The following is a 60,948-nucleotide window of genomic DNA, read 5'->3' on the forward strand; positions in this document are numbered from 1 at the left end:
GTCGGTCATTGCATTCCTGGAAAGAGGCCCCCAGACCCCCATGGCCCCAGCATTGTAGCCACAGCCCAGCCAGCCACCCCCGCCAGCCCTCCCGCAGCAGGCCTTCCTGGCCATCCCTGAACCGCGTGGGCCCGTGCTGCCAGGCTGACCGGACTGGCCAGCTGAGCTAGGGATCATTTCCTGGACCCATTAATCATGGGATCAGGTTCCATGTCGGCAACAACAGCTCAACCCCAGGCGAGCTGGGCTCCGAGTCTGTTGACCTCCGCTCTGATGCCCCAGCTCTCCAGGTCTTGATCAAGGTGGTGGGGTTAAAAATGGCCATCATGACTGTGTGCTGCCCACCTACTGTGTGCAGGGCCTGGGAGAACCCAGAGGAAAATGAGGCCAGTGCCCAGTGAGGACCCCGGGGGCTCATGTGGGAGAAGGAGCTAGCAGGGATGTCTAACACACGGCAGCACCCACAACTTGCAGGAGGGGCTGGTGCTCACGAACCCCACTCTGCCATTACCTCCCTCCCCAAAACCCGCATGTCTGATGCCCACGGCCCTCCCCCAATAAAATACCGGAAAGGTAAATGAAGGAAGAGGCTGCAAGTTCATTTGATGCCCAGACCCACACACGGGGTTTGGCAAGTTTCCCAGCAAGTGAGCTCACCGTTGGGAGTGGAAGCCCCCATCCTTGGGACCAAGGTCTTGAGAGCTGCAGCTTCAGGTGCCAGCCATGGCCATCACCCCTGCAGTCCACAGCCGCTGCCACACAGTCTGATCTCCTGAGCTCCATCTTGAGTCTCCAGGCAGGAGCAGGGCTGTTCTGGATGGGCACTCTCTTCTAAGCAGGGTCTACAGAATTGCCCGTGGTAGGCAGTTGCCACTGTGGCAGGGCCTCCAGAGTGCAAGCGCTCAGATTCGTTCAGAAGCCCTGCCAGCCTCGAGAATCCTCAGATGTGGAGGACATGGCATCTGTGGGCCTCAAAGGAGAGCAGGATGGAAGGGCAGGGGGTCCACTTCAGGTGTAAAGCGCAGCTCAGGCAAAGCCAGGAGCAGGAGCTGTGCCCAGTTGAGAAGCGGTGTGGTGGGCATGCAGAGAGGGCTGCAGCTAGTGACAATGTGAGCAGTGGAGTCTAGGGCAGGGTTCCAGCACTGTGGGCCCAGGAAGATCCCAGGAACGCTTGCACTATCCCGGAAATGCTCCTTTGGGGCAGAGTGGGGTGGCAAGGCCTTCCTCCTAACAGGGCTGCCACCAGATATGTGCATGCCAGGCCTCAGTGCCCTTGTACAGGGGCACACGGAAGCCCAGAGAGACGAAGCATTTCCCCAAGGCCACCCAGGGCCCTGGCCACAGAGCTGGTCCCCACGTGTTCTCCCAGAGAGATGCTGCAGCCGTCTGACCTGGCTGCCTTGCTCAGCTTGTCTGGGGGGCAGGATCTCACAGGCAACAGCCACACAGTTAGCGACTAAGGCAGTCACCAGCCCCTATGATGTCTCTGTGGGATTTAGAGAAAGGCACCTCCCCCAGGAGGAGGTAGCCCCCACCCCCCGGGGCCCACAGGAATGTGGGGATGGGCTGCATCCTAGTGCCCTCATCCCTCACTCAGCACACCCCCGCAGTGAGAATCCCGCCACCAGGGCGGCTGTATTTTAATGCTTACCATGCAGCAGGGCCTTGACAGTGGTTCCACAGGGCCCACCCGTGTACTGGATTCTGCTCGTTCAGGAGTCATTATTTGAGCAAAGTTTATCTCCCTGTAAGCAATGTACAGGAGGATCCAGTTCTGTTTTTCTCAACTGTGTATCCTAGCAACAAGTGTGCCCAGTAACAAACACTCCACAAACACCTATAAACCGAAGGGTCTCTTTTAGCCCTAAAACAACCTAATCAACCCCATTGTACAAATGAGGTTGGAGAGTTGACATGACTTGCCCCATTCATGCAGTTGCAAGTGGTGGGGCTGGAACTCCCAAAACATCCTCTTCCAGACCCACCTGAGATCCCTCTGCTGACGGGGGCAGCCTCCCAGCCAGCAAGAAAGAGAGCCCTGTTCTACCATTGACTTGTGATGTCCCTACTCACAGTTTTCCTGTGAGTTTCTCTGAGGCTCAGTTTCCCCTTCCATAATACAAGAAGTTTCAGCCCAGTCATGTCCAACATCTTTTCCTGAGAGTCCGCACTCTACAGTCTGAAACAGGAATACTAAACCTACAGCATGCATGCCCTAGCTTGTACCCTCCGTACTCATGGCAGACATCATCAATCAATCACCAATCAATCTTTCCCACTAAGCTCATATTAAACAACAGAATCCTTCTCCACACAGTGTACAGGGCAACCATTGGATCAAAAGTAACATGTAAGATAAAACCTGTCAGGTGGCCAACATGGTGAAACCCCATCTCTACTAAAAATACAAAAATTAGCCAGACGTGTTGGTGCATGCCTGTAATCCCAGCTACTAAGGAGGCTGAGACAGGAGAATCACTTGAACCTTGGAGGTGGAGGTTGCAGTAAGCTGAGATCGTGTCACTGCACGCCAGTCTGGGCAACAGAGCAAGACTGTCTCAAAAAAAAAAAAAAAAAAAAAAAAAAGATAAAACCTCTCTTCCATCTCTGGCCTCCCCAAGGGAAGCCTCCATGAATGGTGACTTCTGACTCCTGCTGGCAAGGAGCCCCAGGCTGCACTGCATCCACGCCTGTCTTCCCATCAGACCAGAACCCCATGACCCAGCCACAAGACCCAGGCCCTGCAAGCACCCTCAGAAAAGTTTGCCAAATTGCTGTCTCTGATGATTCCTTATTTCTGAGTGTGTTTAATGCCAACACCTCCTTAAGTATCAACTCAGATTTCATCTCGTCTGGAAGTCCCCCTAAGATTTCCTCCCCAGTGTGAGTTAGGGATCCCTGTTGTGTCTGTTCTAACAGTCCTGCTCTCCTTCCATTGATCAACAAACACACAGTGTTGTACTTAGGTCGGTGCAAAATTCATTGCGGTTTTTGCCATTATTTTCAATGGCAAAAACCGCAATGAATTTTGCACCGGCCTAAATATTTGTCTCTGAGTCTGTGAAGACACTGCGACCCTTCTCTGAGCCCAAAACCCCAGGCTAGAGGAAGGTGAGTGAAACTGCAGGGAGTGACAGGCCGACTCACCTGCAAGCAGGCACGGCTCATGCATTTCCTCATTGATCAGATGCATGTTTCTGGGATGCACAGGGATTCCTCCCAGGCACCATCCTTGCCCTCTGGAACTTACACGCTGGTGAGGAAGAGACTGTTTAAGAGACAGTTATACATGTAATTAAGTGGCCATAAGTAGGAGACTGTTTAAGAAGGGGGCCGCGAAGTGGGGGCTCCCTGAGGCTCTGATGTGTGGCCAGAGCCCACCTTCTCTCATTGGTCTTCTCAACCACCATTTTGCATAGGCCCCAAGAGGGGAGCAGGCCCAAGGGCCCTCAGCCGGGAAAGAGAAGCAGATGCGGGTACCCAGCCCCCAACTTCTCTCTGTGGTCAGACCCCACACTCGCCCTCGAGGGGAAGCACCCGGCGCCAAGCTGGGTCCCCCTGAGTCTGCCTCCAGCTGTGCTGGGGACCAGGAGACCATTCCCTGGGAAGCAAGGTGCCCTGTGGGTGGCAGTCGGCCCCAGGCTGCCGGGGCTGGTGGCAGGGCTGATTTCTTATGCAAGGGTGACTTCAGCTCCATGAAGAGGGTGGGCAGGAGCTGGCGGGGACAGGGGACAGTCCCTACTCCAGCCACACCTCGCCAGCACAAAAAGGTTGGCAGAGGAGTCTCCCCCAGGCCCCTTCCACCAGTGCCACTGGGTTCGTGCTGCCGTTGTGGTGCGGGCAGGCGCAGCGAGCAGGTCTGACAGCTCCCCCACCCACCCTCTTGCCAAATTGTACTTAATTATAATGATAAATGATGGCAGGCATCCACGACCACATCGCAGAACATGACAAACACTCCACGTCGCCGAGCCAACAAGCCCCGCTCCCCCCACCGCCGTGTTTCTGAACAGGAGGCTGAGAGGGGGTTATCTGAGGCCACGGCTGGCTCCAGCGGGGCCTAGCCCAGCCTGGACCCTGCCTGCTGGCTCAGGGTAGGCACTACTGGGTAGCTGAGGGCCTGAAGCCTCGCCCAGCCCGGTGTCCCCGGGCATCACCTGCTCCTCCTAGCAAAGCCTGCCTCTGCGCATGAGACAACAGCCCACCGCCCGCGGGGAGAAGCGGAGCGAACACACTCAGCAGCCACTTTCTGGAGCCACGCCGCCCACGCAGGCGTCACCAAGGGGACTCTGAAAGGGTCTGGGGAGGCCACAAAGAGCACCCAGGGTGGGCGAGGCCTGGGGGCTCCTGTCCCTGACCGCAGCAAGTCCTCCTCACTCCACAAGGGTCGTGGGCATTCCTGGTACTGCTGGATGGAGAAAGGCATTTATCTCCCCGGGAGAAGTCCCTGATGCGGATTCCAGCTCTATGGGGTGGAGGAGGGAAGGTGCCTATGCCTTTCTTCCTAATCATTGCCACAGGCGGGGCTCCGGAACAGTGTGCTGGGGTCCTGGTCCCACCACGTGGCCTTAGCACGACTGACCGCCAAGTGCTCTGTGCGGGCGTGCGGCCTCATCCCCACCATCCGTCTGCGTGGTGAGCCTTGCAGCTTCTGAGAGACAATAATAATATGGCAGCTGCCGCGGAGGTGGCCCTTCAGCGGAGATGGGATGTGTTAGGCGGCGAACCAGGAGAGGAAGGGTGACCATGCACATGGAGCTTGTGTTTAAGGGCTCAGGGTCAAAGACGGCCTCAAACATGCATGGGTGGAAATCACCCGAGACGGGAGGCTGAGTGGCAAGGGGCTGAAGAGGGGGCTTGCCAGGGAGGGGAGTTAGCCCAGGCAGGCCCCATGGGTGGCAGGCGGATGGCAGGGAGGAGCTGCCTCCATGCTGGGGAGGGGCAAGAACCTGGCCTGTGGAGATGGGAGCAGAGATGGCAGGTGGGGTCAGTGGAGGGCAGGCACGGGACTTGGGGACACAGGGAGGTATAGCGGGAGGAGAAAGATCTGATTTGCACAACCAAGAGGATAGTGGTTCCACCTGAGAGATGGGGGTGGCCCAGAGAAGCTGGTCAGCAGGGCATTTGGGCTTTCCAACCCCCCCACCAGATGTCTCAGCACAGGCATCCAAGGGGCAGCTGGGGGCATGGGGCAGCCTGACCTCAGCAGGGAGGCCTTGGAGCCAACAGTGTTCAGCGCCTATCCATGTTCAAGAGTGGGCAAGGTGGCCCAGGCAAGGTGAGAGGCAGTGAAGACCCAGAGGCCCCTGGGCCCAGCCCCTGCAGGTCAGAAATGAATGCCCCGAGCAGAACCCCGCGCATCCCGGGTTTCTGGGCTCAGGATGAGCCTACCAGGGAGAAAGGAAACCAGAGCATGAGGTCCCAGGCACCTGGAGAAGAGAAGGTTTCAGGAGAAGAGGTGTAGATAACCATACCGAAGGCCACTGAGAGGCCTGAGAAGGGACCCCTGAGTGGCAGGACAGAGGAGCCATGCCAGTCAGGGCCCGTAAGAGACCCCAGCCCACACAAATCAAGTGACATCAGGAAAGCCTAGTAAAGAGGAGGGTTAGGAAGGTGTGGGAAGGGTGGGGGCACTGCAGGGCCTGCTTGTCTTCCAGGGTAAAGACAGCAGGGACAGCTCCTCCCCACCCAGGCAAAGAAGGATGAGGGGAGGGACGGTTACTGGAGCCTGGAACCCAAGGATGGAATCGGGTGGAGAGGACCCAGGGAGGGTGGGTCCTTTGTTCAGGGGAGCAGCCAGCTCACGACACTTGGGCAGGGGGTGAGGGTGTTGGAGAATCAGTACCCCAACTCACTCTCTACCCTCAGTGTCTGGGCAAACCCAAGCGGAAGCCAGTGGGCCCAAGTGCCCTCCACCACCACGGGGCAACTGGGACCCCCTCAGGACACGGAGCAGGTAGCAAGCTGTGTTCTTGCAGTGGTTTCCAGGGGTGCACAGCAGCCGTGGGCAGAAGCCTGCTGCAAGGAGGAACCTTGAGTGGAAGACCTCGAATGTAGATTCTTTCACAAAAAGGAAGAAGGAGCTAGTAGGAGCTGGGGACGCTGAGACTTGAGGGCAGATTTTGCTTTTGTTTTCTAAGTGCCTGGAGAGCATGGCTTCAGGAGCAGAGAGCAGGGACACAGTTGATTTGGAGAAGACGTGGGAGGTGGTGGAACTGACAGCGTGATGAGAGGGGGCCGGAGCGGGTAGGTCTGAAGCCAGCGGCCAGGCCAAGGGGAGGGCCCGGGTGAGTGTGATGGTTTGGCAGCAGGAGGTGTGGAAGGGATGGTCTGCATCAGAGGGGAGTCTGCGCCCGCCAGCCCTGCCGCCTAGCTCGGTGTGCAGCAGGCTCAGGGCTTTCCCGGGGTGGGGTCCTGCCAGTTGGGGGTGGCAGTGAGGGAGCTGAGGACTGGCTCGGTGGAGCCCGCCCAGAGGGACTTGACATGGCAGGGCTGGGTGGGAGGGAAACTCAGAGAAGGTAAGTGGGGGACGGGGGCCTGGGGCAGCAAGAACCAGGTACAGGGCATCCTGAGTTGGGGGTTGGGGTACGGCCAGGGAGATGTTGGGGGACCCAGGCTTCCAGAGGCAGGGCATGCCGGTGTTGATGCAGTGTGGTGTGTCACGAGAGGGATGGGGAAGCACACTGGGGAGGGCTGTGGGAGCCTCGGAGCCCAGGACTGAGAGGCCAGGGTGGTGACTGAGGCACCCACAGGGACGTGGAGACTTGGGAGACAGCCAGTGCAGGGTGAGAAGGAAGACTGAGGTAGGGCGAGGGCAGGGTGTGGCTGGTAGAAGGGTGGTCACGAAGTCCTAGGGGAGAGGAAGGCAGAGGTGTGGGGGCTGGAGCCACAAGCAGGTGGCCTGGGGTGGGAGGAGGAGGGGTGGGCCTCCCCAGAGGGGCCGGGAGGAGGGTGTTGACTAGCAAGTTGGGGGGCACTGGATGGGGCACATCCAGGCTCCCTGGGCATCCTCAGCCCACTGCACAGATGGGGAGACTGAGGCTCAGAGAGGCAGAAGATGAGTGTCCACCCCCAAGGCCTAGACCTGCGGGACCCAAAAATTCCTCTCTGAGACCCCACTTCACACACAAGTCCCCCGCTAGATTGTTTCTGCTCTTGTTGCAGGGAGGGAGAGGAACACTGGGGCAGGGGGTCCACCAAGGCCCCTGGAAAGCCCTGCCTGCAGGACCTGGGGGTCGAGGGGTGATGGGGGGGCAAGCCTAGGCCTCGCGGGGTTGGGGAGGGGGCTGTGTCTGTGTGGAGGACAGGGCATGCTGGCTGGGTGGGTGTTTGTGACCGCAGGGGTGCCTGATGTCTTTCAGGAGGAGGCTGCAATTGTGTCTCCAGGCAGTGTGGGCAGTGGGAGGGGAGATGTGGGGGCACGTGGGGTCGGCTGCTGTGGGGGCTCTCTGCAGGGGGCATGGAGGGTCCGGGGTGGCCGGGGCGGGGTGATCTGGGGTGCATCGGCAGCACGCACACACGTGAGCCTGCGTGTGGGAGGAGGGAGGATGCGGGTGGGTGGGAAGTAATTAGCTGGAGCCTGGTCTCCCTGCAGAGCCTGGACGCCAGCCCGTGTCTGGCAGCCTCATCTCTGCCTGCACCGCCCCCCACCCCTCAGTCTTACTGTGGCTCCCCCATCTGCCCCAGAGTCCCCAGCAGCCCACCGGGTACAGTCAGGCAGTCCTCACTAGGGTCCTTCCATCACTGTCAGCTGGGCTGGGGCAGGGGTCAGCACAGAGATGACGGGGGAGGGCAAAGAAGGCTTCTGGTTTATCTCTGAGGTTCACATCCCCACGCTGGCTCCTAGAAGGCACAGGGGCACCACCCAATCCAACCCATGATGGCCCATATGAGAAGCCCAAGGTGGAGGGAAGTGAAAGCACTAGTCCGGATCATACAGCAGGTGGGAACAGAAGCAGTTCTGCGGACCACCCCTGCCCCACCCACACCTCTATGCTCAGGATCCTCTGGGGAATTCAAGCTCCTGGGCCAGCCTGGGGCAACAGCTGGGCTATCTGCCTCAGGCTGGTCCTGTCTCTGCTCCTAAGGTCACGTGAAGCTTACATCTGCCCCTCTGAGGCAGCTCCTCCCCTCTCACCAACCCCAAAGGCAGCTTCCTCACAAAAACAAGGCAAACAAAGAGTTAAGAAAGGCAGGAAGGACTAACCCAGCCAGCCAAGTGCAAAGCCGAATGCCCCAGGGAAACAGGAAAGGGGCCCCAGCTCTAGGCTACAGGCTACAGGGTGGCTCCCAATTGTCCTGGAGCAAGCACAGGCCTCTGGATAGAGCCAGAGGTCATCTAGGATCTGCGAAGGTCATCTAGGACCTTATCTGCCCACACCCCTCCACTCCTTCCCACTCCATTCTATGTGATTAATATCAATTCAGTAACTCTTCAATGCAAGAAGCTAAAGTGCATCCCAAACATTTCTCCATCTTCCATCATCATACGGCCATCTGCCCATCTGTCCCTACACACCTCAGTCCATGAATTCATTGGCCCCACCAGCCAGCTGATAAACATCCTGTGATTTATCCAGATGGGTCCATCCATCCATCTGTCCATCCAGCCTCCCATTCCTGTATATAATTCTGTTCATTCATTGATACAGTCAACCACTGGTCCACTGTCATCTGTCAATTCATCCAGTCATCCATGGATTCCTCTACCCACCGATCCACTATCCGCCATCCACCCACAGTTCACTCATCCATCCATCCATCCATCTATCCATCAGTAGATCCAGCTAGCCAGCCAGTCAGCCACCCATGTGCCCATCCTAGGACCTTTTGCCCATTCAATCATCCATGGGTCCAGACATCCATCCATCCACCCACTCACCCATCACGAACATCAAGCACTCAGGCCCCTTCAGAAGTCTGAGGAAGGCCAAAGCCCATTTTCTTCCTGGCCTCCTCAATTGCGGCTGACCCCAAACTGTGTGTCCTTTCCCATCGCCTCTAAGCCTGCTGTCTGTGTACAGAGGTTGTTCCGTGGGTTCAGCCTCGGCCTCCCTCCTGGCCTACCAGACAGAAACCAGAAACAGCAAGTGATCCCACAACCACTTCCAGTGAAGCTGTTGAGGCCACCCTGCCCCTGGTCCCTCTGACCACATCCATGCATGATGAGCAGGGAATCTCCAATCCTCCAAACCTCCTCCCTACTTTCTGCCCATGCCCTGGATCTCATTGTAATGGCATCACATCAGCAATCATCACCCTCATGTATGTGGCACTTACTTGGGCCAGATCCTGTTCTGAGCACTCTACACATATCTGCTTACTTGATCCTGGCCATCACCCAGTCGCCCAGTCATCCTGTGAGGCTGGCAGTGCTACTACCCCCATTTTACAGACAAGGTGCGGAGAGGTTAAGAGATGACCAATGATGCTGATGTTGACTGGGCCCTGCCTATGTGCCCGGCTATGCTATGCTTCACATGCGTTATCCACTTAATCCTCGTGGAAATGGGGTTTCCATTTCCACGAGGGTTAATGCTATCCCCATTTTACAGCCGGGTTCACTGAGTCCCAGTGAGTCATCCAAGGTCACAGACCTGGAAAGCAGGTGTGCCAGAATTTGAACACAGCGGTCTGACGCCAAAGCCCATGCGCTTCACCAGCCAGGTTTCTGCAGCTGCTGCTATGGCTGAGATGTGCCCTGGAAATGGGGTTGTGGGGAGGGTTGATGAGAGCCCAGGAAGCATTGCCCATCCCATCTGCAGGGAGCACAGGGGTCCATCGGACCCAGGGTTGGGGGGTTAGGGGGATTTGGGGTCAAAGCAGGAGTAAAGCCAAGAGGGAGGGCAGGAGGTAAGACAGAGCCAGGGCAGAGCGAAGAAGGCCACTGCCAGGGGCGGAGTGGTGACTAAGCCAAGGATCTAGCCAGGTGATAGGCAGAGGCCTCAGAGAGGGTGAGGGCCCCAGAGAGCCCCCTGGCTGAGTCAGGGTCTCAGAACTGAGTCAACTAATGGGCCTATAACAGGAGTAAGAAGTGCAGGCAGGCACTGGCATTTTCAAAACCTGTTCCAGACCTGAGCGCCGTTTGGGAGGTCTCATCAGAGCCCTACCTTAGGAGCAAATCCAGTCAGGGATACCTCAGGCAGCATTCAGGAGGCAGCAGCAGACACTGGGCACCGCTGATGCCTGGCCTCCCCAGGGCCGTGGGCATCTGGAAGTTGTAACAATTAACTTTTCCTCCTGATTATTAAAATAAGATGTAATACTGCAGAAAGTTGTGGGAAATGAAGGAAAATGTGAAGAAGGAGAAAGACTCATCTGTGACTTGTGCCCAGGAAAGCTGCAGGCTGCTGAGACGTGGCCGCTGAGATCTTAGGAAACCGCTCGGTCAGAACCAGCCTGGAGACTCCGCCAGCCCAGAAATGTGCTCACTTCCCTGAGAGGGCTGTGTAGACGCCTTCTCGGGAGAGGCAGGCTCCACACAGGCCTCCGCTTTTCACATGCTCACTCATTCCTTCACAAATGTTTATTAAGCACCTACTGTGTGCTGGACTGTGGCCTGCTGGGGGATCTCCTGGCCAAGACAGGGGTGGGGATGGTGACAGGCAATGTGGTGAATGGTGGCTTCCAGGCAAGCAGTTTCGAATCCCTGAGACCTCATACGGTACAGTTTTTGAAGATGTGATTAAATGAGGATCTTGAGGTGAAGAGATGATCCTAACTTGTCGGAAAGGGGCCCTAAACACCATCACAAGCATCCCTATGAGAGCCAGGCAGAGGGAGAAAGAACTGTGAAGACAGGCAGAGACTGGAGGGATGCGGCCACAAGCCAAGGAAGGCCAGCAGCCACCAAAAGCTGGAGGAGGCGTCCTTACAGGTTCCCCTCCAAACCTACCTGGGTGAGTACAGTCTGCAGACACCTTGACTTGAGCCCAGTGAAACTGACTTTGGACTTCCGGCCTCCAGAACTGGAAAACAACACATTTCTAATGTTTTAAGCCTCTAAGTTTGTGATGATTTGTTAGTGGTTACAATAGTCAGGGTTCTCTAGAGAAACAGAACCATCAGGCTGTATAGGGAGACAGGTTGAGAGAAACAGAAAGAGATTTATTGTAAGGAATTGGCTCTCCAGATTATGGAGACAGGCAAATCCTGAGATTGACAGGCAAGCCAGGGTCCCAGGATTGCCAACAGTGTGGTTTCCATCCAGAAGGCCAGCAGCCTCGAGACCCAGAGAGGCTGATGTTTCTGTTCAAGTCCCCACTCCCACACTGGCTCCTAGAAGGCCCAGGGGTGCTGCCCCATCCAGCCCATGACAGCCAAGTCCAAAGGCAAGAAAAAGTCAATATCCCAGCTCAGAGACAGACAGGAAGCATTCTCTCTCACTCAAAGGAAGGTTGGCCTTTTTGTTCTATTTAGATCGTCGGCAGATTGGAGGAGGCCCACTCACATTGAGGAGGGCAATCTACTGAGCCCACAGATTCAGATGGGAAGCTCATCCAAAGACACCCTCACAAGCACCCCCGGAATAATGTTTGTGTGAATATCTGGGCACCCTGTGCCCTAGTCAAGGCGACACATAAAAACCAGCCATCAAAGCAGCTGAAGGAAACGAACACAGCCTGGTGTGCCAGGATAAGGAGCTCTGCCTTTGTCCCGAGGACAGTGGGCAGCCATAGAAGCGTATTCAGCAGGGATACATCAGGGTGAGGCTGGGCAGGAGGGAGATGCTGTGTGTCATGGCTGAAAGAGAGATGGGGAGGAGGCCCGGGCCTGACAGAGGGACAGAGAGACTCTACACAAATCTATCTAGGAGGTGGGATGAGCAGGTCTGTGTGGCGAGGGAGGGAGAGTAGGGGTGACATGCAGGTTCCTGGGACAGGTGCAGGCAGACAGCAGGGGAATTGTGAGTTTCGCTTTGCAGGAGTGACCAGGAAACCCACAGCGTTCACCTCTCCACCCGACATCTGCACAGACACCCGTCACGGGGATGTGCTAACCTGGCGAGTGTGGCCACCGGACACTGGCCCATGCGTTGGGAGAGCTGCCAGCCCCAGCCTAGGAGTGCTAGCCCTTGAGGGCGTGACCTTAGCTAAGGCCCAGAGCACCTTAAAACTCAGGACTGGGCGGGGTGGGTGGGGGACAGGGGCACTGGGCCTGGGGGAGAAAAGGCTGAAAAGTGCCTTTTTTCCTGAAGAAGACAGAAATCCTCGCCTCACCTCAGCTGTAATAAGCTAATTTTCTCTTCTAAATGGGGCGTAATCAAATTCAGCCCCATAGCCTCATTTCCAGGCAACTTTATTCATTGTTATTTTTATTCCAAGAATTCCTTGGCATTTTCTGGGAGCCACTGAAGTGTTTAATAGCTGCCTAAGTAACGGCATGCCCTCTTTGGAGCAAAACTGAGGAGCAAAGATTCCTAACTGGGGAAGTCCTGGAAGGACATGTGAGGTCAGCTGGCCCAGGTGTGGGAATGAAGACAGGCTGGCAGGACCGAGGGGCACCTGGCTGGCTCAGTGGGCAGGACCCGGCCTGCAGGTGGTTCTGAAAAGCCTGAGAGCTTGGGCAGAGGAAGCAGTCAGGGGCCTCTGGGTTGGTGGGGAGATGAGGCAGATGTGCCATACCTGAGATGCAGAGGGTAGGGGGGTCCTCAGAGCTCCCACTCCCCGTGAAGACAGGGTTCCAGGGAACTGGGGGCTAGCGTCTGCAGCTCAGAATCCCCATTAAGCCCAGCTTTGTGGCCCACAGGCTTCCTGGGGTGGTCCCAGCCCCCAGCAAGGAGTTGCCAGGCCTTTCCCACGCCTTCTCAGAGGCCAGACCACAGGACAGGGTAGAGGAGACCCTGTCTTACTAAGAGTGGGACAGGGTAGAGGAGACCCTGTCTTACTAAGAGTGGGACAGGGTCTGCACCTCCTCTGTATCCAGCACAGGGATGCCAGGCAACAGCAGAGGGCCGAGGATGAGCAGACAGAACAGAGGGCAGCTCCAGAGGCCAGCAGGGAGGCAGCCACCATGGCCGGCGGGGTCTGGGCTGGGGAGGGGGTCAGGGGAAACTTCAAGACAGACCACACCAAGGTGGCGAGTCCACCAGGCCGAGGGGACACTTGGATGTCAATAGCTTAGACACAGAGGAGAGGGCAGTGGGCGGCCGAGATGGACTGGAACTAGTATCGGGAGAGGTTGGTGGAACTTTGAGGAACCTGAGGAGGTTGGAAATGCCGGAGCCGAGAGCCGATGGGGCAAGAGGTTAGGGCTCACCTGGCTAGGGCTGCCCAGCCACTGCTAAGCTCCATGTTCCCCGACCATCCCCTCTGACACCTGTGTCCAGAGAAAGGACGTCCACTGCCCCCAGCACTATTTTTAGCTTCTCCAGGTCCCCTCCATCCCCACCGCATGTGGCCACTGAGCCCTCCTGGGCTCTGTAAGGAGCTGTGAGACCATGGTGGGTGCGGCCAGTATGGTTCTCATTCATGTTGCTTAAATCATTAACTGGGTCTTTTGTAAGAGTCATCTGACGTTCAGGAAGCCTTTTGATGCCTTTCAAAAGGCTTTTTTATAAGTATTTCTAATCCTTTTCTCTTAAAAACAGGAAGTTACACTTTGCAACCCTAAACACCAGAAGGTCAGAATTTGGTTGGCAAGGCAGATGCCACAGGCTCCGGATGGCTGTTAAACCCGCCCAGCCCTGGCCCAGCTCTCGGACTGAGGACACAGACAGGGGCCCAGGAGGAAAGGGCTGGGCCCAGACCACCTCGTGGGTGATGCCTCCCCAAGAGAAGATGTGGCACACAGGTCTTCTCCAGGGCCCCTCCCCAGACATCGGACCCCCACTGCCAAGCTAGAAAGCCGGGTGTCATCCTCAGAGCCCATCTTCCTCAGCCCCACCCCCTGCTGCTGCCCTTTCTACTCCCTAGATCTGGCCCCTCCTTCCCTGCCCACTGTCTGGAATGGTGTTCTGGGGCCTTCACTTGCCTGCACAGGGCCCCGCAGGACGGGGTGGAGGGCTGCTTCTCTCCCCTTCCTTCCCACCTTTCATTCAGCTCCAACTCCAAACCACGCTGTGGTTCCCTGGCTACGCCGTTCCCTCACACGCGCTGTTCCTCACCTGGACACCCTCCCTCCGCTTTTCCATGCAGTGAACTCCCTACTCACCCCTCAGGGGCCCCTCCTCTAGCAAGTCTTTCCTTTTTTAGACTCGCTTTCCCCTGGATCCCAGGACCTATGTGCCCTGCCCTGGGCCTCCCTAGGAAAGGAGGGCTGTATCTACAGCCTCTGTGCCTTTCACATCTTCTGTTCAACATGTCTGTGGGAACTGAAGCAACCAGCTCAACTGATGAATCTTAGCAGGAAACTATTTCACCAAAAGAACTTGGCCTCCACTCCATCTGTGCCCACGCCACCCCCACCTCCAGAGACCAGCCACTCTTGGCCACATTCCCCAGGGCCAGGCCTGCTGCAGCACCTGCTGTGTAGCAGCTTTGGTCCAGCCAGCCTTCCCAGGGTGGTGGCAACCCAGCCCTGCCCTGGAAGAAGCAGCCCTTTCCCCTGTTGCAGGATCCAGGCAAGTGCTGGGGCCTGCAGGTCAGCCAGGCCAGCAGGGAAATGGGCTGGAGGATGCACAGCCCTGCTGAGGACAGTGTTCAGCATGGACAGAGCTGCCCAAGGCAGTGAAAGGGGGCACTCCATGCCCAGAGGTGTGCCAGTCCTGCCTCATACACCAGAAACGCAGTGAGCATGCATGCCCTCGATAGGAGTTGGATTTGAAGACCTGCCAGCTCGCTTCCAACTCATGAGTTGATTACCTGTTCATTCATTCAACAAGGAGGTGCTCAGCCCTATTGTGATAGATCTTCAGAAGTTGGATCTAGTGGCTGGGGGCACGGGGTGGACTGGGGACAGCGCTTCCCTCCAGGAGCTCCCAGCCCGTGGACTGACAGACCCAGAAATAAACGATCTCTGTCTAGAACACTAAGCTCCATTTCGTCCACCACTGTACCCCACAATACTAGGCACAAGGGCTGGCATACAGCAGGTGCTCAACAAAGATCTGCTGAATGACTAAGTGCTGTAATCGAGGCCCCACTGGGGGCTGAGGAGCTCCAAGAGCATGTGGAGGAAGGAAAGTGAGGAGAGACCTCCTGGAGGTGAGGTCCCCAGGCCAAGCCCTTGACATTTCCAGCTAATGGATCTGCCAGTCCAGGGCCAGCCAGGAGGCAAGGAAAGCAGGGTGCATCCCCGAAGGCACAGGTGGGCTAAGCAATGTGATTGCAATTCTGTGGAGGGTGCGGGAAGACCCTGGGGCGCTGGGCCAAGGAGCAATGGGACCAGGTTTGTCTTGTGGAACAAGAACGGGTTGCAACACGTGGGAGGCCCTGGGGCCGGGGACAAGGATGGACCTGAGGGGATGCAGTGGGTTTGGCTGCAAGCGGCAGGCCCAGAATAACAGTGGTTTAAAAAATAAGTTTACCTCTCAAGGAAAAGTCTGAGCTGAAAGGTGCCCTCTACTCCCCCAGGTCACGAGGGCCTGGCCTCGTTCCTGTCTTGGGGACTCCCCAGAGCGAGGCTCCTCCTGGGTGGGTAATCTGCTCCTATCCCATTGGCCAGACAGAGTCACATGGCCACATCTAGCTGTAAGGGATGCTGGGAAAGGAATCTTCCAGGGCAGCCAGGTTCCGGGAGGAATTTTGTTATTAGGGAAGATGGGAGAGAGGCTGTGGAGGGACAACTGTCAGGCTGTATCATGGACACTGATTAGGGAACAGCTCGTGCTTTCCCTCTGGAGGGGAGGCATGGGGCCTGGGCCAAGGGTGGCTGGGGATAGAAGGCTTCTAGAAGGTCCCTGAGTGAGGCTGGGGTGTGATAGGGCTGCCTGTGAGATGGGGAGCACCAGAGCAGCACGGCCAGTGTGGGATTTGGCAGAGGGAGGACTGTGGGTTGAGGAGGTGAGTTGGGCCTTCTTGAGAGTGAGCTGCCTAAGGAACATCCCTTGGAGGTGTCCAGGTGAGGCTGAGGTGTGGGACCCACCTACAGGGAGAGGGCCGTGTTGAGTGGTGGCTGGGCCAGGAAAGGCTGGAGAGAGAGGGGACCCTTCAGGGTTCACGAGAAGGAGGGGAAAGTGCAAAGGGCGCCTCCTATAACTCCAAGGAAGAGGCTGGGACCGCTGCGAGACCGGGGAGGGAAACTGTCTTCAGGGACTGTTTCTGGGAGGACAGAGGAAGAGGCAGAGGCTGTCTGGGAGGGGCAGCAGCGTCCCCTTCTCAGTAAGTCCTCCTACAACCTGCCTGAGGGCTCCCTCTGGAAGAGGTGGGGAGGAAGACAGGAAGGGAGGTCCCCAGATGCAGGCCCAGAAGCAGAGCCGCCCACCCACCTGAGAACAGCCAGCCCTTTGCCTGAGGGGCTGGGACAAGGTTCACAGTCTGGTTCACTCCTTGGGACATCAAGGCCCAACTCCCAAGCCTTGACATCCCAGGCCCCTCCCAGGTGACAGCTGGGCTGGGGAAGGGGACCCAGGTCAGCCACCTCACTCTCAGCTCATGGGGGAGGGGTGCTAACCCCAAGTGGGGTCCTATACAAAGGCTTCATATTCACAAAAATTTGACCCCACAAAAATCCATCCTACAGAAGAGGAAACCGACGCCCAGAGTGGTAAAAAGGCTGCCCAAGGTGGCCCACTTAGGTGAGGTGGAACCCTTGGCCGGGTTGTGGCACAGGACAAACACTCCCATTGCCCTTTTGAAGTCAGGGAAGCAGAGGCTCGGAGAGGTGTACAGCCTCCCCCCAGGTCACACAGCAGGCCAGGTCTGTGCCAGTCCTGGTGCAGTCACCCCAGTCACTGTCTTTCTAGCAGGACCCCAGCTAGCAGATTCTAGCAGATCCCCCAGGGAGGTCCAGTTGGTCTGAAAACGCCATAGGGGTTCATCTGGGGACCAGAGAGCTGGAGGGGGGCTGTGTGCCTTCTTCCTTACCCCACTGCTCCATTCCCCTCCTGCCAACAATGCCACAGCCTGGGCTGCCTCCACCACTCCCCATGCAACTCCGGGGGCCTGGCCTGGCCACAGACCACCAGTTCCTGGAAAGACTAACTGTTCCTGGAAAGCTGGAACTGCTGTCTTCCCAGCCCAGGTCGCCTCAACAGTGTGCAGAGGTCAGCCCAAGCGGCAGCCCCGGGCCCCTCTGGGATCCCTCACATTTCCAAGAAAATTGCAAAACATTTAAAAAACAAATGGTCCTCGTATCGCTCCCTCATTGGCCTAAAAAGGAGTATTGGGGAGCGGGAGACAGCTGGGAAGATGCCACAGGAGGCTTTCTAATCCCCCAACCAAGCGCATCCCCAGGCATTCTGCAGCCAGGACACCCTGGGAGCATTCAGGGTAGGCAAGGGAGGGCAGGGAGGAGGCAGCCAGCTCCTGGGGTGGGCACCTCCTGGCGGGAGGGTGGCTGAGACTCTGACGATCTGGAACCTTCTTGCAATGGAATAGACAGAGACTGTTCCCACTCTCTGCTTCCACCTCTCCCAGGCACAGGCCAGCCTCAGGGCAGGAGCCAGGATCCATTTACCCTGCGGAGTCGGGGGAGAGCAGCTCTCAAGGACGGCCAGTCTTTTGGGGCCTCCCCCTGTGTAAGCCCTTCCCGCTGAGGGCAGGCTGCACCCTCAGCTCCACATCCCAAACGGGACTGGGCAACTGGAGCGGAAACTCCCAGATGCTTGGGTACAGCACACGTTCTCGTGGAACCTCCGTTTCCCCACCCGGGCAGTCCAGAATTTCCCAAAAGGAAGTAACGACAATTTTGAAGGGTATCCAGAAAAAGTTGTTTTCTATTTCAGTAGTTGTTTATCTGTAAGTGTTGAGAACATATATACATAACTAACATATCAAACCCAGGGTTTCAGAATCTATCACGTAAGCCATCAGTATTTATGTTTACAAAGCAAGTTGATTTTTTTAAAAACTAAGCAAATAATCAAGTTGACGATACAAGAATACAACATAAATCAAGTTGTGAGACTCCGCTGGCCTGTATTTTTTGAGCAAGGACTAAAATCTCCCCGTGCCTACATCACTGTAATTTTGCATCTTGTCATGGTAGCCAACCTGGTTGCCTTACTCGCACCAGAGGCCACGCAGAAGCCTGAGGAAAGACGTTCAAAGCAGAGAGAACAAAGAGCTGAGCCCTCTTTGGAGCCTTGGGGCTCTGCCCTTGCTGAAGATGCAGCCCTGGAGTGCTGCCGGTGGAGCAACTCGGAGCAGGACAAGAGGGCTGAACAGGACGGGGCCAGGCGGTCCAGAGCCCACCAGCCTGGCCTGCCTGCCCCCTCCCTGTGGTGGCCCAGGAAGAATCTATTCATTCTGTGAGACTGTCTGTGTCTGCAGAGGCTGGAATCCCCCCGAGGGTGAAGTTCGTGTTATCAGCCTCCCAGCACTCAGCACCCACCTGGCAGAAAAGGTCTCAGTGGATATAGTTGAATAAATGAAAAAGGGAGTCTGGGGACCTGTGAGCTCTGCCTCCAAACATCCAGTGGGCAGAGGGTCAGCCATGTTTGAAGGGCACCAAAGAGAGCCAGGAAAGCCTGGGCAGCCAGGGACCGTGGGCTCTCTTCCCTCGGAAGTGTGGGAGCAGAGGCTGCCGGGGGCAGGACTGGGAGCTGAGTTGCAGCTCACAGCACTGAGTGGGACCAGGGAGGAAGTAAGTGAGGGGAAGCGGCCCCAGGGTGGGGTTGGGGCAAAGGTGCTGCCATTATTACCCCCCATGCTGGGGCTCCCATGAGATCTCCTTGTCTCTCCCTCCTCAGCCGCCAGGGCCTCTGGGGCCACAGGCTGGTTCAACTCAGGGCAAACTACACCTGAGAACGAGCAGAGAGGCCATCCTCTCAGCTGGCGAGCCTGGGCCCCAGTGGCCCTCAGAGGACCTGCTGCCCTGCCCCGGGCCCAGCTTGGCCATACTGTCTTCTCTTGCTCATGAAAGAATTGTCATCCCGGACTGGGGGATGCTATCGGGACCCTATAATCCATAGATTCAAGTCCAGAGCCCTGAGCAGGGCCTCTGGGGCCCTCCCGGTGAGCTGGCTGACCCCACCCTGCTCCTGGCCCACACTCCAGGCTCCAGACCCCAGACCCTCAATAGGTTCTCAGGGCTGCCCCATGCCAGGCCCTGCTCCCAGGAACTCACAGAATTGACGACAGAGCCTCGTGCTTCAAACCACGCCACACAGTAGGTGCCAGGAGAAGTGGGGGAGGGAGGTGAAAGGAGCCTGCAGAGAGTGGCTCCGCGGCAGGGAATTCCTGGGAGTGCAGCTGGTCTGCACAGATGGCTGATGAGGCAGCGGGTGCAGCCTCCCCAGACACTGAGGGTGGGCACAAGGCTGGCAGAGCCGCACCTGCACTCCTTGAACGCACTGCTGTCTGCTGGGCCCTGCACGCCCCTCTGTGAGCTCCCTTCCAGCTCCTGACATGCTTATCCCTGCTCCAACCACATAGAGCCATCTGATTGGCTTAGCTTAGCTGGTATATCTATTGGGCAGAGTCCAGCCCTCAAGTCAGGTGCCCATCCTCATCCAATCAGAGACCTCCCCTAGCCCCCCAAAGAGCCCAGATCTCCTGGGCGGTCAGGGTAGGTACCAGGCAGGTGAGGGTGTGGGGGGTGCAGTGAGTGGAACTTCTCAGCACCTGAGCTGGGCCAGAGCTGATGGACTTTGATTTCTAAAATGACACCCAAGGTGACACATCCGCAGTGGCAGGGACAGACCTTGGTGAGCCTGGCAGGCATCTTTCAGCTCCTCTGTTCCGTGACGGAGCGGTTCTGGGTCTCAGCCAGCAGCACCTGTAGGTGGCCCTTGACTCCTGGCTTCCAAGTCCCTTCCCTCCCCTGTGCATCCTGGCCCCCAGCCCCTCCCCAGGCCAGCCCCCGCCTCCCAGCTGCAGCCAGTGCTTTCATTCACCCTCTGAGCATTCACCTAGCCCTTTTCAGGTGAGAGGCTGGGTTCCAGCCCTGAAGGAGAGGAGCCTCTCCCTGCCCCGCGGAAGACCATCAGTAACAGCCACGTCCTAGCCCCTCCACCCGCTCGGCCTCCAGGCTGAGGCAGCCCGGCCAGGGAGTGTTACCCACATCCACATCTGGCCATGGCCTCCTCTTCCTGATGCCTCCCATGGCTCCCCGTCACCCTCGGATAAGGCTAGACCCCGTGGCTAGACTTGTGCTTGCATTACCTTCCATGGCCAAAGGGATTTTGTAGAGGTGAATGAAGCAGGGATCTTGAGATAAGAGACGATCCGAGATTATCTGGGCGGGCCCAGTGTCATCACAAGGCTCTGTTCAGTATGGAAAGGGAGGCAAGAAAGTGGGAGTGGCGTCAGACTCCAGGGTGTCGCTGGCCTTGACACTGAAAGGGAGCCATGGGTCAAAGAACGCAGGTGGCTTCTAGAAGCTGCAAAAGGCAAGGGAATTGATCTCCCCTGGAGCTTCCAGAAGGAACACTGCCCTGCCAATCCGCTGTGGACTTCGGACCTGCAGAACTGTAAGGTCATAAATTGGTGTTGTCTTAAGCCCATTTGTTTGAGGCAATTTGCTATTACAGCAACCATAGGCAACTCCTTACCAGGTCCCCAAGGCCTTTCTGATCCAGCCCTGTTGATGTCCCAGCCTTGGAAGAGCCTCTCCCCTCCCGCTTGCAGTGAGCTCCTTCTTCCCTGCTCCCGCTCCCCTACTTCCCTGGGCTCACTGCGCCTCTGGCCTTTGCTCAGGCGACCCCCTTGACCTGATACAACCCTTCCCAGGCCTGGCCAGCAGCTCCTCCCCCACATGCCCATCCCAGTGTCTCTTCCTCAGGAGGGCCCCCATCAGCTCAGGGCTTAGCAGTGACCATCCCCAGGCCCTGGATCACCACTCAAGACTCAAGTTCTGCTTCATCGTGGGCCATGTGCCCACCCGGGTGAAGATGGGGTGAAGCCCCTTAGCTGATGGCTCCACCCTGATCTAAGGGCCAAGGGAAGGGCTGGAACTTCAGGAATGCAGAGTTAGCAGGTGCCCCTGCCCTCTCTGGTCCACCTCCCAAGGCTCAGTCACCCCGTCAGAGTAAGTCTTACATGGGCACCCCTGTGTGCCCTCACCCAACTATGGGTTCCTGAAGACTGGCTCCTGGGTCAGAGTGGGGCCTGTTGCAGTTTGGACTCCCCCAGAGCAAAACCTGAGATGAGGATGTGGGTGCAGGTAGTGAACCCAGGAAGCTCACATGAGAAAGTGAAGATGAGGAGGAGTTGGGGTGGGGGCGGAAAACCAAGAGAGGTACACTAGGCCAGTGGGGCTCAGCCGCTGGGGACCCTCAGATGGGCCCACTCGTGCCCCTGGTGGCTGAGGGTGTAGCCTGCTGAGACAGCCTGCCTGGCATGTTCCTGAGCAGGCTGGGCAGGGATGCTTCCAGATGCAGGTGCTGGAGTGAACCGAGGACACCTTGCCAGGAACCGTCACCTGCTGCTACAGGTCAGCTCAGAGGCTGAGGTCTCGGGAGGGGCATGAAACTCCCTGCAGCAGGACAAGGCCCTATGTCAGGAACAAAAGAGACTGGGAGTATGGATTCCAAGCACACGCACCACAGATCCACAGGAGCCTCCAGAAAAGTCCCTACCCTCTCTGGGCCTCAGTTTACCAGCTGTGAAAGGACTGGCTTTTACCACCTCATATCCTCCCAGAAAAAGGAAGCGAAGGAAAGAATCATGGTGAAGATGAGAAACTGGAACCCTTGTGCACTAAGTCAGTGGGGATGTGAAATGATGTGGCCATTATGGGAAACAGTGTGGCAGCTCCTCAAAAAATTAAAAATAGAATGAGCCTATGACCCCGCGATTCCATTTCTGGGTATATGCCCAAAGGAATCGAAAGCAGGCTCTCGAAGAAATACTTGTGCACTCATGTTCGCAGCAGCATCGTTCACAATAGCCAAAAGGCGGAAGCTACCCGTGTGTCCCCCGACAGGTGAACAGATCAACAAAATGTGGAAAATCCGCAGAATGGAATAGTACTCAGGCCTAAAAAGGAAGGACCTTCTGAGACGTGCTACAACATGGATGAACCTTGAGGACATCAAGCAAAGTGAAACAGGCGAGTTACTAAGGGACAAATCCCAATAAGAAGCACCTGATGTAGTCAGACTCATAGAGACGGGAAATGGAACGGTGCTGGCCGGGGGCTGGGGGAAGGGCAGAATGGAGAGCTGGTGCTTAATGTTTCGGTCCTTCAGTTTTGTACAATGGAAAGAGTTCTGGAAATTGGTTATCCAACAATGTGAATACCCTTAGCACTACTGAGCTGCTACTTAAAAATGGCTAAGACGGTAGCCAGGCTCAGTGCACAATCCAGGCACCCCAGCTACTCAGGAGGCTGAGGCAGGAGGATCTTTGAGCCCAGGAGTTCAAGTCCAGCCTGGGCAACATAGTGCTCATTGTTTTTCTCTTCAAAAAATGGATAAGATGGTAAATTTTATGTTACATGTATTTTACCACAATTAAAAATTTTAAAAAGGCAGTGGCTTTGAACTGCACCATCCACTCAGACTAATTTTGTACAGTCAAGGAAGTATCCGTTGATTGCTGTATTACACCAAAGCTGAAGGGAACCCCATTCCCAAAGCAGGGGAAAGCAGGGCTGCCCAGTTTGGAGTGGGGTGTGTTAGTCCAGTGGGGTGTGTTAGTCCGTTTTGTTTTGCCATAAAGGAATACTGAGGCTGGGTAATTTATCAAGAAAAGAGGTTTCTTTGGCTCATGGTTCTGCAGGCTGCACAAGCCTGGCCCCAGCATCTGCTCCACTTCTGGGGAGGCCTCAGGAGGTTTTTACTCATGCTGGAAGGCAGAGTGGGGAGCAAGGGAGGAGGAGGGAGTGCCAGGCTCTTCTAAACAACTAGCTCTCCCGTGAACTGACAGAGCGGGAATTCGTTCATTACCATGGCGAGGGCTCCAAGCCTTTCGTGAGGGATCCACCCCCATGACCCAAACGCCTCCCACCAGGCCCCACCTCCAACACTGGGGAATCACATTTCAGCATGAGATTCGAAGGGAACACACATCCAAACCATATCAGGATGGGAGCTCAGAGCCCAGTTTCTCAGCCCCTCACTCTTACCACCACACCGGGTGACCCTTGGCACTTGGAACTCCCATCTCCACACCTCTCCAGCCCCTTCCAGGCTGGTGGGTCTTTGAATCGAGGGCTCCAAAGGTAGACAAATGCATCCTTTCCTGACTTTCCTGGCCAGAGTTGGAAGAGCCCTTTGTTCTCATCTGGAGGTTTCTGAGGGATGAGGTATGACCCACAGAGCCAGGAAGTACGGGTATGGGGGAGATGAGGCAGATGGGACAGTAAGTGGGACTCACCTGAAGGGGCAGCCAGGGCTAAGGGGGCACATGGGCAGCCTCTGGGGGCCCATCCTTCTGAAAAATTCAAAACTCCTGGAAAGAAAAGCCCCCTTCCTCCTCTATAGCCATTTCCAGGGATTCCAAGATCCTTCATTTAAGGGTAAGGAAAGCCTTGGTGGAAAATATTTGTTGTTACAACTGGAATGTTTCCACTCGGTTTCATTAACTCCACCGCCCTCCGCCCCGCCCCAGTCCAGGGAAAGCTGGGGATTGCAGGAAAGAGGAGGGTGGAGGAAGAAGGGTGCTCCCACTAAAGCCCTTTCACCTGCAGAATTCAATCTGGAGAGGAACCAACATGCAGGAGTGCCTCTGTCGCCGGGCCCTTATGTGTGTGATGTCATCCGAGCCTCATTCTGCAAGGAGGACTGTCACCCCCATGTCACAGAAGAGGCATCAGGGTCACTGAGCCATTCCTGACTTCCCCAGCATCCCACAATTACGTGGCATGGCCAGCACTCAAACACACAGACATCCCTCCGCAACTCCAGAGCACCACAGGCCCTAAAAAGCAATCTCCACGCCGCAGCTTGCCAACCTCTGGTTAGCAACCACTTGATCGTTCCGCAAACAGTTGATCAACTTCTCTATCTGGATCTATTTTAATTAGGATACATTTCGGCTACTGTAAAGAAATGCCAAAATACCGGGATTACACGGGACAGGCCCCCCCGCACATAGCAGACTGAGCTTCAGCAGTCTAAGCTGGCGTAGTGGTGACACGGACTCTTTGCAGCTTGTTGCTCTGTGATCCTCAACACCCAGCTTTCCTTCCATAGTCCCACGGCTGCCCCACTCCTGCCATCACCTCATTAATCCAACAGTGGGAACAGGGAGAAGAAGCAGGGGAAAGGCAGCTCTCTTCTCCCTAAGAGCAAGAACCCAAAGTTTCACAGGTCACTTCTTCTGCATCATTGGCAAGGATTTGGTCAGATAACTATGTGTAGCTGCAAGGGAGGCTGAAAACTTGAATCTTTAGATGAGCAGCCATGTGTCCAGCTCAAAGCTGGGATTTCCTTTACTTTTGAAAGAAGAGGAGAAGGGATACTGTGGGGAGCCAGCAATCTCTGCCACTGAGACACAGTCTTCACCCCTTAGCCAGGACCACGGTGAGCCAAGGTCATGGGGAAAGGGTGACTGCCATCTGGGAAGGAGAGAAGTGATTGGATGAGGAATCAGAGGAGGCTTCCTGGGAGGTCCGACATTTGGGCTGAGCCTCAAAGGACAGGTAGGACTTGGGAAGATGAGATGAAAGGGAACTCCAAGAGAAGGTGCAAGTAACCAACTTGTATGGGTGGGAAATTCTAGCTCAGTGAGAGAGCCTGAACTTTGAGCCAGGTGACCCAAGTTTGAGTGCTGACACACAGCCAGCACAGCCATGCCTGGGTTTCCTGAGCCTCAGATGGCTTCCTTACTAAATGGCTGGGGGTCCTTAGTACATTCCCTTGCAGGCCTACTGGGGAGGGCGGGGATGTGGTGGGGCAGCTATGGCAACATTTCCCTTGCGGGGGATGTCAGTTCAGTGTCAAGCAGGGACAGGGGCTGGAGCTGAAAAGGGAAGCAGAGACCCTATCTGGAAGCCCTGAAGGCCAGGCCAAGCAGTCTGGATGTTTTTGAAGAGCTGCAGTCCGTTCCATGGCAGGGCAGCCTCCCAGGCAGAGAGCAGCTCTAAAACATGAAGACATCTAGAAGACAGAGAGGAAGAGATAAGATCAGAGATGTAGAAACCCAAAAGGAGGCAGCTGCAAAGTTCCCAGAGAGACAGCATGGAGGGGATCAGGCCAGAGCCAAGGAGCCCTTCCATCCCAACCAGGCAGTCAGGGAAGACTTCCTGGAGGAGGCAGCCCAAAGCTGTGCCAGCCAAAGCAAGAGCTGTTTAGAGCCCAGGGAGTGGGATTGTGGGGAGGATTTGCCCTGGAGGGGACCAGCCACAGAAGAAGGGACTAGTCAAAGCCAGGCCATGCCCGGGGACAGACAAGCCCCACCACTGCCTAGAGATACCCCTACCCCAGCCAATTTGAGCACATCCCAGAGCACAGGCTGCACCTGGCACCACATCCACATCCCAGCGAATCTTCCCAATGACTTCACAAGGTGGAGATCCTTGCCCAATCAATGGAAGAAGCAGCTGGATCCCAGAGAGGGTCGGCCACTTCACTGAGGTCACACAGCAAGGATTTGGGTCCGGCAGTCAGAACCAGTGTACCTAGCACCATTTGACCCTTCCTGGGGCTGGGGGTGTCATTCAGAAACACTCTGACATTATCATCCTGGTCTCCAGAAGGGGTGAGGAGCAAGAACTGCTCTATCCACATCCCATCCACAGCCATTCCTTACAAGGCAGGGATAGAGATGGAGTTACCCCATTGGACAGAGAAACAAACTGAGGCTCCGAGAGGTGAAGTCGCACGCGTGGGTCCGTGGCCCATCGGTGGCCGGCAGGACCTGAGTCCAGGTCCTTCTGACTCCATGTCCTGATTCTCGGTGATTCTTGCTGAGGCCTTTCTCTCCCCTCCTACCCCTCCTCCCCCCCCAACCATTGCTGTTTTCCTGGCTCCCTCTCAGGGAAAAGAACATGCTCTGAGTCTCTGTTTCCCTGGGAGAAATCCATTTTCAGAATCTGGAGGTGTTGAAATGTGTTCTTTTTTCCTCTCCAAAGAGCCCTTCTTGAGGACAGAGGTGCCCCCGGAATCCCTCCAAGGCCAGCACCGGCCGGGTGGGGGGCGGGGATGCTGCCTGTAGAGGCCAGGTCTCGGGGACCCTTGTTCACCCAGGACAAGGAGCACTGGGGGCACTCCAAGAGCTCAGAGCACACCCTGGTCCCCCAACCCAGGACCACCCGCCCTGGCCTCAGAAGACCCCACTTGCTATCCCTGCCTGGCTCCTGGCGACAGGCTTTGTGGCTCCCAGGAGTGGGACAGTCACTGAGCCTGCCTGGTGGAGGTGCCTGGGGGGTGGTCCGCGGTCTCCACCAGACTGCCACCCTCCCCATGACAGCAGGGCCCCAGTGGTCGCGGCTGCAGGAGTCTCTTGCTGTAAGGAGCACAGCCCTCCGTGTAAGCATCTCCTAATGCCTGCAGAGCCAGGCCCTGGGGAGCACGGGGTGGCGGGTGCAGGGACTGCTTGCCACGTGAGGAGGGAAGGAAAGAGGCTGGGAGGGGCAGGTAGGAAGGGGCACGAGGGGATGAGATAGAAGGGAAGAGGGAAGGAAGGGAGAGACGGGGAGGGCAAAGGGAGAGGAAGGGAGGAAAAGGCAAAGAAGGAGCTAGAGAGGGAAGAGGAGGCAGGGGGAGGAAAGGGAAGAGAGAAGGAAGAAGCAGGGAGAGAAAGAGAAGAGAGGGAAGGAAGGAGAGGAAAGGATGGGGGAGGGGAGGTGGCGGCTCGGTGTCCACACACACCATCATTCTTTCTTCAGGCCCTCTGTCCCAAAGCACTCCCCTTACACTTGCCTAAATGCCTCCCTGCCCTTGTCTCTGAAAATGTGCTCTAGCCCAACAGCGGCCCACCTGTCCTGGCCTCTCTACCCAGTGCTTGCGTCTCCTGCCCACAGCTTCCTGCAGCTGGACTAAGCCCTTTCAGGGTTCCAGTCCCTTCCCCCAGGCTGCCTCAGCTCCTCCAGGTCCCCACTGTACTCACCTCTCGCAGGGACCCCCGGGAGGCCTCGGTTCTCGGGTCTCCTAGAGCCTATGTCCCAGAATTGTGAACCCGTGTATCCCACAGGCCTGGAAGGCCCATCAAGGCCAACCTACCCAGGACCCACTCCCCAGGCCCCCACAGTATCCCCAAGGAGGGACTCCCAGCCTCCATGTTCAGAAAGGAACTGACAGAGCTGGAGCTCAGGCACAGCGAGTCCATCGCCCCCAAGGCTGTGTCTCCGGGGACAGCGCTGAGTGCCCGGCACCTGACTGGGGAATGATACAGGCCCCACCTGCCTAGGTGTGGTGCCCAGACCTGGGGACTGCAGCCTTTCTCATCCACGTGGGACACGTCCCAGAGAGTGGCAGCCTCCTCGTCCTTCAGGGTGAGCTCTCTAGGGCTCTCCAAGAGATTCTCCCTCAAATGTGCCACGTCCCTTCCCTTCTGAGGGACTTCCATGCTCCTGGCCTCCCAGCAGGTCTCCCTGAGAAAGCTCCTGGCCACCCTGAGATGCCGCAATTTTATCTCCAGGGCAACAGGAATCACTAGAGGACCTGAGGCGACAGCACCGTGGGAGAGATTTGCTTTGTGAGACGAGGGAGGTTGTCACTAGAGACTGGGTCCGTGCCCGTGCTAGGGCCCCAGATGCTGCTCCAGCTTGACTCACAGCACTCAGGTCCAGCCACCAAGGACACCAGGGGACACAGGGCCAGGATGTCCACGGTGACCTCAGGGAGCCCCACCACAGGGTGGCCATGAGGCTATTCTGCCTGTCCCCCGCCCCACCCCCAGTGGGAATCCACAGAACCCTCTACATCCCCAAACGCATCACATGAAACTCCAGCAAAGAGACTGCTGTACAGGTCATGAAACTACCTGTAGGAAGCAAGTCCCTGCAGAAGCCCCCAGTACCGTCATCCTGTGCTGCTGGCCACGGGGGTAGACTCAGGACCAGGCTGTGCACGGGTTTATAAGGACAGCTACACAGTCTTCTCTGGGTTACAGCGCCACCTCCTCCTGGACCCTCAGTCGGTGCTCTGGGGCCAGCATCCAAGCCAGCCTGTCATTCCAGCACTCACCTCCCAGAGCAAGAGCCCCCAGAACAGGCCCTGGTCTGGGTCATCAGAAAAGTGAAAGTGCTGCAGGTGCCAAATGGATGAATGGTTGGTTGGATGGATGGATGGATGGATGGATGGATGGATGGATGGATGGACAGGTGGATGCAAAGACAAATGGAAGGAAGGATGGATGGATGGATGGATGGATGGATGGATGGATGGATGGATGGACGGACGCACGGACACGTAGGTGGTTGGGTGGATGGATGGATGGATGGATGGATGGATGGATGGATGGACAGACGGATGGACAGACGGACAGATGGATGGATGGATGGACTGGTGGGTGTGGGTGGATGGGCGGATGGATGAACTGGTGGGTGGGTGGATAAGTGGATGGGTGGATGAATGGCCTGAAGGCTGGGTGGGTAGACATGCCATCCTGCCTCTCCACCTCTTAGTTGGACTTTGGACACATGCTCCCCTCAAAGAGACTTCATTTCACAGCTCCACAAAGGGCACAGAGATCCCTACTGCAGGATTAACATGTGAAAACACACCAAGCTCAATATGAGTTTGAAAACATCCTTGCTACTTCTGTCTGCCAGGCAGAGTAGTCAGTGCCACTGTCACTGTGCTCCTGAAAAATAACGCAGCATGGATTTTCCAGTCATCCCGGGAACTCCATTTCCAGCATCTTGAACTGCTTAACTGTAACAGGCTCCTGTTCCAAATACAACCACCCGCCCCTCCCAGGAACAGCCACCCCCCAGGAAGGGAAGGGAGACAAGGCTACAGAGCCCTGCTTCCAAGGGATCCCCCACTCCCACCCCAACCCTTCTGCCCACGGAATTACCCCACAGACCAGCTCCCAGGCTCCCAGGGTGAGGCCATCAGAACCATGGAAAAGGGTTCACATCACATACCCATCCCCCAGTCCTCAACCCCTGCACACTCCATCCCACCTCCACTGAGGGGGACTTGCAGAAGAGGAAGAGGCAAATAATTAGAGGCAGAGACTAGGCCTGCCCCCTCTTTCTCTCCATGGCTCACTCTCACCCTTACTCTCTGTCTCTCTACAAACAGACTGAACCATAGCCCTGGGGGCTACCTTTACAAAGCCCAAGTCCAGTCTCTGTGGTAGAGATGAAGCCACGGACGGCACCTAAGTCTCCTGGCAGGAACATGACCAAGTGGGATGCTGGGTCGTTCCCTGCTTTGTCCCATACATCTGTGCCCTTTGGAATACAAGAGGCCTCTAGCCTCCCACCCTGTCCCTGAAGCTGCCTTCCTACGGCTGTGGACTCCACCAGCCTTGGGTGCGGTTGTGGTAAGAGATGAGGCAAGGATCTGTCTTTCCCTCAAGACAGGGCTAGGTCTGGTCCAGCTGGAGTACCCGGGTGGTGGGTGATCACCATCAGAAGTCCCCGGGTGACACCTTGGCTCACTCGCTGTGGCAGATTGCAAAGAGCCCTAGTCTTCACGTCTCCCTGCACCCAGACCCTTGGCCAAGCAGCCTCGCCAGGCCCTCTGCTCCCATGTGAGTGCTCACCCACGGCTGCCGTGAGCCCATGCAGGGTGAGTAGACGCAGCACAAGTGGCTCCCTGCTGCTCAGGTGTGGGTGCTGCTTCCTTCGTGTGCCTCTGCCGTTGCCATGAGATCAGGCCTGGGCAAGTTTGCAGAAGATCAGAGGTATGGAGCAGAGCACAGCGGCCACCGTCCCAGCCGGGCCCACCAGGGAGCCTGCCCTGGCTGAGCCCTGGACCCACTAAATCGATTCCATGGCACCTGAGAAATGACCACTCATTGTTTCATGTTTATTTGTTAACCAGCATTACAGTGACAAAGATGATGGACAGAGCCACCCAGGCTCTGTCTGATGGACAGCCTGTCTGATGGACAGGCTCACCAGGTAGCGCCACCTGCTCTGAGACGTACCAGCACAACGCCTCATGCAACGGAGGCTGAGGGAGGCTAAGGGCTTGCTCAAGCTCACACTGAAGTTGGTCCAAATCCAGAGGCCTCTTGGGACCTGCCCCCATGGAGAGCTGGCCTGGCAGACAGAGGTGAGTCCAACTCTGCCCTGTCACCCGGGAGCCACAGTCTGGCGAGGAGGACTGGGTTGGGGAGGGGTAGGTATATTTGGGAGTGTGTGGAGGAAGGGGCAGTTGTGTCAAGCCCAATCACTTTCTGCAGCTGGACAACGAGGAGCAGGAAGGCCCAGCCTTCTTGGTGGAAGGACCATCCTAGTCCACTCCGACCACATAGCTACGACTGCCACGGCATTCACGGCCCTTGGTGCTGAGGCCAGGTGCATTTCGCCTGCCACCTTTCCATCAGATCCATCGGACACCTGCAAAGGAAAAGCAGTTAACTAAGAGCTGCAGCTTGAGCCCCGTGTGCTGCCCCACCCTCCATCTCCCAAGCTCCCCGTAAACCCATGAGAAGAAGCTACCATGACTCCTTCCCAGATAAGCAAACTGTGGCCCGGAGAGGCTCCAGACATGCCCAAGGCCACATAGCCTCTAGGAAGCACAGTCGGAATTTGAACCCCAGTCTGGGATTCCAAGCATCCCTCAGAAAGGCGTGGTCCTCATGGAATGGCCCCGGCCTACTGGCATTGGTGCCCCGGCACAGTCCAAGGCCCTTGGAAATGCCATTCTCAACATGTTTGCCCTAAAACAACTGCCAGAGAACTTCAGGCCCTGCGTCTGTCTTGAACCTGAGGCCCCGGTCGTAGACGCTGTCACAGGCCCAGGTCGTAGCCTGTGCCATGCAGGCTCTGGCTGCCTTCTCCACCAAATGGGAAGTGCTTCCTGTCAGCAGCCGCCTTCCCCCACCCACTGTGAAATTCCCAAAGCAAAGCAAACAGCCATGATTCCCAGGATGCCGAGGCTCACCTCTGTCCCCCAAATCCCGAACATCCCTGAGGACCATGGACACCTCCAACTTAGCATATGTGCCCAAAAAACTCAGCAGCCTCCCCCATAAACCTCTTCTCCAGGGTTCCCTCCCCATTGTGCAAGCCAGAGGCCAGGTCCTGGCGTCCCCTCCTCTTGGCCTCCCCACTCCCCACATCTCCACCTCCCCTCCCTCACCAGGCAGACTCCTTCTGCCCCCAGACTACCCTGGTGAAACATCTCTTGCTAACTTGTGAGTGTGAATTGTGGGGTCAGACCTTAGCTATGCATCCATAGGTAAATCACTTCACCTCTCAGAGCCTCAGTTTTGTCATCTGTAAAATGGGGATGATAAAAACCTCTCTATATCCTTAAAAGGTAGAATTTTCTGGCACACGTCATAACTTCTCAAGAAAGAGCAGCTTCTACTATTGTCACTATCCTTGCAGTGAGTGCAGTGAATGTGTGTGTGTCTGAAAGCATCTCTCCCCATCCAATCCAGGATCTGCTCAGTTTCTGTGAGTGAGGACCTTTCTCTCCCAGAGATGGGCACAAGACCCAGATCCGACCAAAGAGAGCCAACCCCCTCTCTCCTGTTTCCACCAGATTTCTGCCATGGGAAATGGTGCTTTCTCTTCTGGGGATGGCCAGGACAGGTGCTACAAGGACTCCATGAGCCAGAGCTCCTGGGGCCATCTCGCCCATGTGCGGAGAAATCCACCTACAGTGACGCGGATGCAGCAGAAGGCAGGAGCTGACAGCCTGCGGGCCAAGGTGTTGGCTGCACCTGGTGAGTGCCTGGATGCACCTGGTGAGTGCCTGGATGCAGCCGTGCCTGAAGGCATGGCTCCTCCTGGACTTTTCACTGACTGGAGCCAGTACATTCCTTCTTCGCTAAAGTTGCTAAAGTTAGTGTGGATTAAGTTTCTGCCACGTGCAACCCTAAACGGTCCTAACAAAACACATGAATGGGGGATAGGAAAATGCTTGGGACCAAGAGGTGTCACAGAGTTGGGCTTCTGTGATGGAGAAGTCCTGTGACTTATTATCTGGCAGGGCCCTGGCAGGAATTTTGTGGGGAAGGAGTGGCCAAAGGTGGTGGGCCCCTGGCCATAGCTTGTGAAGTGCCCAAAAGCAGGAGTCGTAGCACTGGCCCACAGTGCTGGCTTATGTTGGGGACTCAGTGCCAGCTGCCACTATTTCCCTACGGAGCACTCCGGTGCCGTGGGCACCATTCTGGGGACTGTGCGAACGTGCCCCCACCTGTCCTCATAACACCCTGCCTGGGAGGTGGGCTTGGATGTGCCATCCATTTTACAGAAGACGAGATGGAGGCACAGAGTTCAGGTCACTTGCCCAAAGTCACCCAGTGAGGATGTGGTGGCGTGGGAGTGAAGTGGCGCCTGTGCCGGGACACACAGCTGCACAGGCACAGCCTCCTCTTGTCCTTTGCTGTCCCCCACCTGCTCAGAAGGTACCGCAAATGACTCTTGTCCCCCTGCGAGAAGAGAGCCCACAGCTTCCTACCCAAGCAGGTGCAGCTACCACAGGTCTGTTCCCAGGCGCCGGACTTCAAAGAGGAGAGTGGCAAAGAACCAGAAGCCTGTCCCTCTGCCCATGGCCACCTCCTGAGACGCCTCCCAATTCGACCCCATTTGCCAGGTGTCCCTGCTACCTGCTGGAGCACACCCATCCCACCCTGCCCTGCCCCTGGGTCCTGACAGGCTGGGGGGCTCCTCGGGGGCAAAAACGTGCCTGAGTCCTTGTGTGACCAGAGCCCCTCCATGACCAGTGCTTGAGTGAAGGGGGCCTCCCTAAAGGTCAAACGGTTCAGGAGGACACCTGTCACCACAACACAGCCCTGGGCCTACAGTGTAGCATCATCAGTGAACACACCACCACACACATCACTGTCACCTGTCACAGGCATCTCCGAGCCACGGGTGACGGCAATCGAGACTCCCTCTCCTCCCTGAGCTCTCTCTGTACACCTCGTCTCACTAACTTCACACAGCCCTGGGACGTCTGTGCTCTGAGGATCGCAAGCTTCAGGCTTCAGCCAGAGCCCTGTGTGCCTCCCAAGCAGAGGGGCTGGGTTTCTGACCTGGCATGGCCATGCACAGGCATGTGTGCGGCTCCACTGCACAGCCCGTGTTTATCTTTTGGACACTGGGAGTCATAGCCAATCAGACTTTACCACCAGGGTAATCAGGGCAAAACCTGCGGCTGTTCCATGGCCCAAGCGGAGGACACTGTGGCTGTACTTTGTCCCCATATGGGAAGTATGTCCTTCCTCTTGTTTTATTTTTTCTTCTCACTTGTGGTATCTTCTGGCATTCCAAAGCTTCTTAGAGGAATCCTGAAATCCACTCTGGAACAAGGCTGGGTTTAAGTAAATAGACACACACACACACACACGAACTCACACATGCACACATATAGACTTTACACTTGCCCCTCATGTCATGGTGAACACAACACATTCAAACATTAGGCCCGCCTCTCCAGTGAAGAAACTGAGGCTCAGAGAAGCACATGGACTTGGGATGCCTATCTGCTGGTCAGGTGAACCCCACCTTTTTCCAGAGAGGATCACAGATGGAAAGGAGGGACTGACTCGCAAGGTGGCCCTCCAGCCAGCCTCAGGGCCCAGCTCAGAGCAGGGTCTGTCTTGGCACAAGTAGCCCAGCATCCCAGTGCCCCACCCAGCTCCAGGTGGGACACAGGCACCCAAAGGCAACCTCTGGCAAGGCATTGTCCTGTGCCCTGGGATCTGGCTGAGCACCAGGGAGCACAGCAGCACTCATACCAGGAACGAGTCAGAGCCCAGGCCGGGCTGGAGGGCCCTGAGCTGCAGCAGGAAGTGGGCAGACAAAGGCGGTACTGGGTGGAAGTGGCAGAGCATGAGGCCAGGTAGGACCAGCACTGGGGCACCTTCATCCTCAAGTGGGGCTCTCAGCAGCTGCAGAACAGCAGGCAGGGCCAGAACAGGGTCTCCTAGAACTTCCTAGAACCTTCTGGCCTGCAGAATGACTGCATGGGAAAGGCACTGGAAAGTCGCCACCCAACCCACACCTGATGCAGATGAGACCTGAGAAGGGGCCAGAGATGCCCAGGGTCACACAGCAAGTAGCCAGAGCACTGCCTCCTAGGCCTTCTCCTTTCCTTGGCCGGGAGTCCCAGACCTTCTCCAACCCCCAAATGCTGCCAAACACCCCTGCTAGATCCAGGCCCTGGGGCCCTGACAAGCCGTCCTGGCTGGGATCCCAGCCTGCCCAGTCACCCCAGAGTCCTGCCACCTCCCCCATGCCTGCCTCAAACTTTCAGAGGGATGAAGATCTGTCATGTTGAGGACACCTCTCAGACCGGAGCTCTGGGTCCCTCGGCCATCTCCCGCCCCATCCCCTGCAGGGTGTCCCCATGCTCAACCTAGACAAGCGTGTGGATAGAAGAATTCATTTTTGAAGCAAATGAGAAGTGTAAACACCTCCATGGGAGGGCCCAGGTACCTGGGAAGACCTGTTTAGCCCAGAAAGGGAAACAGATTGGCCCGGTGACCAGGTGACAGGTGCATTCACCAGACACCACGCCCCAAGGGGACTTCCCAGGAAGTGTTGTCTGCTCACAGCGGCAGGTCCTGACCAATGGTGCTCAGCCCTGGCTGCCGACATGCTGCCCCGGCTCACTGCTGCAGGTGCACGAAAGGACAGAGTGAAATACCCTGAGTTTCTCCCCAAACAAGAGTTTTCAGTAAGTACACACTGCACTCATTTACTCCATTCACAAAGGTTTATTGGGTCCTCACCCGGTGCCGGTTCGGGTTAGTCACTGCAGAGGATCCATCTGGGCCAGCGTGGGAGGGGCAGGTCTGGAGTCCAAGACAGACTGGAAACCAGCGGTGAAACCCAGGGGCTGTGGAGGCTGCCACACTGAGGACAGCTCCGGGAGGACTGCTGAAGAGGATGACTAGCGGGCAGGGAGTGGGGTTCAGCCATCTCCCGGGAGCTGAGAGGGCCCAGGTGGAGGTGAGGGCAGTGGAGAAGGAGGAGGAATGGGGGTCTCCAGGTAGAAGAAGGGAGCAGGGAATAGCATGAGCAGAAGCCCAGAGGAAGGAAAGTACCCGGAGGGTCTCTGTGCTTTAAGAGGTCAGTGGAGGGGACGGAAACAAAGGGCCAGTGGTGAAGCAGGGTTGACACCCAGGCAGCAAGAACACTGAGGCACACACCTGTCGTTCACCAGCACTCTCCTCCAGGTGTGCACCAGCTCCTGCCCGAAGCCTCAGGAGGTCCTCCTGCAGGGGAACGCAGGGCCACCAGGACCCACCCCACCCGAGGGAAGTCTCAGTGACAGCCTCTCTGGGCCCTGGGAGCTGCTCTACTGGAATGGAGAGAGAGACTGTACCCATTGCAAACCCGTCTACCATGCCCCGCACTGGGGCAGTGAGGTGGCGAGGGCGGGGGGGCTCTGCACCAGGGTTCACCAAGCCCTACCTTTCAAGGGCAGACTGCCCCAGGAGGATGCGTTTGGGATCAGAAGGCCATCCAAAGGCCAGCCCTCCCCTCGCTCTGCCAGGGCCCTGCTGCCTGTCCCCTCCCTGCCTCTCTCCAAGTTGTTCCTGGACACCAAATGGACCCCGTCCAACTTGTCCCTCCTTTTCTTTCCCCTGCCCGCCCCCTGCTGGAATTGTAAGAGGGCAGACAGAAAGGGAGGCGGGGGAGGCCCAGTCAGGTTGCAGGGCAGGAGAAGCAGCCCCAGTTCAAACTCTGCTTCCCCCACAGCAGAGCCTGCCAGGCCTCTGGGAGCCGAGACCTCCGGGTGATGCCTGGTGCTTCCCTGAGTCACAGGTGGAGCTGGGCCTTTGGCCAGTACTCTCCCTCCTGACCACTGGGACAGGACAAGACAGTAGGGGCAACAGGTAGGAAGGGCCAGGTCTAAGGTGAGCTGGGGGTGCAGCCCTAGAGAGAGGAAGGAAGGAGGGACAAGTGTTGCTCCGGAGGAGAGAGGGTTGAGAAGAGGGAAAAGGCGACCGGAGTGGGAGTTACTGAGCCAGGTTCTGTGTCCCAAAGGCCAGTATCACCTGCACCTTGGGTCTGTCCTCAACTGCACAAGAGGCTGCAGGAGCCAAATGGGCCTTCCAGCCTTGTCCAATATTATGGAGTCCGGAGGTATGGAGTATAGTCTGTGGGCCCAAGAAGCAGCCATAGATCCCCAGAACAGATGACAGCCCTCAAGAAGGGCTGCTTCCCTGAGCATCCCTGGGGCTAGAAAGAGTGTGGATCAGGTGCTTCTTATTGGGCTGGGCCTGCAGAGGGGACTAGAGGGGCCAGTCTTACAGCCACCCAGACCATTTCCACACACATGCACATGCGCACACACACTTGCACACACACACACTTGCACACACATGCATGCACATGCCACCAGATCTCAGGCAGCACAGAAAGGCTCTCCCAGCCTTAGGTGGCTTATGCATTTTCTGAAATTAACTGTGGAAAAAGGGCTTGGGGAACCATCCTATGTGCCTGCACCAAATGCTGTGTGGGTGGGGGCAGGACATAAGCCCTACACTGAAACCTCCCAGAAATCAGGGAGTCCGAGCTTGAGAGATTGTCCAGTAAAAGTTGGAACCCTCAACACCCCTTGACTCTGCCCAGGAGGGGCAACCTCAGAAGTCCCCCCAAACCTCCTCTCAGAGACCTGCCGAGTAGGAGGCTTCTCTCTCTACTCTCCTCCCCGCAAAAAAAAGGCCAGAAAAGGGGATGACCAGCTAACTCACAGGTGCCCTGATGGAGGGCAGCAGACAGGGGGCCTTCCAAGGAGAATTCCCTAGCCCACCTGAAAGACCCCTACCCAGAGTGGTGAGGGGCAGCTTGGGAGCATTGAGGCAAGGGGGAGAGACCAGGCTGGCTTCCCTCTAGGTGGTAAGTTCCTGGGGTGTGCGCCCCTGCCCCAGACAGCAGAGAAATCGCCGGACTGGGAGATGGAGAAGAGGGGCCACTTTCTCATGCCACCCCGCCGCCAATCCTCCAAGCACACTCGGGCGCTTGACCTGCTGAAGCCTGGAGCCACAGGTCCAGTGGGGAGCTCACGGGACAGAGGGCCCTGCCAGAGCCACGAAAACTGGAGGGGGGGACCTCCGCCCAAGGCAGGCGTCTCCGCGCGCCCGCTAGGGCCCTGGTCCTGTGGTTGGCTTCTCCCGACACGTTCCTTCGCTGCCGAAAGCGATTCGCCCGCGCCCTATCGAGCCCAGCCAGCTCCTACCTCGGCCCGGGCGGCTAGCGCGGTCTGCGTCCCGAGAAGAAGTTCCGCGGCAGGTCCCGGGGCGGCAGACGCACGGGACGCTGGCGGCGGCGGCTTCGGACTTGGGCTCAAGCCCCGCCGCTCCAGACAAATCGCCGCGACTGCTACAGTGTCCCGGGCAGTTCAGCTCCCCAGACGGGGGACAGACCCTCCTGGCCTGGTTCAGGCTTTGCCCTGGGGGACACAGCGGTCCAATGCGAAAGGAGACTTGCTCCCGGCCTCTGGGACCCTAGGTCAAGGCACCTCCCCGCCCCGCCGCCCCTGAGCCCAAGTCGCCAACCCCGCGCCGCGCGCAGCGAGGGATCAGAAGGTCTCGGACGCCGCGGCAGGGCCGGCCAGGGCCCCACGGGTTAGGGAGTTGCCCCGCACCCCTAAACGCTCAGCACCCATTTACGGTTGAAAGTACGCACTTGACGCGTCCGGGCGCCTCCGCGGTGAGTCGCGCCGCCGCGCTCGGGGTCCGCGAAGGTGGCTCAGTTCGGGCGCTCCAGTCTCGACGTTCCCGGGGTAGAGAGCAACGTCCGGGGACGAACGGGACGGGTGCGCCCAGCGGCCGGGGCTGCGCTGGGCGAGGCAAGCGGCGAGAGGGGAGCGCTCCGGCGTTCAGGCAACAGCTACCCCTAGTGGGAGAGCCGCCCGGGGCCGGCGCCGCCCCGCGCCCGCTGCCCCGCGCCCCACGCCCGTGGCGCCCCGCGCCCGGGTCGGCTGGGGGCGCAGGGCCGGCGCCGCTTTCCCCAGCCCTCCGGTCTCCGGTGCCCGGCGGTAACCCGCCAGCGGGCTCTGCCCTCCGCACCTCTCAGCCGGGCCCCGGCGGCCGCTGACCCAGGAACCGCGGCGCCCCGCTGGAACGAGATGGGACGGGGCGGGCGCGGCCAGGGCGGCGCGGGCTGGGGCAGCGCGCGGCAGCCTCGGGCAGCGGCGGGGGGCGCGGAGCGCGGTGTGCGTGGCGGGGCGGTGCGGGGGGCGGCCGTGTGCGAGGCGCGAGTGTGAGCGCGCGCGGGAGGCGGGCGGGCGGGCTCCGGCAGGCGAGCGGCGCCCGCGGGCGAGCCGGGAAGGCGGCGGGAACGCAAAGTTGCCTCCTCGCGGGCCAGCGTCCTCGGTGGGGCGGGAGCCGGGGCCACCGAAGCGGCGGCCGCGGACCCGGCCTCCCGCGGCACCTGGGCAGCGGCCCCGCACGAGCGGCAGCGGCGTGGGCGGCGTTGGCGGCGGCGCGCGGGAAGCGAACCGGAGCTCCGGCGCGGCTCGGCGGCCGCCGGGGAGCTCGGCTCAGGTGCGCGGCGAGGGGGGCGCGGGCTGGAGCCAGGCGGCGGGGACCAGGGCGGCGTGCAGCGCTCGCGCCAGCTGGAGGACCTCCCCAGCGGACGCCCAGGTCCCGGGTCGGGCTCCCGATCCCCAGCGGCAGCGGCGACCGGAGTCCCCCGGCCCCGAGAGCTGGCTGCGGGGCCCGGGCCCGCCCCCACCGGCCCCAGGCCTGGCCGCTCCGCCCTCCGCCCGCCTGCGCCCGCCCTCAGCCCACGATTTCTAGGGCATTGGCCGCGCCGCTGGGTGATCCCTCCGGGCTCAAGTTGCAAGGGGGCGGGCCGGGCCGGAGGTGGAGTCTCCCGCCAATTGAAGCCTCGGCTATAAATTGAACTCCCTGCACTGCCGAAGCCCAGATGCCTAGCCAGGCCGCGTCGCGGTTGGTGGTCGGAGAGGGCGAGGGGTCCCAGGGGGCTTCGGGGCCTGCAGCCACCATGCTCCGCTCCCTGCTGCTTCACTCCTTGAGACTCTGCGCCCAGACCGCCTCGTGCCTCGTGCTCTTCCCGCGCTTCCTCGGCACGGCCTTCATGCTTTGGCTCCTCGATTTCTTGTGCATCCGCAAGCATTTCCTGGGCCGCCGCCGCCGGGGGCAGCCCGAGCCCGAAGTGGAGCTCAACAGTGAAGGCGAGGAGGTGCCTCCCGATGACCCGCCCATCTGCGTGTCCGACGACAACCGCCTGTGCACCCTGGCGTCGCTCAAGGCGGTGTGGCATGGCCAGAAGTTGGATTTCTTCAAGCAGGCTCACGAGGGCGGTCCGGCGCCCAACTCCGAGGTGGTTCTGCCCGACGGCTTCCAGAGCCAGCGCATCCTCGACTACGCGCAAGGGAACCGCCCGCTGGTTCTCAATTTCGGCAGCTGCACCTGACCACCGTTCATGGCGCGCATGAGCGCCTTCCAGCGCCTGGTCACCAAGTACCAGCGCGACGTCGACTTCCTCATCATCTACATCGAGGAAGCGCACCCCTCCGACGGCTGGGTCACCACTGACTCCCCCTACATCATCCCGCAGCACCGGAGCCTGGAAGACCGGGTCAGCGCAGCTAGGGTACTGCAGCAAGGCGCGCCCGGCTGCGCTCTGGTCCTCGACACCATGGCCAACTCCAGCAGCTCGGCCTATGGCGCCTACTTCGAGCGTCTCTATGTCATCCAGAGTGGCACTATTATGTACCAAGGTGGCCGTGGCCCCGACGGCTACCAGGTCTCTGAGCTGCGCACTTGGTTGGAACGCTATGATGAGCAACTGCATGGCGCTCGGCCCCGGAGGGTGTAAACATCCAACGGACAATTGACTGAACTTGGTGGGCTGGGCCTTCGAGCCTTCGAAGCCCACATGCAAGCGCCTCAAACCAAGTCACGCTTGGTGAGGCCCCAGTGACACTGATGTGCTGAGCCACCATTTCAGACTGAGTCTGCACCTCGGCCAAATGAACAGTCTCCCCTACCTCCCTGGGACTCTGCTTCTGTAACTGTGTCATTCACACCTGCCTGGCTCACTGGAAATCCTCTTCTGAGCGCGGGATACGGCTTGCCCTTGTCCGTATGCCCCCAGGACTTTGCCTCTACAGCATTTTCTTACACCCACTCCCCAGCGTGCCCTCAGCCAAGTGCTTTGGCCGGGTGCTTCCCGCAGCACACAGACACCTTGGCCACGCCTGCCCGCCCTGAGCGCAGCTGGGTTCCAGGAGACTCTCAGCTCACCTGAGCTAGTTGCCTGGCACCCACCTGTCGCGCGGGGAGAGGGGGTTCCCTGTTGCTTTTGTGTCTATTTCCTATCCCTGGTAGGGGAAGGGATGTCGGGGATGGGGAGGGGGTGGGCAGGGTAGTTTCCCCCACTTGTTTTGGGTGCACAGGAGCCCCACTGCTGATGACGAACTGTCTCTAACTGGTCTTGACCACGAGCTAGTTCTGAATTGCAGGGGCCTCAAAACAGCACCTAAACCTTGAGGGGGAAAGTGCTCTGGGTTTCCGTGGGGGAAGCCACCTTAAATGGGAGGGAAGTTGGGGTGTCTGCTTTGGGACCACAGGAAGATAGCTTGAGAGGCATTGGCGAGGTTCGCAGCGCCCCAGAGAGAGAGAAAAAGCCGAGACTCCTGGGGAATGACGTTGGGGTGATGGAGTCCGGGGAAAGAGAGGTGGGGGGAGAGCCTGAGGTCCCCAAGTGAGGGGAGTCCTAGGCAGAGCTGCTGATTGTGGGGCTGGGAGGTGGAGGGCCCCTGATTCGAAGGCCATTTGGTGAGTGTTTTGCTGGAAATATTTCTTGTATATAAACTTCTTTCAATCTACAATAATAAAGGCTTGAAGTAAACTGCTTTCTGGTTGCCTTTGGTCCCTTTATTTTCTTTTCCCTCTGAATAGCGGCAGGAATTAAACACAAATCCCTCTCTCGCATCCCCATAGTGACCTTGGGAAGGGGAGCGGGAAGGAGCCTAGGCTGGCAGGGGCGCTGGAGGAGGATGGAGGAGGAAGAGGGTCTGCGGCGGCGCCCGGGGCTCTCCTACAAGCGCACGCACACACCTGGACCGGGAGCTCAGCTGCGGAAGAAGAGCGAGGTACCGGAGCGCCGCGGGATCCTGGAGAGCCGCGGGAGAGGCAAGAGGGTCCTCTCTTCCTCCCGCGCGCGCGCGCACACACACACCGAACAGATGCAGCTGCCCCTGCAGCCGCCCGTCTAACTTAACTGAGTATCCGGCGGTGTGTGGAGGGGGTCGGGTGAGGTGGAGGGCGAGAGGGTCTTTGGACCCGGTACAGCCCTGCTCCCGACCGCCGCAGGCACCACTGCGCACCTGACTGCTCCCTGGCTCCCTTCCGGCACCTGCAACCTCGCCTCTGGCCCACCCGCTCCAGGCTGCTCAGGTCCGCGGGAAGCGCGCCGTGGCAGAGGGGCGCCCACACTGCAGCTGCGGCTCTTACTGCCGGGCCAGCGTGCTGCTGGGTGTGCCCCCTGCCTAGGACCCCCTCCTCCTGTCCCTCCTCCGCTTCCCCAAGGTCCAGTCAAACCCCACCACCCGCTCTGGGCTGGGAAGCAGAGGTGGGAGACCACTGGGATGAACAGAGAGACCAGGGAGAGGGCAATGGTGGAGTCCAGGGCTGAGGCGGGGATTCGGGGCCTTAGGCACAGGTCCCCGCCTGCAGTCACGGCCAGGGGCTCCGGCGCAATCTCCGCCCTCACTGTCTGGCCTGCTGCGCCCGGAGTGAGGGCGACCCCGGGGGCGCGGGATTAGCTTGGCCCGCAGCCCCTGCGCCAGTGAAACCCTGAACAGGAAGTGAGAGCCTGGGGACACAGTGAAGGGCGCTGAGGCGGGAGTGTGCGGATCCAGGTGAGGGCACTGGGCCCCTGAACTTCCCTGGCGCGCCGGGACAACGGCTGGGAACCCAGGACTTTCAGGTTTGCCTGGGGTGGGGGTGAGTAGTGTCGGTTTGCGCGCTTGGATGTGAGCGCGGGTGCACATGGCAGGGTTGGGGAGGGGCGCGGCAGGCAGGATGGAAGAGACGCCCCCGTTCAGCCAAAGCCGTCCCCAGTTCTGCGCCCAGCCCCTACGCTGCTCCTCCGTAAAAACTTTTTGGAACTGACATCCTAAATTGGTGGATTTTTTTTTTCCTTTAAAAGTATCTCAATTGAAAAATAACTTTAAAGAAAAATTTGGCACCCACGAAATTTCTGCATCTCCTCCCCACTACCACCACCCCCTACCCTACCTCCGCGAACGCTCCTTCTCATCCCGAAACCGCCAGGAAGAAAAGGAGATCGCGGCGGGGACGCGGCCCGGCGCCTGGGAGAGCCCTGCCTGACCTCCCCGCCTGCGCGGCTGGCAGGGACTGGAGCTTGGTGGCGCGGAGGGCCGTCCGGGACAGCGTCAGCCTCCCGGCCCAGCAGAGACCGCTCCAGCTGCTCCGCGTCCCCACCGGTGGCTTGGGGGTCTCCTGGGACGCGCCAAACGACCTCCCCTACCCGGAAAGCCCGCGCCCCCTGGGCCTCCTGGAGCTTCCCAGATGGAAACTCCGAAACGCGCTTTCGCGCCACAGCGCCGGGACCTGCAGCGCCAGCCACTCCCCGCACGGGCCGCACTCGCTCTGGTCGCAGCTCCAGGGAAGTCCCAGAACCCCCACCTTTTTATTTCTTTCATCTTCTTCCTTCCCTTCCTCCCTTCTTCCCCTTCATCTTTCCTTTTCTTTCTCTCTTACTTTCCCTTCTTTTTCTGTTTCTTCCTTTCCTTTCTTCTCTCTTTTCCTTGAAAATGTCCTCTATGAAAGCAATGCACGCTCATTGCCAATATAACAGAACTCCGGGAAGGAACTAAAACCAACCCAAGGTGACTCTTCATGAGTGTGGAGCCCCTCATTCCACACTCGCCTCTCTGTGTCCCTCTCCCTCACACTTGCAAATACATATTTTGAAAACAAGGGCAGGGTGATGTTATCCTTTTGTAGCCTGCCAGTATCTTCTTACTCCCAGGGCACCCCTTCTTTCCTGCACCCTTCTTTCCATGCCCATAAATAAGTCTTGAATGGCCGAGCCTCGCACTCAAATAGATGAACAGCAGGAGTCCATGGGTGCGCATCCCAGATGTTAGGGATGTTTCATTATTACAAACAAAGTCGGGGTGAGCAGCCTATAAGCGCAGCTCTGTACCCCGTTACCCCAGCTAGTAACATGTCTTAAAGTGAAGCAGCTCCGAAGAGAAGTATGTACACCTTTAAAGATACCTGTTTTGCCACATTTTCTGGAGCTGCCTTCAGGAAGCCTGTTTGACTTTTATTGTTTTGTATTTTCCTATTGCTCGCTCTCTCTCCTTTTATTTTTAAGTGAAAAATTACAAAGACAATGGTTGAATCCATCCTCCATATTAAATTTTAAATACAGAAGAACAGAGCAGAAAATGCAAAGCCTCCCTCAGAGCGGGAGCTTTCAAACTATTCATCAGGGCCCAGCAGCAGGGCATGAAATCAATTTATCAGCTCAAGTCAAGCATTTGGAAGGATGAAATAAAATAAACACAGTAAGAATAGCAGCGTATATTTCACCTAGGGTAGCTGGAGTTTCTGCAACTTTGGCTTCAGTTATACATATCATGTGTGAGTGTGTGTGTGCCTATGTGTATGTGGGAGTGTATGTGTGAGCATATGTATGTGTGTGTACCAGGTGGTTGAAATGAAGCGTATTTCTCCTGAGGGATCGAAAATGTTTGCAAGCCACCACCTGATCATCACCATTCCTCCCTCAACCAGGACAGCCCCTGTTGACTGTTGGGTGTGTTTCTCTCCAGATTCTATTTCACATATTGATCATCCGATATGTCATATTCTCAGATGAGAACAAGCACATTCTCAGACATATTTTCCCTAATTGGGATCACGCCACATAGTGTTTGATGACCCCCCCCACACACACACACACACTGTTCTCATGCCTCTCCCACCCTGGCCCCCTCACCTGTCAATCCGTCTAATCCGAGCAGGTCTTCACCTGCAGGCTGATTTGTGCCTGGCACCATCCGGATGGCTGAGGCCCCTTGAGGAATGCTGGGATCAGTGGGGAGCAGGGTGAGGAGACAGCCATTGCTGGTGTCGCAGTCATCATCACCCTCACAATTAGTATCTTTTCAAGGTCCAGTGTGGCCTTAGCAGATGGTTTAGCCTTGAGCAAGGAGAGGGAGGAAGGGCATTAAAAGAGTTCATAGAAAGGGTCTTATTCGCCCCTTGAAGGCACAGGTGGCTTCCCGGGACGGCATAGATAGAAGGAAGGGCATCCCTGGCAGAGGGCACTGCCAGTGCAAAGCCCTGGAGGCCTGAAGGCATATGTCATGTTCAGAAAGCAAGGAGTCCCCAGTGTGGCTACAAAGCAGCAGGGTGACAAGGGCAGTGAAAAGGAGGAGAGGCAGAAGGGCCCAGCCAGCTTGGGAAGAGCCTTAGGAACCAGCTTGCAACTCTGCTGAGCCTTTGGGGACAGGAGCCTCAGACAGGAAGGTGGGGCAGGCAGTCAGATGGGGAGGAGCCATGGGAGGCCCGAGGATGGGACTGGGGGCACATCCATCTACCCACCCCGATGAGGGTAGGCAGGTGTACTTTCAGGGCTCAGGCTGGCCTCTCCACCTTCCACCCAGCAACTCTCCTCTAGGAACTTACCTGGAGGGAATAACCAAACTGGTAAACAAAGGGGTGAAGAGGTACCAGGAGGTCCATGGACCCCTCTGATCCACCTGCAGGGGAGCAAGAAGAGTAGGAAGTGACATTGGCGCACTTGCTCCAGGGGCCAGGTGCTACGCAAGTGAGTTATCAGGACGGCCTGATTTGGTCATCCTAACACTCCTCTTAGATGAATGTGATCACTCACCTCATTTCACTGATGAAGACACTGAGGCTCGGCATGTTTGGAGTGAGCTGGGCAAGGCGTCACGGGCTGACCTGTGTTCCTCCAAAGACTTTGTTCCCCAAAAGTCTTTGTTCCCCCAAAAGTCATGTTGAAGTCCTAACCTGCATTTCTGAGGAAATGAGGGTTATTTGGAGATAGGGCCTAGAAAGAGGTGAGAATGTTGAAATGAGGTCATTAGGGTGGGCCCTGATCCAACATGGCTGGTGTCCCTATAAGAAGAGATCAGGATACAGACACACAAAGGAAAGGCCATATAAGGACACAGTAAGAAGGCGGCCATCTACAAGCCAAAACAGACCTCAATAGAAACCATCCTGGCTGACATCTCGGTCTTGGATTTCCAGCCTCCATAATTGTAAGAAAATTAATTTCTTTTGTTCAAGCCACCCACCTGTGGTATGTTACTATAGCAGGCCCAGCAAACCAATACCAAGGTCATATACTAGAAAGTGGTTTTGACCATAAGCCTGTCTGACCCCAGTGTCTGGGGGTTTCACTTCAGGCTCCCCAGCATCCCTTCCAGAGGCTAAAACAACTCAGGACACTGAGATTTTGCACTCTAGGGTGACAGGAAAACTCAGCTTATAGGACAGCAGGTCTGAACTGGGGCAGTGAGTGTGTGTGCTCTTTTTTAAATATCTGCAGAGACACTCACACACATACAGCTCTAGAAAAATCTACCCCGAGGTATTCGCAGTAGTTGTCTTTGTGTGGGTGGGATTATGAGCGTTTTCTTACTTTCTTCTTGTTGCTTCTATGTAGCCTGTGATTTTTCTATAGTGAATGTGTATTCCTCTTATGGCAGAAAAATAAAATGCAAAACAGCAAAAACAGTGGCTTTGGTAAGTGGAATCCTGGAGGCAGGGAGGCCAGGGCATGAGGCAGACACAGGTTCAGGCTGGAGATGGTGAGTTCTGGGCTAGGCCGAGGGTAGGAGATAGGGGGGTGGGGCCAGGGGAAGGGAAGAGGGGGCAGGGTGGTGCTGTGGCAGTGAAAGGCTTGGGGGGTTGGGGGGATGGCAGGGGTAAGGGCTGCTGAATAAAGTACAGGACACCCAGTTAAATCTGAATTTCAGATAAACAATTAATACAAAATGTTTCTAGTATAAGTATACCCCATGCAGTATCTGGGACACACTTGTGCTAAACAATGATTTGTTGTTTATCTGAAATTCACATTCAGCTGGACAGTCTGGGTTGTTTGTTTATTTTTCTAAATATAACAGCCCTGAATGGAGGAAGAGTGGACAATGGTATAATCTGAGGCCCTGGGAGGAGCAGTCTCAGAGCTCAAAGGATGGGTTGAGAACAATGAAGCCATGGTCCCTGAGGTCTTCAGTTCCAATTTCCAGAAATGGTTGAATGCCTGTGGCCAGACAGAGGCCCCCAGACTCTCCAGAGACTGCATCTGATGACCTGGGGCTAAGGAAGAAATCACCATCAGCACAGCCAGCTACATAAGCTGCAGGGCTCAGTGCAAAATGAAAATGTGGGGTCCTTTTCAAAAAGCAGGGGAGGGTGCCACTAAAGGTACCAAATATAAAGCCTTTTCCTTTCTTCCATGGCATCTCAACTTGTCATGGTGCTTATTTGCTATATAATTCATTATAAACAAAGAAAATAACATTTTAAATTATGTGTTAGTCTGGGTTATCCAGCGAAACATAGCTAATGGGGGGGGAGAGAGAGAGAGACTTCAATTTACTGCAAGGAACTGGCTCATAAATATGACCCCAAAAGCAAAAATAGACAAAGGAGATTGCATCAAACTAAAAGGCAAAAGAAACAATCACCAGAGGGAGGAGGCAACCTAAGGAATGGGAGAAAATATCTGATGAGGGGTTTATCTCTGAAGTATATAAGAAACAAAAAAAGTTAATTGCAACCAAACAAATAACCCAAATTAAAGAAAGGGCAAAGGCTGAAGCTGGTGGCTCACCTGTAATTCCAGCTTTGAGAGGTTGAGGTAGGAGGATCGCTTGAGGTCAGGAGTTCAAGACCAGCCTGGGCAACATGGCAAGACCCCATCTCTTAAAAAAAAAAAAAAATCGACATCTTTCAAAAAGAAAACATACAAATGGCCAACAGATACAGCTGACCCTTGAACAATACAGGTTTGAATTGCAAAGGTCCACTTAGCTGTAGAATATTTTCAATCAAACACAGGTCAAAAATACAGCATTTGCAGGATGTGAAACCTGCATATACAGAGGGCTAACTTGATTTTTTGTCTATTTGAGTTCCACAGGGCCAACTGAGGGACCTGAGTACACTCAGATTTTATAAATCCGCGAGCCCTGGACCCAATCCGCTGTGTACACAGAGGGGCGAGCATATGTGAAAACAAAAATGCCCCACATCACTAATCATCAGGAAAATGCAAATCAAAACTACAATGAGCCATCATCTCACACGTGTTACAGTGGCTGTCAAAAACCAAGAGAGACAGCAAGTGTTGGCCAGAATATGGAGAAAGATAACCCCTTGCAACACTGTCAGTGGGAATGTAAACTGGTGTAGCCAATATTGAAAAAAGTACGGAGGTTCCTCAAAATATTAAAAATAGACTACCGTATAATCCAGCAATTCCACTTCCAGGTATATATCCAAAGGGAATGAAATCAGTATGCCAAAAAACAGCTCTGCCCTCCCAGGTTCACTGCAGCACTATTCACAATAGCCAAGATACAGAACCAGCCTAAATGTCCATCACTGAATAAATAAAGAAAATGTGATACATATATGTAATAGAATAGTATTCAGCCATAAAAAAAGAATGAAATCCTGTCATTTTTGACAACATGGATGAACCTAGAAGACATCATGTTAAGTGAAATACACCAGACACAGGAACACAAATACCGCACAACCTCGCTTACGTGTAGAATCTAAAAAAGTTGAACTCATCGAAGCAGAGGGTAGAAGGGTAGTTACCAGGGGCTGAGGGTGGTGGAGAAATGGGCAGATGTGTGCTTGTCCCTGGGCTGAGCACTGTATAGGCAGCAGTGGACGCTTGCCACCACAGTGCACCAGTGACTCAGGGAGGTCATGGCCAGGGCTGGGCAGAGGAAGGTACCAGGGAGACGTAGCTGTATATACAAAGGCCAAGAAACTGCAAAACACGTCATTCAATCAGAGATGTAATGCAGGTGCGTGCCTGTATGTGATGTGTGTGTTGTCTGTGTTCATGTGTTCATGTGTGTAATGTGCAAGTATCTGCACATGTGTGTGCTTTTGTGCATATGCATGTGTGATTGTGCATGTGTGTCTGCATGTGTGTTCATGTGTGAGGATGTGTAATGTCTAATGTGTACATGTCTTTGCACATGTGTGTGAGCACGTATAGGGGTATACCACATAACATCATCACTCTCTACAGCCTTGCTGAGTCCCTGATGCCCACCAGGCCTGTCCCTGTCCCCAGTGCCATCCCAACAGAGCAGGCAGGACAGCTGGAGAAACAGAAATCAACAACACAGAAAGCCTGAGAGGTGGGAAACCCAAGGAGGGAGGTGAGGGAGGGCTTCCTGGAGGAGCTGTATCATGAAGAAGAATTGGGGGAAAACCTCCAGGATGGAAGAAATGTCGTGTATGGAGCCTTGGCAGCGAGGGCCATCCTGGCAGGTGTCGACATCCTGGCAGGTGTCGGCAATGGCAGTGAAGTCCACGAGACCAGGGAGGGAGAGGGCAAGGACAAAAGGTGAGGCTGGAAGACACTGTATGGAGTTGACCCTTTACCTTGAAGGCCCAGGGGAGAGATAGGAAAGCGCCATGCACATAAGCAGAGGGGGAAGGAGGAGGGTATCTGTGCTGAGAGGCTGCTTCTACATCATGATGGCCTAATCACCTGAAGGAAGATGCTGGGTTCCAGCTCCATCTTGGCCGCAGCCCTGTGTTCCCTGGCCTGGACTTCCTCCTCCACTTTTTGGAACTACTGGGCCCAATCCTGATGCTCTGGGCGGAGTTCAGGACTGCCAAACACAGCAGTGAGGGCAACACCAGGCTCCAGGTCCACATTCACAGCAGTGAGGGCAACACCAGGCTCCTGCTCCACGTGCACAGCAGTGAGGGCAGCACCAGACTCCAGTTCCACGTGCACAGCAGTGAGGGCAGTGCCAGGCTCCAGTTCCACATGCACAGCAGTGAGGGCAGCGCCAGGGTCCGGCTCCACGTGCACAGCAGTGAGGGCAGCAACAGGCTTCAGCTCCACGTGCACAGCAGTGAGGACAGCACCAGGCTCTGCCCCATGTGTACTACATGTCCCAGCCCCCCAGCACTCTCCCTGGAGAAAGAACTTGAGCCCTCTCTAACCACCCCTGCCTGTGGCTGCACCCCGACCTTCGCAGCCATCCCAGTGGGGACCCATCCTCCTCTAAGGGCAATACAGAACCAGAAACCACAAAGCACTATTCTTGTATGGAATACCCTGAAGGCCCAGAGAAGATTCCACTTAAAAGTTCCACTGGTTGCAGGAGTTTGCCTACTGTTGGTCTTCCCAGATTCATCTCTAAATTCAATGCAATTCCACACAAAATCCCAAGAGGGCTATTTACAAGTGTATCCCAGCATTCACATGAAAGAGTAGGACCAGGCGTAGCCAGGAGAAATTTTGGAGAAGAAATAATTGGAGAGACATTATGCTCCCATTCCTTCCTTTGACAAATATTTATTCAAGGCCTAAAATGAGCCAGTCATGATTCCTGCTCCACGGGAAATAGTACCAGCAAAATCCCACCCAAATGGAGCTCACACTCAGCTTAGGGGAGAACAATAATAAACACATAAGCTTTGGGTGGTAATAATAAGTCAACATTAAATAGTTTGAAGGTGTTATGAAGAAAAATAAGGTCAGTGATTCTGTTATTTATTCATATGCAATGGATCACCCCAAAACACAGTGGCTTAAACCAACAGCAAGGATGTTATCACCATTTCTTGAAGCTCTGGAGGCTGACTGGGCTCTGCCGGATGGTTCGTGCTGGAGGTTTCTCTCAAAGTTGCAGTCAGATGGCTGTTGGGCTGTGTCATCTCGAGGGCTTCACATTTCTGGTGGCCTTGGCTGGCTGGCTGCTGGGAACTCCCGAGGCCTGAGGCTGGAATACCCACATGGTATCTCTCCAGGCAACCTGGCTTCCTGACCACAGGTCAGCCTGCCCTCTGTGTGAGCATCCCAAGAGAATCCACGGGTGGCATTGTGACAGCTAAGCCTCAGAAGTTACAGAGCATCACTTCTGAAAATTCCATTTGTCCGGGCAGTCACAGGAGTCTGCCTGGCTCCAGGTAGGGGGCATGGACCCCCATTTGATAGAAGAAGTCCCAAGGTCACACTGTGGAAAGAGCATGGGGAAAAGAAAGATGGCGGCTGGCACCTTTGGAAAAAACATTCTGCCAAGTCCAGCATAAGGGAACAGAGCGACTTACAGTCAGAATGAGGAGGCCCAGCAACACGCAGAATATACAGGTAGACCGCAGGATAGAGCAGAGCCCGCAGAGAGGCTCTTCAGCATGTGGGGGCGCGGCTTGCAGCGGAGGGACTGTCAGTCATCAGCGGGAACGGACGTCTGCTCCATAAATCTCCTGGGGACCAATGAGGAGAAAAGCACAGTGGAGGAATCCCACGCAATCCTCAGAAATAAGTAGCCCGTCGATAAAGACCTGAATATGAACAACAAACTGCTCTAACTCCTAGAAAAATACATAGAAGAGTATCTGTGTGCTGCAACAAGACACCACCTCACACCCATCAGGATGCTACTATATTTTTTAGAAAGACAGAAGGTAAGTGTTGGGGAGGATGTGGAGAAATTGAAACCCTTGTGCAGTTTGGTGGGAATGTAAAATGGTGTGATAGAAAACAGTATGGAGGTTCCTCAAACCACTAAAAATAGAATTGCCATATGATCCAGCAATTCTACTTCTGGGTATATACCCCAGAGAATTCAAAGCAGGGTTTTGAAGAGATATTTGTACACTCACGCTCATAGCAGCATTGTTCACAGTAGCTAAAATGTGGGAGCAACCTAATATGGTTTGAATGTCCTGCCCAAATCTCGTGATGAATTGTGATCCCCAGTGTTGAAGGTGGGGCCTGGTGGGAGGGGTTTGGGTCATGGGGGCGGATCCCTCATGGTTGGGTGATACCCTTGCAATAGTGAGTGAGTTCTTGTGAAACCCGGATGTTACAAAGTGTGGCATCCCCCACCCCTCACTCTCTTTCTTGCTCCAGCTTTCACCATGTGAAATGTTCGCTGCTGGTTCACCTCCACCATGAATAAAAGCTTTCTCAGGCCCCCCCAGAAACAGATGCTGGCACTATGCTTCCTGTACAGCCTGCAGAACCAGGAGCCAGTTAAACCTTTTTCTTATAAATTGCCTAGTCTCACGTATTTCCTTTATAGCAATGCAAGCACGGCCTAACACACAACCCAAGTGACTGGTGAATGGATAAACAAAATGTGGTCTCTCCATACAATGGAATATTATTAATCCATGAAAAGGAATAAAATCCTGACACAAGCTGCAACACAGGTGAATCTTGAAGACATTATGCTAAGTGGAATTAACCAGACACAAAAGGACAAATACAGTATGATTCTACTTACATGAGGTACTTAGAGTAGTCAAATTCATAGGAACAGAAAGTACAATGCTGGTTGCCATGGGTGGGGGCAGAGAGAGAAGGGAGAGTGGAGAGCAATTTAATGGGTGTAGAGTGTCAGTTTTGTAAGATGAAGACAGTTCTGGGGATTTTTAATTTACCACAATTAAAAATTATACATAGACATGCATACATATATATAATAAATTGTGTGTATATATAACAAATTGTATATGTATATACAACTTTTTAAAATAATGTCTTCGTGGTGTTACATAATCTTAGGATAGGGAAAACTGTCCTATTTAAAACAGGAAAAAAAGCACTCATAAAGGAAATATTGCTATATGACCAAATTGACATTTTCTCTGGAACAGAAGATGCTATCACAAAGCTGGGACATGCACTGCATTTCCCCTGTCCCTGCACACCTGTGGTCACCTCTGCATCTCTCTGCCCTATGAGACAGGTGGTCGTCTGGACTCTCCAGCCACAGCTCTCTTCCTTGGGCCCTGTGGGAGGGCTTGGGACTTGGCCAGCAGGAGCCCAGGCAGGAGGCTGTAGGGCTGAGAAGGGCCAGGTGAGGAATCTTAGTCCCAGGACCCTTCGACAGCACCACGTGGGTTTGCATAAGACCAGCTGGGCAGCTTTCTGCACGCAGCTCCGTCTCCTTCCAGACCTGGGGATGGCAGGGCTGTGGCTCAGTGCCTGCTTGGGGAACTGCAGCAGCCCCTGTTGGTTTCTCAGTGCCTTTGCTGTTAGTCCCTCTCTTAAACTCTCCTCAAAAACCAAATTTGAGGGTGCCAGTTGTTTCCCTGTTTGTTAGAAAGGGATAAGGCCAACACTGGAAGCATATTCCTGGCACACATAAGCCATGGGAGGATATGCAGCCAGCCCTCTGTATCTGCAGATAGCTCTGCATCCTCAGAGTCAACTAGCTGAGAATCAAAAATATTTTTTAAAATAAATAATAATAATAGGCCGGGTGCAGTGGCTCATGCCTATAAATCCCAACACTTTGGGAGGCCAAGGCAGGTGGATCACCTGAGGTCAGGAGTTCAAGACCACCCTGGTCAATGCAGTGAAACCCTGTCTCCACTAAAAATACAAAAATTAGCCAGGCGTGATGGCATGCACCTGTAATCCCAGCTACTCAGGAGGCTGAGGCAGGAGAATGCTTGAGTCAGGGAGGCAGAGGTTACAGTGAGCCAAGATCGCACCCGTGCACTTCAGCCTGGGCGACAGAGTGAGATGTCATCTCCAAATAAATAATAATACGAGTTTGAAATATACCCTTTAACAACTACGCACATAGCATTTACATTATATTGTCTATTACAATCTAGAGATGATTTAAAGCACAGGGAGGATGTGCATAGGTTATAAGCAAATACCATACCACTTTAGATCAGGGACTTGGGCATCTGTGGATATTGGTATCTGTGGGAGGCCTGGAACCGATCCCCCAGGATACCAGGGATGTCTGCACACAGTGAATGTCTACAACACAATAGAGAGACGACAGAGTGAAAACTGCTGACTGCCTAGTGGAAAAGGGAGTGGCCCACAACCACACGTCGGGGAGAGCCACCTTCCACACTCAGCAAAGATGTCCCATCCTAATCCCCAGAAGCTATTTTTGTGTCACCGCGTATGGCAAAAGTGGCTTTGCCGATGTGGTGAAGTGGACTTTGAGATGGGGAAAGCATCCTGGATGACCTGGGTGGGCTCAGTGTCGCCACAGAAGTCTCCATAGCAAAGGAAAGAGATTTAAAAACACTGCACTGCTGGCTTTGAAGATGGAGGAAGGAGGCACGAGCCAAGGAGAGGTGTCTCGAGAAGCTGGGAAGGGAGAAGAAAAACATTCTTACCTAAAGTCTTCAGGAGGGTGCAGTCCTGCCGACACCTTGCTTTGCCCAGTGAGACCCGTGTCAAGACATCTGGCCTCCACAACTGTAAAAGAGTACAGCATCTATGTTGCTTGAAGCCACTAAGTGGTGCTGATTTGTTTCAGCAGCAACAGGAAACTCATACACCTTCACCAGGAATCATGGAGAAGCAAACAAAAATGACAAACATGACAATGGCACACATTCCACACCAAACAGGTGACACCGAAGGGTCCAAGACACAGAGAAGCTGGAGTGCAGGACAGGAGGCTCGCTTGGGAGAACAGCTTAGCAGCATTCCAGGACACTGGACGCGCCCACACCCACAACTTGGCGAAGCTACTGTGAGCCCTGTAGCCCAGTGTGGTCTCAGGGATGGCCCCCAGTAGCCACGCATGTGTGGGCCCCTCCCACATTGGTGCTGGGTGAGTTTGTGTCTTGCTTTAACCAGGGGAAGGCACAGCCTGGGTGTCTGGGTCCGGGCCATAGGGAAGCCTGGCAGTTTCTGCTTTCATACTTCTGTGGACCCAGAACCCCAATGGATGGACCAGCTACTCTGCTGGAGTGGCCACGGGGAGAGGGAGAGAGGCCAAGCCATCCCAGTGTCCCCCTGAGCCTTCCACTCTAGCCGCCATCTGACTGTGAGTGAGACCAGCAGAACAGCCTGCTGACCCCAGTTAAGCCACAGAAGCAAGACAAATAATCAACAGGTTGCTTTAAGCCACTGAGTTCTGAGTGGTGTGTTAGGCAGCATTAGGAAATCAGAGAATCTGGACCGGGGACCTTCCCCAGAAGCACAAGGAGAATCCCCCCACTGGTGAAGCCCTGGAATGGCATGCAAGGGGTTGGGCGTAGTTGGGTTCACCTGTGGTCTACAGAGCAGTGGACTCCTCACAGCAGCTAGGATGAAGGAGCTGGATCAACACGTCCCACCATGGGTGAGCCTCAGAGGTATCACATGGCTATTGGAGACTCCATTTATGTGAAATTTCCAGCAGAGATAAATCCAGAGACAGAAAGCAGATTGGTGGTTGTCTGAAGGGGGACTCCGGGTCAGGGGGCTGGTGTACTGCTTAATTGTATGAAGTCTCCTTTAGGGGTGCCAGAAATATTTCGGAACTAGATTGAGGTGACAGCCACACTGCGTTGTGAATGTGCTGAGTGCCTCTCAAGCATACACTTTAGAATGCTTAATTCTATGTTGCGTGAATTTTACCTCAATAAAAGAAAATTATGTGGAGTGGAAAAAGCCATTTGCAGAAGGATATGTGCGAACCGATGTGTATGAAAAAGTACACAAATAATCTCAAATGGATTTATGGATGTACACAGTAAAAACATAAAAACAGCTACAGGAAATGTGGTAATCAACCTCAAAAGAGTGTCTCATCCAGGGAGAGAGAGGGGAATGAGTTCTGAAAGAGGATGGGGCAACGGCGAGGGAGTGGGGTTCCAGCCGAATCAAATGTTTATTTCCTGTTTAAAAACCAAAAGCAAATGTTGCTCTGCATTGAATCTGAGTAGTGGGCATGGATGGGGTTATACTTTTCGGTATGTTTGAAATATGTCATAATTTAGCATAGAAAACAGAACCCAATCCCATTTCCCTGTTCTCCCAAAAAAGAGGCACCCTGGCGCTGGCACGTTGTCAGGCTTCTCCGAGAGGCTCTTCTGTGGGAAGATCTCAGGCCCTTCTCACCCAGGGTGGTGCACAGGGCCAAGGTTAGGGCGGGCAGGCTTGGAGGAGCTCACCCCAGGAAAAGCTGACACATGGTGCTTTCTGCAGCTGGGCCCCCTAAGTGCATCTTTACAGCAACACTCCAAAGAAGGCCTGATTATAACTCCCATTTTGCAGATGAGGAAACTGAGGCATGGGCAGTTACATGACCCAGGTGGCAGGAGACAAGCTGGGATTCCACCCCAGGCAGCTGAGCTCCCAAGGGCACGCCTGACTGCATTTACTACCCTGCCTGGCATCCCAGACACTGTCCCGCCTGAGTCCAAGTGATTGCACACGTCTGCCTGGGCTGCACCTGAAGTCCTGGGGGTTGGCACTTCCTTTTCAGAATATGTGCCGCCCTCACCAACCCACTGTCTGTGAGCCTCATGTCTACAGACTTCCAGCACCCACCCTCAGATGAGCCAAAGGAAGAGGAAATAACAGGTGAACCCCACAACCCCTGGAGGCCCCCAGATAGGGTCTGAGGACTTTGAAATTGGCTCAGTGATCACCTTTGACTCCTAGTCCAGACAACTCTCCGCTGTGACTCCTGCGGTGCCTTGCACTCACTGTCACCCACAGACATGTACAAGGAGGGTTTTCAAGCCACTCCTCTGAACCTGGTGGACAGCCACTGAGCTGTGAGCCTGGGAAGCCCCTGACGCCACTGCACAGGCTCTGAGTAGCAAGTGCAGGGGACAAGCAGCTGCTGTCTCGCCATGCCTCAGTTGTCCTCCCCGGTGAAATGGGGATGGTCCTGCCTGCCTCACTGGGTGTGTAAGGACTGAATGGGCTGGTACCTGCAAAAAGCTCCCGGAGCAGTACGTGGTAGCCGGCCTTGAAATTTCTATATGTTGCCATTACTGATCAGGAGAGGCCTGGGCTGGACATTGGTGAAGCGTTTGCTCTCAATTTTGCTGCCACCATCAGTGTGCTAAGCTCCTTCCCTCCTAGACCCAGTGCTCACATCAGTGCAAGGGGTGAATAGACAGCCTGGAGCCAGAAGAGCTGCCCAGACTCTGCCCTAAGGCTGAAAGCCCTCCCTCTTCCTGGGCCAGCTGGGATCCCTGGAGAGCCTGATGTTCCCAGAGCCCCTGTCCCCTCTGCTGTGATCCCTAGCAGAGCCTCATGGGCAATCCCCCCAGCTGGCCCTGCCTGAGCTCCCTGGCTGTCCCCCAGCAAACATCCACAGAGCCCTGTGAGGCAGGATTCCTGCAATGGGGTGTCCATAGTGCTCACACTGCCAGGAAGCTGCAGAGGTGGGATTTAAGCTCAGGGCTGTGGACCTCTGAAGCCCCACTCCTTCCCCCTCCTAGGGAAAGAGCACAGTCACCGCTGCATTCAGGCTCTGGGGCCAGGTTGCCAAGGCTGAATCTTGCGCTACCACTTATGAACTGTGTAAGCAAGTAAGAGCTTGTTCTGTCGTGCCTGTGTCCATATTTGTAAAAGGGAGGACAATAGTAGCACTGATATCAAAAAAACAAACAAACAAAAAAAAAAAAACTCATTCTTTTTCTATGGCTGCATAGTATTCCACGGTGTACGTGTACCACATTTTCTTTATCCAGTCTATTGTTGACAGGCATTTAGGTTGATTCCATGTCTTTACTATTGTGAGTAGTGCTGCTATGAACATATGTGTGTATGTGTCTTTATTATACAACAATTTATATTCCTTAGGGTATGTACCCAGTAATAGGATTGCCGGATGGAATGGTATTTCTGTTTTCAGGTCTTTGAGGAATCGCCACACTTTCTTCCACAATGGTTAAACTAATTTACACTCCCAGCAACAGTGTATAAGTGTTCCTTTTTCTCTGCAACCTCGCCAGCCTCTGTTATTTTTTGACTTTTTGATAATGGTCACTCTGACTAGTGTGAGATGCCATCTCATTGTGATTTTGATTTGCATTTCTCTAATAATCAATGACGCTGAGCTTTTTTTCATATGATTGTTGGTCGCATGTATTTTTCTTTTGAAAAGTGTCTGTTCATGTTCTTTGCCCACTTTTTAAAGGGGTGGGTTGGCTGTTTTTCTGGTAAATCTGTTTAAGTTCCTTATAGATGCTGGATATTAGATCTTTGTTGGATGCATGGTTTGCATAAATTTTCTCCCATTCTGTAGTTGTCTGTTCACTCTGTTGAGAGTTTCCTTTGCTATGCAGAAGCTCTTTAATTAGATCCCATGTGTCAATTTTTGCTTTTGTTGCAATTGCTTTTGGCATCTTCATCATGAAATCTTTGCCCATCCCTGTGTCCTGAATGGTATTGCCTAGGCTGTCCACCAGGATTTTTATAGTTTTGGGTTTTACATTTAAGTCTTTAATCCATCTTAATTCTTGTATATGGTAGAAAGAAGGGGTCCAGTTTCAATCTTCTGCATATGGCTAGCCAGTCATCCCAGAACCATTTATTGAATGGAGAGTCCTTTCCCCATTGCTTTTCGCCAGGTTTGTTGAAGATGAGATGGTTGTAGGTGTGCAGCTTTATTTCTGGATTCTCTATTCTAGTCCATTGATCTATGTGTCTGTTTCTGTACCAGTAATCATCTTGTATTCTTTCAAATATTGTCCAGGCCACTTGAGAAGGAAAAGCAGCCAGTGGCTATCAGGAAGAGGGAGCTCAGCACAATTCCTAGAGTTATAAATTGTCTTTGGATGCCTGAGTAAAAAGGGGCTTAGAAAGGAATTTGTCCAAGACCCTCATCTTACAGGGGATGCCTGATGTCTGAATGCTGTTGTGACAGGGCCACCCAGCAGCCAGTGGTTCGAGCTGGGATGTGATACCCACTAAAGCCTTCTCCTGCTACATCCCTGCAGCCCCCGGCTGGCAGCAAAGGTGAGCAGCAGCACTTGTAAGAGAAAAATTATAAATAAGTGAGACTTTCTAAAGCACACAGAGGCAGGAAGAAAGCAGAGCAGTCACCCGGGGGCTGTGTCACAGAGTCTGGCATGCTGTGAGCCTGATACAAGTGAAAAGAGGTTCTCCGCAATGCTGGGCTGGAGCCATCCCTGCAAGGTTCTTTCCCCTCCCTCTTGGAGGGAAAAGGGCTTTTCTTCACCTAATGACTTTCTTTCCATAGCCATAATTTGGGCAAATGTACTTCCTGACAACAGGCACATCAGCCTGGGGGCTTCTGGGGCTCCTTACACCCTGTGCCACACAGGAAGGAGGGAAGCGTCTGATCAAGTGGCCAGCTGCAAAGAGCAGAGTCCTGGGCCAGACAGTGGGCTCCAATCCCTGCCCTCGAGGGGTCGGCTCTCGGCGGTCTGGTAGCACTAGTTTCATCTGGAATCTCTCAGGGCCAACCTGGTTCTTCCCACGTGTCCTGGGTCCCTGCTCCACACCAAGCCCAAGGCCAGGATGTTGAGCACCACTGAGTCAGGCTGGAGGAGCTGGTCTAAGGGAAAAAGCTCCCTCAGTGCTGTACAGAGAGCGGCCTCGGTCAGAGTGGTCTCTACCTGGGATCCAGGTGGGCCAACACTGGATGGCTTTGCCCCATGAGACAGTGAGGGAAAATATGTCAGAGATGTGGAAGGAATAGAGCAGGCAAGAAATGGGGCTGCAGTGGCGGGGGAGGGGGGCAGCCAGGGGCAGGGATTTGGGCAGAATAGAAGATGGGAGTCATGTGGATCTGGCTTGTTCAGAGCCCAGACCTGGCACCTGCCTGCTAAGGTGACTGTGAGTATTCGTGGGAGAGAATGCAGGCAACCGGCTACACAGAGCAAGCGCTCATGGAAGGCCAGCTGCTATCACTGTGGCGGAGGGCCTGCCTTGGCTTCTCAGCAAGATGTCTTGCCAAACCCATTAAAAGGCTCACTCTGGGCCGGGTGCAGTGGCTCATGCCTGTAATCCCAGCACTTTTGGTAGGCCAAGGCGGGAGGATTGCTTGAGCCCAGGAGTTGGAGACGAGCCTGAACAACAAAGTTGTTCCACAAAAAATCAAAAAATTAGCCGAGTGTGGTAGTGCATGCCTGTAGTCCCAGCTACTTGGGAGGCTGAGGCAGGAGGATGGCTTGAGCCCAGGAGGTCAGGCTGCAGTGAGCTGTGATCATGCTACTGCACTCCAGCCTGGGCAACAGAGTGAGACCCTGTCTTTAAAAAAAAAAAAGATCGCTCTGACCACAGTAGGAATCTATCTGTGGCAGATGGCGGGTGTCTCCACTGAGGCCCATGTGCCCAGTCACCACCTGGACATCTAAGGGAAACTGAGTCAGGGAGCACCAGAATGCCCAGAGAACCATAGGAAACAGCATAAGATTTACAGGGTCTAGGAATATAGGGGATCCCCGGGACCCAAGGTAAGAGGATCAGTGGGAGACCCTGGACTGACAGACCCTGCGGACAGGGGAGGACCTGGGCCCTCCCAAAGTTGGGAGAGCTTGCAGCTGAGGGTGAGGGAACTAGGAGCCACCACCCCCATCCCAAAACTGGGCTAGTCAGCAGACCCACCCCCATCCTTCAAACAGCCCTCCTTTGAGGCTGGGGTGACTTTCAGCTGCCTACCTGGGGCTTCTTGTTTTCAAATATTCAGAAACAGCTCCTGGGGCCCGTAGCAGACAACGATTTCTGATTATTAGATGTACGTGGATCTAAGACGTGGAGTTCAGAGCCTAGGGAAGAGTTTCCCTTTCATGCAGAGCAGACTCTGCAAGGGCACCAGAGACCCCGCATTTCTGAGCACACGGCCCCCCATGCTCAGGTGCAGTCTCAGCATCACACGCAGACACATGCTACATTCCAACGTACAAGCACAGACAACACACGGGCCAGGTGTGCACACAGGCACACATACCTCCCACACACATGTGCACACACCCTCATGCCCTCACACAAACCCTCACACCTGCACACACCACACACACACATGCATACACACACACACGGCCCCTTTTACTCAAAGCCACAGACTTCCACGCTCAGGTCCCGCACCTCCCCTCTTCTCTCCTTCCTCCCTAGTTTTTTGGAACAGAGCCTGGGGGCATCTGGGTGAGGGTGTTGGGCCCTGAGTTAGCAAACTGAATCCTCACCTGAGAGGACCAAGAGTGTCCAGAGCTCAGGGTGGAGTGGGGAAATGCTCCTTCCTTGACTAGAGGCAAAAATGCTGTGATACCCTTAGAAGAATCAGAGCCAGTTCTGACCACTTCTCCCAGAATCAGGTAACGGCTCGGGAAGCTACGCTCATCATTCCATACGTCCATCCAAACACCACAGTCCATACATCCGTCCCTCTCTCCTACCCAAAGTCCAGTGGGCTGCAGCAAATATTTTGGCGACCCCTCACTCCGGGCTGGGCCCTGGGACTGCCGTGGCGGGTCCCCCAGTCTCAGTGTCCCCTTAGCTGGAACTCGGGGAGCCCTGCAGTGGCTGGACTGGGCCGAGGCTCAGCCAGGTCTGCAGATCCGGGCGTCTGTGCAGTCCTATGGGGGTCGATAAGGAAATGGGATTCCTTTCACATAAATATGATTTGCACATCCTGGGGACTCCATCTGTGCAGCAAAACCCTTTCTCCCCCGAGGCTGGAGGGCGGGGCCGACGGGGCGGGCAGGGGTGGCGCGAACCAGCACCCGCGTTCCCCGAGGAGAAACATTTTTATCACTTCCGGAAATATGATCGAGCTGTCAAAGCTCATGAACTCCGCTAGTAAATTGTGAAACAGACGTCTCAGTTCTGTTCGGAGCCGCAGAAAACATGACAGCTGTAATCAATTAGGGTGGTTCCTGCCTCTAGCGCCGGCTGCCTCGGATTCCAACAGCATTCCTGGCGACTGTGAGCGCC

General features: G+C 55.5%; 1 protein-coding gene, 1 long non-coding RNA gene and 1 other non-coding gene across 3 annotated transcripts; 1 reads left to right on the forward strand and 2 right to left on the reverse strand.

Annotated features, from left to right (window-relative positions):
- Positions 1-37,778: 37,778 nt before the first annotated feature.
- Positions 37,779-37,836, reverse strand: MIR1247 (microRNA mir-1247). Its single transcript, NR_128386.1, has one exon. It is a non-coding gene; the product is annotated as a microRNA mir-1247 (primary transcript).
- Positions 37,837-38,803: 967 nt separating this feature from the next.
- DIO3 (iodothyronine deiodinase 3) lies at positions 38,804-40,905 on the forward strand. The gene is given in 1 exon segment (NM_001122649.3): positions 38,804-40,905. A coding segment is annotated over 1 exon segment (915 nt). The 5' UTR covers positions 38,804-38,949; the 3' UTR covers positions 39,865-40,905.
- A 1,880-nt stretch (positions 40,906-42,785) lies between these two features.
- LOC144330400 (uncharacterized) lies at positions 42,786-60,691 on the reverse strand. The gene is made up of 7 exons (XR_013396555.1): positions 60,411-60,691; positions 59,677-59,783; positions 53,433-53,514; positions 46,903-46,993; positions 44,926-45,105; positions 44,718-44,791; positions 42,786-44,229 (listed from the first exon to the last, which is right to left on the reverse strand). It is a non-coding gene; the product is annotated as an uncharacterized LOC144330400 (long non-coding RNA).
- Between the last annotated feature and the right edge of the window lie 257 nt (positions 60,692-60,948).

This window comes from Macaca mulatta, chromosome 7 (assembly GCF_049350105.2).
Source record: "Macaca mulatta isolate MMU2019108-1 chromosome 7, T2T-MMU8v2.0, whole genome shotgun sequence".
Classification (NCBI taxonomy): domain Eukaryota; kingdom Metazoa; phylum Chordata; class Mammalia; order Primates; family Cercopithecidae; genus Macaca; species Macaca mulatta.